The sequence below is a fragment of the Anas platyrhynchos genome, chromosome 2 (assembly GCF_047663525.1).
Source record: "Anas platyrhynchos isolate ZD024472 breed Pekin duck chromosome 2, IASCAAS_PekinDuck_T2T, whole genome shotgun sequence".
Lineage (NCBI taxonomy): Eukaryota > Metazoa > Chordata > Aves > Anseriformes > Anatidae > Anas > Anas platyrhynchos.
The window spans coordinates 113,573,969-113,640,225 of NC_092588.1; the positions used below are offsets into that span (position 1 = coordinate 113,573,969).

Here is a 66,257-nt window from a genome sequence, read left to right on the forward strand (position 1 = left end):
ACAGGAATAAAAGAACGTGAGCGGAAAGCAGCGGGAGGAATATACCGGGGCTGAGAATGGAGAGAAATGTACTACATGCTCTAACAGTGGTATTAGTGATTTCAACACAGCCACATGGGGAAGCTGAGCGCTGGTATTATGATAAATTGGAGTGGAAGAAGGAGCTTTGGAGTGAGTGGAAGCATAACACGTGGCCAAATATGTGATGACATGCAAAACATCCTCACCTGGGAGTATGTTAGGTGCTGAAGAACAATGCCAGCTACTACGTTCAAGTGATGAAATCAAAGTTGCAGCGTGTAAGATTAATGTTAGATGAAACAGTTTCTCGTGCTATTAGAAAGATTGTGGTCTAGTCGTAAAGGCCTTGGTTGTGCAGCCTCCCAAGAATTTAGCTTTTGAACACATCCAGTTTTGTTTCATGCATTCAAATGTTAATAATTAAGCGTGGAGTTATCAACCTTAAGCTTTGAATTTCCCTATATATTGTCAGTTTAAATCTGACTCTTGGCATTGCTGTGGTCTGTTTTTGCTTCTAAAAGGAATGATAAGGTCCTAGGAATATCCTATCAGCCTTCCTAATGAGGGAACCGTAGAAAATAGGGCTGGAAGGGACCTCACGAGGTCATCTAGTCCAGCCCTCTGCCCTAAGGCAGGATCAATTATACCCAAATCATTCCTGACAGATGTTTGTCCAACCTGTTCTTAAAAACGGCTAGCAATGAAGATCCCACAACCTCCCCAGGCAATCTGTTTCAGTACTTCACTACAGTTACCGCTGGAAAGCCTGTCCTAATATCTTCCTTAAATCTCCTTTGCTGCCGTTTAAATCCATTAGCTTTTTTTTTTCTATTCCCAGTGGACATACAGAACAATTTATTACCTTCCTCTTTGCTGCAAATTTTACATATCTCAAGAGTGGTACCACATTCTTACTCCCTCCTCTGCATCTCCTTTCTCTAGGTGTATAAACCCATTTTTTTCATCTATTCCTCCACAAGTCATGTTTTCTCGACTGGTGATCAATGCCATTACTTTCTGCTGGACTTCCCAACTGGCCTGCACCTTTCATTTTTGAAGTACGGCGCACTAAAGCAGACACATTACTCCAGCTAGGGTCTGGAGCAAAGAATAAGCAGGGTAGGATTGCTTCACTTTTCCTCCCCATGACAAGTTATTTATAGAGCCCAAATTGCAGCAGCTTTCCTCACATCATGGCCTGTGTTCAGTTTTTAATTCGCAGTAGCCACAGATCACTCCTGCAGGATGGCCACTGCGTCAGTCACTCCTCATTTATGTATGCTGTTGGCTACAGGAATTCGGTGGCAAGATCCTGGAGTGTTAAAACACTTAACTCCCTTGAATTTAAACCTCTTCATCTCAGATTGCCCTGATCAAGTTAGCTAGTTGTCCAGGAGGAAAGCTGAATCTCTGTTCAAATCTATACTGCATGGGATTAGATTTATCTTACACAATCTGGAAACGTGCTATGAGGAACCAGCTATTTTTTCTCTTCCTGCTCTGAAGGTGGATCCTTCTTCATAGCAGCTGCCTGTGCATGGAGCAATTGGCATGTGCAGCCTCAAGCAGATGGAGAACAAGGTTCCTGGTAGTAATGGGGCCTAAACAGCACAAAAAGGCACTGCAGTAAGAAAAAGGCTAACTCTTCATGTGCCACAGTGGTATTTTACCTGAAATACAACTCCAAGGTAGCAGCCACTGTTGTAAGTTACCACATTAAGCACAATAGCAGTGAACTTTACAATATCCTCTGAATTTCACCTTCCTCTAACTTGGATTTTTAACAAATATGTATAATTTGGCACGATTACAAATGAATAGTGGCATACCAACTGGCTCAAAGGAACAGGTCCTCTAATTCCCACCAACCTTGGATGCGTAATTCCCACAGGTGCCTTTGAAACCCCCTGTTCTGAATGTTGTGTTCGTTGGATAAACACCTCAAACATCACTGGCTTGCTACGCAAACACGGTCTGCCTGGAGTAATTTATGAAAATCGTAAAATTGATTTAAGCTCTGCTCAGTGCTCCATAAATTTTATGCAGTCCTTAAATTATAAAACTGCTGCTGCTGCTGCTGTGGCACCGCTCAGAACAATGCTTAATCTCTTCTCTAGGGATAGTTGGCGTGTCAGAGGAGAAAAGAGGAGACTGAGGCAGCTGAATTGTTTGTTTCAATTTAACAGGGCAGAATAAAACAGCCTGGGTGCCAGGGCTCTAGTCCCACTGCGACTGCGTGCATCAAGTTTTTATTGCCAAAAGAGCTGTGGTAGCCTTCCCTTGCCTTTCCTTTGTATTAAACCAGAAAATACCTTTCCCTGATTTCACAAGGACGCTTTTTGCATACAACACCAGATTTGTGAAGGACAACTACGAGACACTTGAGGTGTTCCCTTCTAATTTCTAATTGGGGTGTTCCTGTCCTCAGGATACACAACAAAATGCTGCAACTGTCCAATTGCACACTGGTGTAAAAAAGCTCTGCAGATCTTATTATGTCCTTACCAAGTAGTCTCTCTCTCAACACAAAATCCTAAAAAAAATAATAAAAAAAAGTACTTTTTGCTTTTGCTAAACTTAGACTTTTTAGAAGTATCTGATTCTTTTTATCTCTACATTCTTTGGCAGAGATTTAAAGGCATCATTTTTGGCACTGAATCTAAGGCAAGGTAAAATAAAAGTCCTACTGTAGAGAAACTATGTTTGGGTGGGCTCCTCACTCTTAAACTTGGCGTGCTCCCATAGTAAAACTGCAGACGGCTTTGCCTTGACCAAACAACTTTGTTTTGTTCTAACTGAGATTAAGAGTACCCTTGTTTTTCTGGCGAAGTCTCGTCTGCAATAGCCCAGTTTTCAAAAGCAAGTGCTTAGTACATTATTAGAATCGCTCTTTTCAGTGTTTCGACCTCAGCATCCACCGTCAGTAGCTGCTAGGTGCTCCTTCGCAGCACTGTCACTTCCCAGCCCTTTCCACCCTCCTGATAATGTTTCCTGGTCTGTCATTCAGTCGAGCTGTCATTTTGAAGGGATGCATTTGCAACCTTTCTATGCTCACACTTCTCTCCCACGTAACCCTGTGAGTTTCATTCTCCTTCGTATGCTGTGTTTTTGCTCAGAGGTATACAAACCATCTGTGCCTCTAATACAATGTTCTTAAATAGCCTCCAGGCAGAGCTCTATGTTTTTTAAGTATTTCTCTTTGCCCTTCAGCCTGCTGTTAACCATTTTCCTCATAGTTTTATAATCTGCCCTTTTAAAGTTCGTTGTTACTACGCTGTCCCTAAGGGAACAACTCTTTCATGATATCAAAACCAAAAGTGTGCCGTGATCACCGTTACCCCGTGGAGGCTTCACAACAATAACTCGAATAACTTCTGCCTGTTTCAAGGTAGCTTCCTCTTGCCCATGGCCCTAACTAAACAGGCATCGCACTGAGGACTGCCACAGGAGTCAAGGGAAAGGAAAGCTTTGCCATATGGATTGGAATGGCACCAAAAGCCGCTTTACATCTCCTGAGAGAGGAAAAACTGCTTTTGCCAGCTGTTGCTTTACCTCCAAGAAAGAAAGAAAGAAAGAAGAGGTGATGATGGGAAAAACACCGTAAAATTCAGTCTCTGTCACCTCCCAGGGGCTGGATCTGAGGGTGTAGAGGTTCTGAAAATGTTTAGGTCTACAGGAGGCTACAGCCACTCCCGTAAAACCCAGTAGGGTTTCTTCCATCTGTGATGGCTGGCCCTGTGACAGCTGCCTCTGGAACGGTCTCGAGGAAGTGGGGCAGAAGGGCAGGCCCACGACACGGAAAGCCTCTTTGCAGGTTAACACCGCATTGCAGGAACGGGATGACACTGAAGAGGCAGCTGATAGACCGGGCTTTCTGTCTGGTAAATAGACAAAGGATTGATTTATGGCATCGTGCCACGGGAAAGGGCTATAGGTTATTAACCAACTTCAATGGACAAACACTTGCTGAGGCTGCACATCATACTTCTTGTGCTGTACCAAAGGTAATGACTCATCTTCAGGCATGCCTGATGTCCTTGAGAGTGCAATTGGCTCTACAGAGCCAAGTGAAGCATTACTTAGTTAATACACTACAGCACAGGGGAAACAATCAGCTGAAACGATGACATTGCTACTTCCTGCTTCATTATAAATCTGCAGCTTCCTAACAGGATTATATACTGGAGCACTGTTAAAAAAAAAAAGACATTAAGTCCTGTGATGAAACTTAAAAAATGTGCAATTAGAACAGCTAAATAGAGCTTTCTTGTGCTCAGTGTCTGCAGAACACAGCCTTTGATCCTCCAAATGATAATTCCTGGACACAAAAGCTATCAGACTACTGGCTCATCCCTTCCTACTTAGGCAAATTAAATGAACTCTTGCAGTCCAACAAATTTGTCCTCACTTGAGAAAAAAATAAATAACTTTACGAGCCAGGCTAGGGATATAACCAAAGGTTTCAGGAACTCCTGGGTTACCTGCCCATACACGCATTTTCTTTCTCACTCTGCCCCGTACCTTTGTTAAGTCCTTCCTCAATAACTCGGCATTCTCAAGGATCCACCTTGATTGCTATCATTTACAGATCCTATTTCTTTTGAATACAGAGTGATTTCCTTCCTTGCGCACACACATCAGCACCACTCTGAAATAAGGTGCTTGGAAAGTTGAGATCTAGCCTCCACTATCAGCATCCATTGCTAGCACATTGCTATTATGCTACCACAGTTCACCAGGTTTGCTCCTGCTTACTGTGTAGCTAATAGTGAGAAATAACACCATCAATAAATGCTTTTGAGTCTTAATGAGCTGGAAAATTTCAAGGATTTTATTAATAAAAACTGTACAAAATTCCCATATTAGTTAACAGGCCACATTGGAACAGGTTTCCTGTACAGGGTAACAAACCTCAGCTACTTTCATTCAGCTCCGTGATAGGGGCATGGAGAAAGGGGGGAAATATATTCCCCACTACAGGAGAGGAAAAGAAAAAAAGCGAGAAAAAGCCAGGAAGTTTGTCCATTCTAGTGGACAGCCCCACATTTCATGTACTTACTCACTTTGGCTTCCCCTTTATTAGAAAGTTCTTGCAATTATTTTTTTCCACGGTCCATTGCTCAAGACAGGTGATTGCTTAAGACAGTTTCACATTTCTTTCCAAAATGAACGAGTAATTGTTCTCTTTAGTCACAGGTTTCATGGGGTGTTGATGGCGTATGTAATTTTCCTGGTGTGTCGCATTAAGAGCGCCGATTTTCACATGACTACTTGACTAAAACACTTTTGTGCATCACTCACACCTCTTAATAAAATATATCCAATTAGTTGTTGTTAGGTGAACTGGGAGTGAAATACAACGAATACAAAGGTCTCCTGGTCAGAGCACTACAAATCACAGCTGGAATAAAGGAAAGAAAGTGGGTTTCCGTATCCACCTTTCTTTCCCCTGCTGCGCTGCCTGAAGAGCAACATACCTTTCATTACGTTATTTCCAAGCAAACCCAATTAATGTATTTGCATTCCAGACATCTGTCATGAAGTTGCAGGGCAGGGGCGTGATTAAGCATAAGCACTGCACCCAGAATTTTGAGGTAACTCTCTTTTTACCAGACTTCAATCTAACAAGTCTTTCAGTAGAAATAGAAAATTTTGTTTAAAATTTTAATTTTAAAATTAAAATTTTGAGGCCTCTCAGCAATTGCTGAGAGGCCTCAAACAAGAACTCACTCTTATTTTGAATGTGTTAAATAGGCTCCCCGTTTGGGACGCCCTCCCCGATTTTAAGGAAAATGTGAATTCTCTCTGATCCATGGCAAGGATTTATCCCTTGACAACCACATCTCCTGAGCTGCCTTGCAGCTAAAGTGACAAACTTTCAGGCTGTGCAAGGAAAACGTAAGCAAATGTGGTTTAGTGCTGATGGACAAAACTGAAAAAGTTTAGGTAAGCATTCACTGGTTAACTCATTCTTGCAGATTGGTCTCAGAAAGTCAAAGCATATACTCAGTCATTTAAATGTGACCAAATATTCCTTCAGAATACTTTAACACTACAGTATTCCTCATGGATATAAATAGTTTTTTAAAATGGAATCAAACAAATGTTAGGCATACAAAGAATACGGAAAGATTAATCCCTGGGAACCTTTGATTGTGTATATCCTACATTTTTCTTTATTATGTATGCTGAATACAGACAAATTATGTACCTACAAATGCAAGATGTCCTCATGGGAATCCTCAGGCTGTCATACTGCATCTCTCTGGCCGTTCTAGTATCAGACCAGTGCCACCTCGGTACTGTAATATGTATTTATAGGCCTGGTTTTAATTTTCTGGAAGGACAATATACCTATTCATCTTCAAAATCAGGGACGCTCCCAATTAGTTAGAAATAGTAGGCAGGCTTGCATCTGATCTTATGCTGTAAGAGGATGTGATATTTGGAGACAAGTAGCAGTCAAAATAGGCTTCATTATCAGGTGACTCCAAAAATCCCATTTTATGCATCGAATTTTTCATTTGAACACCTTTGGACCACTTAGAGAAATCATAATTTATTGTTTAATACCAGATTAACAAACTAAAACCAGCTGATTCACACAGCTACTTCAAATTTGCTCCTCAACGAAGCTTTACAGCCCAAATGATTTCAAATTACCTGTCACACAGCACAGGAACTGGTTTCATTGTCTCATACCCTGTAATTCTGCAGCAGTCTCAGTCGTGCTAGAGTACTGCAAGAACACACAATGCTATCAAGTCATTTCAGACTCACTAGTTCCATTTCTACCTCCTTGCTCTCCCCAGTCCCATCAGTTTTCAGTGTTGTTAGAACTTCTGCACACCCCATTACATAAATAATACAGAAATGGTCAATATCAGTGTACTGTATGTGGTCAATTAAAAAAAAAATTAAAACTTTGTATCACAGCTGTAGTATTTCTTGGCTTAATCTTCTGCTTACAATTTCCTATTGAAATAAAATCGGTTGTTTTCTACAGCTTAAAAATGAAATACATTTTAAAAAATAAACTGAGATCCCAAATAATTACAAAGACATATGTAGCAAACTGGAACAAATGCACTTCCAAAAAAACCCAACCCAACTTTAATACATCAGTGTGATAACCAAAGTGTAGTCTCAAAGGGTTTACACATCGTTCCTTTGCATTAATTGATACAATCAGAATTTTTGTATCTTGCTAGCACAATCAATCCAAATTAATTTGGTCCTTCTTGAACTGTATTCACTGAAGACAGCATTAGGGCTCTGTAATTTTAGCAAATGCACGCTCACTTACTGCAAGAGAGCTTACAAAAAAGAGCTAATCTGCCAAACCATACACGCGAAATTTAGCGCAAGCTTTTGTTAAGATATGAAGCAAAAGAGGTCAATCTCTGCTCCACAGCAATGAAGTCTCTCTTTTGAATGTTAAGCCAATAATAATTAAAAACAAAACAACATACCTCTCCATTATGGCCATTAGATAGAGAGGAAATACAATTTTAGCAATGGAAGACATTTTAAAATTAATTGATTGAAAATGTTTGTAAGCTGGACATGTACACCTGTATTTTGGTACTCATTTGTGATCACAAATAGCTTTGACATACATGTTTAAATGTTCTTTTAAAAATAAAGACATGAGATACTACTCACATAGTTCCATCTGAAGTGGAACATCTGAGCTCAGTTTTGCTCATGCTGGTTTTATACTAAGTTTCTCTAGCTGAACTATAACAAAGCAAGAGAAGATTTGGATACCATGCTCCAATTTCTAAGAAAACCCTCATTCTTACTCAAATACCTGGGAAGCATAACTAAAATATAAATACACACAACTCCTAATCATCATTTTCTTCATCATCAAATGAGAGAAGACTGCTGTTTTTAACTTGCTTAGCTGTACTCTGAGAAGTAGTTGCTTCTCTCTCAGTTTTCTTTCCCTCTTTGATCTTCTTACTTGAACTTACATTGAAGTCCAAAAGCTTCTCTGATGAACGTTTGGCTGGTTTCCTGAACATAATTTTTCCATCAGCAGGTTCTGGTTCACCATCTGTAACAAACAGAATAAAATGAGAACTCATCTTCACACGTTCACACAAACATACAGAACTTCACTGTTGTCTTTTCTTTTTCCCAGAACCAAGACCAGTGAGACCTCTGAAGGAATAAAACAATCATGGACATATATGTAAGTTTTGGCACACAATCCAGCCTCATACACTTACCAAAATGGAGAGAACAACTTTGTATGATTCTCTAAATCCACCTCACTGTCTGTAAAATCTATGTGAACTTATTTCAAAACCGTGGTATCTCTTTAAAGAACAAAATGGCAACATACAAGACAAAGCTTTTCTTTTACTCAAGTATGCTATTCCTTGTCAAGAAATAGCAAATTCTGCTTCTCTGCATGTATTAGAGCAAATAATTTTTTTAGAAAGTCTCTCTTGGGATTATCAGGCAGAGGAGGAAAGCCTCTTCACAAGTAAAAGCATCAAAGCAATATTTCTGGAAAAGAAATGTGTAATTTTAAGTCATGAATCAGATGGAAAGGCCCATGCTACAGTAGTTTCCACTTTTTAACCAAATACATGACAGAATATTAAAGAACCACAGGTTTTGTGCAAGGCATTTCTCCTGAAATACTTGTGTGAAATTCATTTTTCAACAGAAATTACATAACAATATACATGTTTGACAAAATTATGTGTTGTTTAATTAAAAAACAATAAACATCTTTTAGCACAAATTCCTTCCTCAGTGCTTAAGCACTATGGCAGAAGACTCTCATTTCAGTGCTGCCATACACAGTGTTGGTTGAAACACTCCAAACATCACAACTCTTAGATTTGCAGTTTTAAAGAGATGTGCAGTACAAATTAAGAAATCAACTTTATCAGAGAACTTCACTTAGGATTCCTCAGAATAGTTTGGGTTGGAAGAGACCTTAAAAATCACCTCATTCCAACCCCCTGCCATGGGCAGGGACACCTCCCACCAGCCCAGGCTGCCCAAAGCCCCATCCAGCCTGGCCTGGAACACGTCCAGGGATGGGGCATCCACAGCTTCTCTGGGCAGCCTGTGCCAGTGCCTCACTGCCCTAATTGTAAATAATATCCTCTGAATACCTAATCTAAACTTACCCTTTTTTAGTTTAAAACCATTACTCCTTGTCCTATCACTACATTCCCTGACAAAGAGTCCCTCTCCTGCTTTCTTGTAGCCCTCCTCTGGGTACTGGAAGGAAACTGAAGTAAAATTTCATTCCCAATTCTCCCAAAACCCATGCTGTGAACTGCACTGATATTTCATCTTGTCTAACAGATGCAGAAAGTGATAGGTATCTGTGTGCCCTGGCAGCCAGGAGGGCCAACCGTGTCCTGGGGTGCATCAAGCACGGCATCGCTAGTAGGTCAAGGGAGGTGATTGTCCCGCTCTACTCTGCGCTGGTGCGGCCCCACCTCGAGTACTGTGTGCAGTTCTGGGCACCACAGTATAAAAAGGACATGAAACTGTTGGAGAGTGTCCAGAGGAGGGCTACGAAGATGGTGAAAGGCCTGGAGGGAAAGACGTACGAGGAACGGCTGAGGGCACTGGGCCTGTTCAGCCTGGAGAAGAGGAGGCTGAGGGGAGACCTCATCGCAGTCTACAACTTCCTCGTAAGGGGGTGTCGAGAGGCAGGAGACCTTTTCTCCATTAACACCAGCGACAGGACCCACGGGAACGGGGTTAAGCTGAGGCAGGGGAAATTTAGGCTTGACATCAGGAGGGGGTTCTTCACAGAGAGAGTGGTTGCACACTGGAACAGGCTCCCCAGGGAAGTGGTCACTGCACCGAGCCTGACTGAATTTAAGAAGAGATTGGACTGTGCGCTTAGTCACATGGTCTGAACTTTTGGGTAGACCTGTGCGGTGTCAAGAGTTGGACTTGATGATCCTTACGGGTCCCTTCCAACTCAGGATATTCTATGATTCTATGATCTTTGCAATATGAATTCAAACTCTTAATAAACATAATGCAGAATTAGAACAAAGCTCAGAAACTACCAAAACTGCAGCTGCCTTAGCTCTGTCACCTCAGTACTACTTGTGGATCATTTTGCATCAAAGGAAAAGACTTTAGCTCTCAGCCTGGTAAAACACTGCCCAAATTTCATTATATGCTCAAGGACAATCCTTTCAGCAGGAAGCCCAGGACAATTTCAGAGAGCTATGATGCGTCAGCAGTGCTTGACAAAGAATCAATCAGGTGACGAAACACAGCAGGTTCAGCCTTACCTAAGCAAATTGCAGGAAGAGGGAGAACAGGCTATGCTTTTTAAAAGAATTTGAGGTAGCAGCTCAAGAAATCTGTGTTGACTTCTTTTCCATTTGGTAAAAAACTTCACCTTATCCATTCTAATTTTACCAGGCTGTCACACATCAGGTTTCTTTTCTGTTTATATTGATGATCTCCAGAAACAGAAATGTGTTAAGCAATGCAAAGAAGACACTGAAGAAGCAATCTCAGTGTTGGCAGTTTTTTAAAACAGAGCCCTGATAAAAGACTCCATGGAAAAGGAGTATCAGCGTTACAAATTACAGAAAGCGGAATTTCTGATAAACACACTGAAACACCTGAAGTGAAAGACAACCAATGTAAAATCACTAGAGAAGAAATAATAAAATCCATTTATCTTAAGAAAAGGGACAAAAAATCACTAGTAGTTCAGCTTGTGACTGTTTTTAGTCATTGATGTTTTTACACATATCACAAACCTTTATGCTGGCTGCCTACAAAGGGCATATTCAGGCACAGAGCTGAAAACTCACTTCACCAGTGACATCAATTTAAGAAGCCACAAATTCAGAAAACTTTTCCTCTCAGTTACAAGTTATACCTTACAAGGACAGTATCACTGAGTATCTGAAAAAGAAGCTCTACTCCTCTCTTTATTTTTTCTTTGGTAGTCGTTTGCATGGTTAGCAGCACAACTTCCCAGCAGTCAGTTCTGTCTGCAGGAGTTAATTAGGCCGCAAGAGGAAACAAATGGCACTAAATTAGCAGGAAGGACAGGAGGAGCTGCACAAACAGTACTTGAAGATACATGTCTACTCAGTGACAAAGGTTGGAAAAATTTTATGGTAAACTAGTAAATTTCTTAGTGGTTTCTGAGATTAGGAGTTCAGGTCAGCAGTTTCAGATGCTCTAGTGCTTTCTGGCTACCCATCTCTACGCACACCTTTGGAACCATTTACTACAGGAATTCCACACACACTGGTATCACGAGGATAAAAAGACCAATCTTCCTCAGATATGTGGTCTCATACATTTAATGAGGACGTGCTGAAATAAAACCATCTTTGGGAATGTTTTTGTTACTTAAACACTGTAAGATTAACTCTGATTTAGATTCCTGCTGCTCACACAGTGAAGGACAGCACGAACCCTAAATGTGATAGAACAGCTGTGAAAGCTAAGGAAAGAGCTCTGATACCCAAGGCAGCAAGGGCTGTATTCTTGCCTCTCCTCTCCTTTTTCCTCCCCCAGCCCCACCATATAGAATGCAAAATAATAGTACAAGAGTTGGAATGAGTAAGGACACCTCCCACCAAATTTGCTCACCTGCAGGGTGCCCCAGAGGCAAGACGAACTAGAAAAGCTGCAAAAAAATCAATTCTGGAGAATATAATGAATGCTGGGAGAAAGCGTCTTGCAGTAATTACCATCTTTTCTTTTGTGCAAACTTAATTTCTCATAAGACCATTTTTATTTATCTCTGAACTGACAGTACCCATTTATAAAATACTGTATAAAAGTATTAAACAAAATGACTGTTGTTAAACAGATGACTTAGAGGCCAAAAAGCATCTAAGTTAGTCCTCTATGGATAAAAAATTTCAATATGGAATGACTTTATGAGTTTTTTTTTTCTCATATAGGAAAGGTTAGCTAAAAAAGTTCTTTATGACTATACTTGCAAAAGCCAATAAATTCTGTTCTGCCTCAGGAGGCAGCTAAGTGCAGCTAGGACATAAATCAACTTTTTTTTTTTTTCAAATTAATGCAAAAGTGTCACTCATCTGTTAAAGAAAACACAAGTCACAGGAATTGCTGGTGCCTGAGATAAAAAAAAGTGAGCCCATGTCAAACTGGCTATAGAAAAAAATGAAGCAGAAAGGATATAAATGAGAAACAAAAAATCATAGAATAATAATCCAAGCCTGAATCCTAGAATAATATCTCAAAGCCTGAAGACCAGGACCTGCAAATGAAGACAACCCCTACAAAGACGTAAAAGAGGCCAGGGCACAACCTCAAAACAAAGAACTTGCAATTTTCTTGAAAGATTGACAATTTCTATTCACAGCAGATGGTCAGCAAGCAATACATTACTTACTACACACCAAAGTGCTTTGGCATTGATGTCAACATGGTGGAAGGAAAGATTATTAGTTCTGAAATTTGCCTCCCTTCTACCCTTTCGGTCTTCACATAATTTCACTGATAATCTAATTTGGGGCTATATATTATGGTCAAGAACCTGTTTAATAATTGAACTTCAACACTTGAGATAAAATAAATGAGAAATTTAATCAAATCATGCAACAAGTGCTCGCTATACTTCCAATTTTTACAAGTGACAAGTACCCAAAAGAAAAGAAACTAAAACATTCTAAATTCCCTTTGTTAAACTGGAAGCAACCATTTGCCTAAATGCCTGCCTCTGGCTAGAATTCAGAAAGTAAACCTCTAGATTTAAATCTCTAGATTGACAGGGCAAAGACGGACAAAGGCTCAAAGAAGCCTTCAGCAAGCTGCAGCAGTCACCTACAGCTTCAGTGAACATTTCACACCAGTCCTCTATCTAGGAGAGGAGCACACATAATCACATTTACCCTGTGAATTCCCATAAGCCCAAAAAGGGAAAGCAGGCCAAGACTTCACATGAACAGCAAAGGCAGAGGAGCAAACAGCAACACAATAACGTGAAGTAGAGGGCAGCACTACTCAGAGCATGTCAACAGTCCTGCTACACTATTGCAGCTTTTTCCCCCAAATGCATGTTGTTACTCAGCAAGTGAAAGTTTAATAAGAAGAGGTCCTAGCGCCCCACAGGGACTCAATGCTGCTATCCTCCCTGCATGCGTTTTTGTCTTAGGAATGTCTTTTCCACCAGAGAAGAAGTTCAGCCACTCTAATCAAGCACACTTCCATTTTCACACTGTGTATTCAGCTGAGTAGATGGGCTGCTTTAGGACTTTTTTCACATCATGGACTGTACATCAATGGATTCTCATGGACGACTGCTTCTTTTCGCCTGGCCTTACAAAATCATTTTTCCTCCTATACCGTGATCGTTCAAAAATCAAGTTGCTTACGTGAAAAAGAAACCAATGCTCAGAACGAATGCCATTTCTTTCCAGTAGTTGAAATTTCTAGCAACGCTAGCAGGATGATCCCACTTTTGAAAAGAAATCATGCAACAGCTATACAAATTGCAACACCAATTGCACTTCAATAGAAGAATTAGCAGGAGTTTTTCCACTTGATTAAGAATGTAGACCTATAAACAAAAATCTGTTTTCAAAAAAGACTGAACAATACAATGAATCATCCATTTTCCATCAAGAGATGCACCCTTAGTTTTTAGCTGAAATGCTGCACTTCACTCATCTTCTCGCTATTCTTAGGGTATGTTTTCCATGCCCTCTAACTACCAGCCGTGCAAGTCGCAACGCATACTGGGGATGATTTCCAGCAAGTAATAATGTGGATCAGTCAGTTAACCGAACAGGTAATTGAGCTTGCAAACCAGCTATTCTCTCCAGTAAAGCACTACCCCAAGTTTCCTCCTTCTATGCAAACATTATTTCACAAACTCATAAGATTACCCGTAAGACATCCACCCCACTGTCAAACAAGGTTAATCAACTGATTAATGAGTTCAGAAGTTATCACAGGAGATGTCAAAAAGACTGCACAGCAGGCTAACCCCATGCCCCCTTGCCACCCCAAAAAAGTAAGGTGGTATTTAGAGGTAGGATGATGCACCATGAAGAAGAACCTAACTCCAACAGTATACAAAGCAAGACAACTTGGATATTACTTCAGTTACTTCTCTATCACTTCAGGTTAGAAATCAAAGGTAGTATTAAATGTTAGAAAATGGGCAAATATCATCAACCTCCCTTTTATGGTTCCCTTTGGTTATACAAAGCAGGAAACTAACAGCTCGACATTCACCTGGTTCGCCCGACTTTAAGGCCTCTTTGATTTGCTTTTTAATTTTCATTGCTTCCTCCGCAGTCAAGTCCCCCTTTTTCAGCGTTACCACTTGCGGCTGTTCATCCTCCTTGTCGCTGCCGTTCTCCGAATCGCTGTCGGCCAGCGGGAGCTGCTCTCTCTGCAGAGAAAGGAAACAGAAGGGACTCCGATCAGCGGGTGCAGCAGCGGGACAGCACTCTTAGGCCTCAGTTTTGCAGCAATGGTAGTGTAACTCGGCCCAGCTGGCAGCACCAGGCTCTCTGATATGCTTTGAATGACACAAAACCAGTGTTGGTCACATCCTCCAGCAAAAGCCTACGTTACTGCAGCCCACCTTGGGCACTGCCAGCACAGCAAGCAGAGCCAGATTGTTGTTGTTTTTTTTTTTTAAGATTTGCTTGTACTTGGATTCACTGTAGCAGGGTACACTGCTAGCGGTTCAGACAGCGCTCCAATTCATGGAGTCCCCTAAGAAAACAAACAAAAAACCACAAAGTATGTGCTTTTTTAACTACAGACCAACAGTTTGATCTCGGAAGGTAACAAATACATTGTCCTTCATCTTTACTGCACAAGACCTGCCACGCACCATTAAGGTAACATTAAATTAATGGGTCCGACCTGAACCTGCTGTGCTATACTGAAACTCGCATAAAGATAAAAGCTCGGTGTTTTGGAGGCTTTGCTCCCAGCCCGGCTGAGGCGAGCAGCGCTGCCCCGGGGCCGTTACCTTGGTGTCCACCGTGGGCGCGTCCCGATGCCCGACCTGCCGCTTGAAGCGGCTGAGGAAGGCGGGCTCGGCCGGCCGCACGTAGGAGACCTCCGGCCTCCGGCTCATGGCGGCCGCCTCCCCCACCCCTCCTTTTTCTTCTTCTTCTTCCTCTTCTTCCTCCTCCTCCTCCTCTCCCCCCGTCACATGCCGGGGGAGCGGAGGCCCGGCTGCCAGTAGCGGTGAGGCGGGGAGGGGCACAAAATGGCCGCCCCCTGCTCGGCCTCACGGCGGGGGCGGGCTGCCCGCCCTTAGCGCCAAATTCAAACGCGCCGCCATTTTGCGGAGCGGGCGGCGGGGCGGGCGCGGATCATGGCTCCCGGCACCAGAGGTGAGGGCTGAGGCGGGCTGAGAGGGGTTGGGGGCACCACAAAGGGACCGGGGAGGGATCGCGGCTGCTGTAAGCAGCCTGCCCGGGTGCCCGGGGGCAGCGCAACAGCCCCGCGTTTGGCTGATCGTCTTCTGAAATTAAAAGTCGAAAGCAGGCTTTTAATTAGCACGCAGCTATCTATCGGTCTAATTTCAGGTTTAAAACGCACCGTTTTCCTTTGGCTAGCTCGTTTGCATGCTTCATTATTCGTTCTTCGAGTGTGTTAGGATTAAGCACGTCTCTCAAATGTTATTCTGTGAGCTAAAGCTGATCGGTTTGCATAGCGGCAGCAGGATATGTAACTTGTGTGGATCATAACGAGGATGGCGCCTTTGCGTCTCTTCACTAGTCCATTTTAAAGCAACCCTCCTGCAATACAACCTGTGTACTTTTAGGAACCTTACAAGGTCTTTTGTTATTGGAGTATTTTGGTAAATCATCATCGATTGTTATTTTGCTTATTCTTTTACATTTGATCGTGTTACTTACAGATAGTTTGTTCGATTAATCTGTGGGAAGTAATTTCACGTCAGTTTCCCCCTTGGGTAAAAAGAGGAAGTCTTTGTAGCCATAGGGTGCTGTGTGTCATCTTGAAACGCAGAGCTGTCCAATATGGTGTTTATATAAAATCACAGAGTGGCGCAGGTTGGAAGGGATGTCAAAGATCACCCAGTTCCCATCCTCCCGCCATGGGCAGGGATGCCACCCACCAGACCAGGTTGGCCCCATTGAGCCTGGCCTTGAGCACCTCCAAGGATGGGGCATCCACAGCATGGGGCAGCCTGTGCCAGTGACCCAGAGCTGGACGCAGCGCTCCAGGTGGGCCCCACAAGGTCAGAGTAGAGGGGCACAATCACCTCCCTCCCCTGCTGCCCACCCCTCTGTTGATGCAGCCCAGGATGCAGTTGGCCTTCAGGGCTGCAAGCATACTCTGCTGGCTCATGTCAAGCTTTTTGTGTACCAGAGCCTTCAAGTCCTTCTCTGCAGGGCTGCTCTCAGTGAGTTCCTCTCGCAGTCTGTCCTCATGTCAGGGCTTGCCTCGACGCAGGTGCAGCACCTTGCACTTGGACTTGCTGAACCTCATTAGGTTCACATGGGCACACTTCTCCATGCCTTTGGATGGCATCTCTTTCTGTGGCATCAACCACACCACTCAGTTCAGTGTCATCTGCAAACTTGCTGAGGGTGCACTCAATGCCATCGTCTACATCATTGATGAAGATATGGAAAAGCACAGGTCTCAAGACAGACCCCTGAGGGATAGCACTCTTCACCAGTCTCCACCTGGACACAGAGACATTGACCACCACTTTCTGGGTGCAGCCATCAAGCCAATTCTTTATCGACTGGATCGTCCACCCTTCAAATCCAACTCTGTCAAATTTAGATATGAGGATGTCATGTGGGTTATTGTCCAAGGCTTTCCAGAAGTCCAGGAACGTTTCCCTTTTTCCAGTCAGCGGGGACTTCACCTGACTGCCAGGACTTGTCAAATATGATGGAGAGAGGCTTGGCAACTACATCTGCCAGTTCCCTCAGGACCCTGGGATGGAAGCGTGCACATGCTCACGTTGCAGGATGAGCTTTCTCTACCTTTGCAAGAAACAGCAAACTTTCTGACAAAGGAAGACTTACTAAATATTCTCATACAGTTCTGATTCATGCATGAGACAGACATTTCTAAGGCTTTCTTTTTATCTACCTCAGTATTGCTTACAGTATTTCCTATTTAAATGATTTTTAAGCAATAGTTGTATCTTGTTTAATTTTTGTATTTTTTTCACTTTTTTGTTTTATAGATTTACGTGACTCTGCGTTGCCTTTGCTGAACTCACCTAGGTAAAGTATTGGCCGGTTCACATATTTGAATAATGATGTTGTAGAAAAAGTGCAGCCAAACATAGTATAACATTGGAAAGTAATTTTGTTATGTTTTCATGCACCAGATTGTTGCCTATCTCTCTAAACTTCCTTTCAGGTTTTAAAAATGTTCTCAATAACATTGTTGCTCTGAGGCATCGGATTCCTTTTTGGAATGTTGCCATGCGCTGGATTCTCATTTGTCCGCTAACTCTTAAGCTGACTCTAGAATATCTTTGAAGAGATGTTAAACTTCCATGAGGAAATCCTCAGCTAAAAGGAGAAGGAAAAAAGCTCTTCTCCAGATACACACAGTTTTTGTCAAAACTCAAAACATTATATACTGACAAAGTATTTGGCAATTTAGTGGGATGTCTCAAATCCAATGTCAAGTTTTCCCCTTCTCAGTTGCTTCCTGTTTTGTTTGTGTTTTTTTTTTTTTTAGCTTTTCCTCCACTGTTCTCCCACTCCACATTTCTGTCATGAAGTCCACTTTTAAAATTGTTCTGTTCCTTTCTTTTATATTTTCAAAAGTACAAATAAATGCCAGTTATAACACCATACTGCTGTAGCATCCTTTAGTGAAAGAATCAAGTAAAGGATATCCACGTTTGCTGTCAATTTCATGTAAGAATTTAATTATTTATTATAGTTGTATAAATGTTATTATTGGTCATTTATGCCAGAACTCCTTCAAGCTTTAATATAAGTCATGCACAGTTGCTTATTCAAGTTATATCTACTGATGCATCTGCCAACAGATGTGATGAATTAAGGATCAAAAATTGATTGTTCTTTCCCTTCTCATGAGCAGCAAAGAAAATGCTAAAAAGTTTCTTGCTTTGATATAGCATCATGTGTTGCATTCGTAAAGTTTTTTCTAACTTTGAGTAGTAAGGAGGATGCCTGAAACCCATGGTCTTAGAAATTACTGAACCCCCTACTATAACAACAGTGGTTTCTTTATGTGTATGTGTGTGTATTTCACTGGGAAACGTGTTCTCTTAGAGCTGAATTCACAGGCTGAGTTTAGATACAGCAGTAAAAAATTCAACTAACCTCTTGTTCTTTATTTTTTAATCTGCCACGTTGGAAGCTTTAATAAATCTGTGACTTACACTATTTCTACCTGTACACATGAATTCATTATAATTTCAGGAGATACCTTTTTATGACTTCAGTAGCTTAATCTGTTTTCTTGTGATTTAATTTTATAAAGCAGCTGATAGATCAGCCATTCTGAAGTAATCTAATGCATAAATATCCGTTTAGTGTTGAAGGTGATGCTATCAAGGTTTATGTAAGGGTACGTCCTCCTTCAGAGGGAACTGCATTAATGGATGGAGATCAAGGCTTGTGTTTATCAGTTCTTTCATCAAACACCATCCGTCTGCATTCAAAGCCTGAGCCGAAGATCTTCACTTTTGATTATGTTGCAAATATGGACACGACACAGGTAATAACTTACAGAATTTCATAACAGAAGTGCAGTTTTGCCCCAGATTTTGGCAACTGCTACCTTTTTAAAGATGTAATTCTTTAGGTCTTACTTTTTTATGTTCAGACTGATAGATGTAGTTATTGTTCAGAAATGTTGCACTAAATTCTGCTCTAATAGTTTTCATGTATTTTTAACACAAATTAAAGCTTCTATTAGTAAATGTTACAGTAAAGGCACAGACAGAAAATAACCTCGCGTTGAACTACCCACACAAAAATAGCTGGCAATCAGTGGCTGATGTTAAAGATGTGCTTTGTATGTTAGGAATTTATGGCATTATATTCCATTACTTTTATTTCCTTCTTATACATCTGTATTTAAACAGATGCATTGTTCATAGACTTTCACTACTTGGTCCTAATACTCTTAGGATCTTGGAAAAAGTAACACCATCAGGAAAATCTTCCAATTTATACCTTAAGATATTGTGGTTTTGAAACTCTAAACATAATTTTCATTCATCTAGGACTTCACTCCCATTTAATATCCAAAGCACCATGCTTCCATTCGCATGCTCTTTAAGGAAGTCTCCTTCCTACAGTGTAATCTTAATGGGGAAACCTGAAAGTAATCCGTCTCAACAAGCATTTTAAAATCAGTTTGAACGCTGAGTGGTTTCTGTAATATCCTTATAAGCTGTGATGGGTTCCATCATTCCATAAAGCACCGGTCACTTATCAGGAGTAAGAATGAGGTCTTTTTAACAGTACCGATTGAAAATTCATTCTAATAAAAGGACAGCATCATCTTTCAAGTGTCATCTGTCTTTTACATGGAGAAATGAGCTGTGCTCAGGATCACATCCAGTCATCCGTCTTCATGCAGAACTCTGCAAAGAAGTTGTAAAGTTCTTAATACATGCCATAATAAGAACCTGCAATATAGACAGCATATCTAAAAGAAAACAAAATGCTATAGGCTATCGTTTGTAGGTAGGCTTTTCTTACAGGTCTAAGAGAAATGTATGAAAATATACAGAGTTGTGCAGATTTTCTGAATATGCCATCATACAGTAGTAAATGTGGAAAGTTAACTAGTTTTGATGAGTGTCAAAAGTTCAATTTTGACCTATTGATGGTATAAATTGTATAAAATAATTATAAGAAACATTGGGCCAAAATGAATACTTTACAGTTATATATAAATAAATTTGAAATCATATTATGGTGAGTTCTACTATTTTTCTTTCAGTTATCGACAAGGAACAAAATAACTTTCAGAGGGAGTGTTTTTATGTCACAAAGACGTCTGATACGTTCTTTCTCTGTGAGAGAACTCCAAGGTCATGATATTGTCTGCTTTTGAAGAACGCAATTATTATACCTCATAAAGTTATGCCTTAAAAAAAAACACTGATAGAAGAGAAATTTAAACCACTGGTGCCAATTGCCTTTTCTTTCCCTTGTTCCCAGGAGTCTGTGTTCTCAACTGTGGCCAAAAATATTGTTGAATCTTGTATGAATGGTTACAATGGGACCATCTTTGCATAGTAAGTAATTTAATGGTATTTCATACCAGTTACAATATTTGATTTTTTTTTAATTATTCATTAAAAAAAAATGAATAATTGTGGTTTTAAGTTCCCAGGTCTGCTTAATGTTGCAGTAAGCTTTGAAAGTGCTTACTTAAGTGTAGAACAACATAGGGAATATTCTTGCAATATTGAAGAGTACTTTAAGGAATCTATTCGTAGGTGTTATGCTTCTAATACTGAAGACCAATAATGTTGATTGTAAACTCATTTCAACATCATTATTTTTTGTATTAAAACTAGAAGTTTTATTGTGGTGTTAAAGAGAGTGGTGGTTGTTTTTGGTATATCCATAATAAAATGGAAAGAAAATTGATCTGACTTGATATTTGGCCAGCTCATTTCTTTAGTTAGTCTTAGCTGCCTACGGGAGAACTCATAAATGATAGATTTAATTTTCAAAATGTTTTCAAGGTAAAAATATATCAATGACCAGTAGCGCGAATATCACCATATTAACTCCCAAAATTCTCATTTTGAAAACTGAGTAAACACTTTGGTCAAAAATGCAAACTTGATTGACTGATCTAATGAAAACTTCACTGTTCTTTTAGCCTAGAACAGCATTTCCAAAACTGAAGTCTATTTTGTTACGATTTATAAATATAGAAAAATGAAGTGAAATTGCCCTGAAGCTTCTCTAGCGTGATTAATAGCTATGGATAATAAGAGGACATATTCAACTAAAAAGTCTCTTTCTGATTTTTGATTTATGTGTGTTACCAACTGACATAAAAACCCAAAAGATTGAGCCAAAAATTAGTTTAATGTGTATATTAGGAAGCCTTTATTTTAATGCTGATTTCCACTATTTCCCTTTCCAAAAGAAATAGGGAAGAAAATGGGTGGGGGTAACAAAAGGTGATTTATCTAAGAGATTTTCTGAATTTTTCAGCTTAGGCATGTTCAGCTTTCCTTTGTCTTTATTTTATCTTCTGTTTAGAAGAAAACATTTATTTTATTTGAAACTGTCGTTTTCACTTCAAAGCTACAGATCAATGAAAGGTTCCAAGCTGTAATAAAGCTTTGTTACCTGAATTTTTATTTTTTATTTTTAGTGGCCAGACTGGATCAGGAAAAACTTTTACTATGATGGGTAAGTGCATGAGACAGCTTTATCTTTCAGTGGTTTTGTGATATTTTTTTGTCTTGAGTTGAAATGTTTTCTTGCTCAAATGCCAGGAACAGTTTAGATTTTCGTCTTTCTGACAGTATCCTTAAGGCTTAAGAAATGGCGTAGTGCTCAGTGCAGTTACTCTTTCTTTATATCAAAATAGCTCAGTACAGGTACTCTCCTCCATCTTTTTGAGGATGTATATTCTTACTGTTAACAAGAAAAAACACTTTTCAATGAAATCAAACGTTTTTAATAAATTGTCTCAAAAGTAAGTAGTTCTGTTGTTTTCCCTATTTGACTGATGTGTCCTATGTATATAGAAAAATATTTTAGTATGTAACAGGCTTCTACATTAAAATTATAGTGACGTTTTCATAATACTTATTTCCTATCCAACTGGGAATTTAAGGTCCTTCTGTATGTGGAGCCCCTTGTATTTTTTGTTCTTCATACAGTGGTAATACTAAACGCATTAATATTGCACTTGACATCAAAAAGATAATGAAATAACCAAAATGGCTGACATATTTTAGAAGACTGCATAGAAATTAGATGAACATGGGGACAGAACTGCTCCATCTTTGTTTTTTCAAATCAGGCTTAAGGTAGCTGTATTGGCCTATGTGTACACCTATACATGTTTTACATGGATGTTTGTGTTTATACTATTTTAGATTTAGGTAACCGCGTGGACAGATAAAATAACCATTCACAGGCATCATTTAGATTCCATTTAAATTGGTTTACGGGATACAGTTTTAGATCTTGAAAGCTGATTTTGTTGCGTTTCTTCTGTAGTTTTGCCATAAACTGACTAAAGCTTGCTTAAGCCTTTTATAAAGACACCTTGAAAAGACCAACTATTGCTCTTGAGTCATACTAACTATTTTTTTTTTTAATTTAAAAATCTATTTAGGACCATCTGATTCTGATAATTTCACTCACAGTCTGAGAGGTGTAATTCCACGGAGCTTCGAATATTTGTTTTTTCTAATTGAACGTGAAAAGGAAAAGGTACACTTCATTATTTATTTATTTATACTTATTAATGTAATGAAAGTAATGTCTCACATTAAAGGTTAGCTAAGAATGGTTGGTAAGCCTAGTGCGTAGCAGTTAAGTGTCTGGGATTACAGCTGTCTTGCATCAAATTCATTAATCAGAAAATGCATCTACCAAATTCATGTACTCTTTCTTCAGACACAGGCATGCTTATATTTTGAGTCTGAAAGTGCATCTAGACTTCTGAATGCTGGTTGTCATCTGAGTGTCAGGCATCAGAAATACATAGTATGCAGAAAATACATGTGTAAGCTTAAAGCTTTTTATGTATAAAAATGAACTCACAGCCACTTAATAAAGAAGTGTGTTTATAGTGTACATTGTGTTTTTCAGGCTGGCAGTGGAAAGAGTTTTCTCTGCAAATGTTCGTTTATTGAAATCTACAATGAACAGATTTTTGACTTGCTAGATTCTGCTTCAGCTGGGCTCTTTCTTAGAGAACACATCAAGAAGGGGGTCTTTGTTGATGGTGCTGTTGAACAGGTGTTGTCATCTGCTGCTGAAGCATACCAGGTATTTTTGCTATTTTTTAACGTTTGGGCTGTTCGTCGTAATGCCTACTTGGTAAATATTCTTTTTTGATTAAAGCACTTTTTTATGTACAGTGTCTCTGACACCCTCTTCCCCCAACTCCATCCTCCAAAATAGTGAAAAAAAATCTATTTCTAGGTGATGCTTCCTGACTATCCAACACATGTAAAGAAATCATGCAATTCTAGAATTTGGAACATGTGAATTGCAATCACAGTAGTCTTTCCCTAATGCTTGTCATACACATCTCTCAAACAGCAACAGAAAATTACATCTTGTGCTAATTAAGAGGCATGTGTGTTCCAGAAATTGTCAGGTTAATTTCTGCAAGAATGAAACATAGTATTCTTGTGATGATAAATATTTTTTTCCTTGTGTACTGCTAGCATATACCAGTATGGGATATGTTTGGCAACAGTACTCTTGGAGGAAAGAAAATAAAATTTTAACTAGTATTTTTATTAAGCTTGACTATCTATCTATATAATCCACTCCATGCCCCAAATCTATATCTATATATAATATATACCTACATAAATATTACTTCTATCTGATATATTATACAGAGTATTGGAAAAAAGTCCTTGTCCTCAGGATTTTCAAAACAGGTTGCACCAAAATGTTTGCTATTGTTTATCTCGTCTCTAAGTAAAGACTGGGAATACTGAGTGCTGCTGGAAGCACTTGATATTGTTTAATGTCTTTTTCATGCTTAGGTATTAACTATGGGCTGGAGAAACCGTCGTGTAGCATCAACCTCAATGAACAGAGAATCCTCAAGATCACATGCAGTTTTCACTATCACAGTGGAATCCATGGAGAAAAACAATGAGGTTGTTAACATCCGGTCTTCCCTGCTCAACCTGGTGGACTTGGCAGGGTCTGAGAGACAAAAAGACACCCATACAGAAGGACTGAGGCTGAAGGTTAGTTCTGTAATATCTGTGGCATCGTTCTCCTTTAAGATGTATTGTCCTGTCCCATCTACCAGGTCTGCTCATTTCTATTCTCTTCTCTGTTCTAGGAAGCAGGTAACATAAATCGATCACTAAGTTGCCTGGGCCAAGTAATCACAGCGCTTGTTGATGTAGGTAATGGAAAGCAGAGACACATTTGTTACCGGGATTCCAAGCTCACTTTTCTGCTACGGGTAATATATAGTCTGGAATTTATATGCTGATTGGGGTAAAAAACAATATTTGCTTTTAATTAAAAAAAAAAAAGCTGAACTCAGGTACATTTAAAAAAAAAAAGTGTTAATATCAGGGAGTTGGAAGAAAGCTTGAAAAATAGCTTTTTACTTGAACAGTTAGATGCTTTATTGCTGTTCATTGAAGACAATAAATTTATTTATGTTTCTGCTCGCTTTTTATATTTTCAAGTGTTAATGGAGAAGCGTATGTTTCCTTCTTTATAACTTGGGAAAGGCTGTGTATTAGTGTGGTACTTAGATGTTTTCTGGTCTCCCAGAATTAGCTGATGGATGCTAATGGTTAGTCTAATATTAAGAATTAGACAAATCCGCTGTTTCCTAAATGCGAGTTCAGGGGTTCTTTTCAAGATGAAGAGAAAATAAAATAGAAGCATTTAAGTATTCCTCTATTAGATGCCAGCATTCACCAGAATTTTGTGAACAGTCACTATTAACAACTGTAATGACATTTTGTAGTATAAGATTGTACTTGTACATAATACTTATGTAGCTTACAATGTAGTTTTATTGAAATTACAGCAAAAATTTCCAACCATTCCATCTGTTTTATGCACATCTTAAAAGCATGAACCTCTGCAGAACTATATTTTTTCCAATGCAACAACAAAATGCATAGAAATTTGAAGAGAATTGTAACTGCATGAGGTCTTAATTTCTTAAGTGGTTATTTTTTTCTAGGTGATTGTACTACAAAGAAGACCATAAACAGGACCTTCTTTACTAGAGAAAGAATGGTGTTGAGGCTTGTGGCTATTTTGCAGTGCTAGGCTGCCTGCTATAGCCAAAAACCTACAGATAAAGCTATTTTCTTTCTTTTTTTTTTTTTAATAGGATTCTCTTGGTGGTAATGCAAAAACATGTATAATTGCCAACGTCCATCCAGGATCCAGATGTTTTGGTGAAACACTGTCCACCCTTAATTTTGCTCAGCGAGCAAAGTTGATTAAAAACAAGGTATATGAGTTATGAAATGTCTTTATGGTTGAAGCAAATGTGGTTTTTGTCATTTAAGTGACACATCTACAAACAGGGATAATAGCTTCATTCAAAAGCTCTTGTGCTATCACTAAGTGAAAGGAACATAACATTTTAAAATACTCAAGAAAGCAAACAGTCTTTTTGACAAATTATTTTTGAAAAGGACTTGTTTGCTTTTGATTGTGAATATACTGTGACTGTTGGAGACTTGACAATGGCTGATACTGTTTTCTTTGCTTGTTCTCTGAGCACTTTACATTAGAAAATGTAAATTACATTATATGTATGTAATTTACATTAGAAAATATAAAATGGAAGTAAATCTACTAAAAATTAATGTTGACATCACACTTATATTCAATGGTATTTCAGTGCATCTAGTTTCTATATATGCTAATATAAAAAAAAATTCTCATAAGTGAATTTTGAAAGTGAAACAGTGAATTTGAGTGAATTGTTGAAAGTGAAACATCAAGCTAGAAACTACTGCCTTCATTTTGTACAACGAAGCTAAGCATTATATGTTGATCCAAAGCAAACTGTACAGAAAACATTAAATTTCTTAGTCATTATTTTTAGCAAAAGTGTAACTTACTGGCTGCTCAGTGAATTGAACATTTACCCATGAATTCTTTCTTTCTTAAGTCAAAGTCTTGTTGCTTTGCAGTCTTTGAGTTTTCTCTTATCCTATGCATTAGAATACAGTTCTCATTTGTACTTCCTGATTTTTCCCTTAAATATTTACGAAAGGCTGTGGTAAATGAAGACACACAAGGAAATGTGAATCAGCTACAAGCTGAGGTCAAGAAGCTGAAAGAGCAGCTTGCACAACTTACATCAGTACCATCTATGCGTGATATCTCTGTAGCACAAGGTACGAGTTGGGGTGGGGGGAGAACTTCTTGTAGCTAAGTGTGCTGGAACTTTGTGTAATTCATGAAGTTTCTCAACCACTACTGTTACCGTAAGAACTGACCTATAGAGCTGGCGTGTGTCTTATAGATCGTGTTGCCTGTATTTATATCCAGTATTTTGCAGAAGTTGTTCATGTGGTGTTCGAGTACTGGGATGTGTTTCTATTTATATAATACCAAAATTTATTTTTCCATTTTGTAAGAGGTGCCCAGTATTTTCAATAACCAAAAGTTTTCTTGTATATTTTGGGGGGGGACATGGCACTAAGGTGCTGATAATGCCCATCAAATAATAATAAATAACGCCCAGCATTCTTTTTAATCTCAGGACAGGACTTTCTCCTCTTCTTTTGCCCCTTCAAGAAGGTGCAATACAGATCATAGCATAGCTGTGCAATGCGTATATATCTCTTCTCACTGAAATAATCAAACGTTATATGGTAGCATTACAAGGTAGTAAACTTGGTCTTGTAACTCTTACTGTGTTCCAGAGTCACCACCTCTTTTCTGACCCTGTCAAGAAATACACACAGTTTCAAAAGTTACTCTAAAAATTAGAAAGACTTTTCTAACACAAAGCATCTGTGGTTGAGTTTTGCTAAGGAAAGATAACTGCTCTGGGTTTATGCACATTTACACAGTAAAAATAAGTCAGTGATCTTGTGGGACAGTGAATCTTTGTCACTTCCAGAATATGGACAGAGGGCTCAAAACTGTTGCTAGACTTGTTGTAAAGTTCTGAAGGAAAGCAAGGGATAATGCTTCAGTGCTGAAGAGAGGTTGGTCCTCTGTTCGTATGCAGAACCTAATATTATAAAAGATTTGTGTAGTCTATACAATTAAATCGTGATGCTTGTAATATTTGATCATACAAAAATCTGGTTAGTGGGGACATTATAAACATAATGGCATTTTTTAGTCTATTAATAGACTATAGGGTAGTTATTTTATACCTAGATACTATGGTGATTAGTACTTATAAATAATTGGGTTTGCCTGGATGAGGCAAGGAAAGCTATTTTCAATTTCTAAATGGATGAGTTAAACCTGTTTAAATTCGTGTGAATACTTTTCCTTCCAGTTTAAGTCACTAATTATCCACTTAATTCACATCCATTTTTCTGAATTTCCTTCTTATAAAACAGTTATTACAGCTTGCACATATTAAAAGTGGATTAATATTTCCCGTAATGTCTATCAAATTAATTTCAGAGGGGTTTTGAATTTTATTAGATACACCCAGCAGAACAAACTGATTCTTTTATTTTAATAAGTTCATTTTAAAGTTGTTTAATGCTTGAACAATTTTGTTAATTACACAATTATGTACGTTGATTCCATTCTTTACCAGCACTTGCAGGTGGCTAAGAATTATAGTCTAGACTTCTTTACTGTGGGTATGGACATGATTTTTGTAGAGGAATTATGTTGTTCAAAGAATTTAGTGAAATTTTCTTTACACAACTGTCATATGTGTAGGAAAACTTGGCTAACTGGTATTTTAATAAATTTAGCATTTGGTTCTTTGACTTACCCTACAGGTGCTATTGAAAATGGGAAAAATAGCATAAATTATATGAACAACTTTATTGAAGCAATGCTGTTCTGGGAGAAATCAGAAGGTGAGAAGAAGGTAAGAAAGCAATAATTATTCCTATGTTCATTCTGTGTATTCTCTGGGGGACAAGTGAGCATACTGAAATTGACTTCATGTTATTTTCTTAGTTTCTAAATAAAAAACACTGTTCAAAGACAATAAGGTTTGGTAACAAGGAAGCTGGTCAAGTGATATTTAAAATAGTCTTTCACCTCAAATTCATTCCATAGGGTAGTTTTCATAGTATGTTTAGTTTTAAAGGGTGGGTTGGTTGGTTGGATTTTTTAAATGAATTTTGAACAGAAAACAAACATCTATCACTTTAAATTTAGCTAAATCAGAGTTTTGGTCAACAGTGTGCTTTTAGAGGCAAACCTCTGTCATCTGCATTTTTCTGTGCTTTTGTTAATGTCATAGTGCAGTGCTGAATCATTAATATTCATTTTTTGGGGGGAAGAAACTGAACTGAAAGAGACATTCTAGGGGTGCACCTGATGTGCTTCACTGTCTGTGAATGTTTAGTTGATGGGATCATACTGGAGCTTCTTCTAAGTGAATTTTTTTGCAATAAATATAGTGTGAAATTTGTGTTCTTAGTATGAGATGTTCTCTACAGATCTGCTCCAAATAAATGCTAATCTGTGTGTTTACAGAAATTATTGTGAACTGAGTTTTGCATGATTTGTGTCAATATATGTATGTGATATGTACGCTTCAGATTCATTTAGTGTAATTGTCACGTTGCCATTAATCCATATATGTACTTCCTAAGAATTTATTAGAAAAAATTGCTCAACTAGAAGACCTGTGTGCCAAGAAGGAGAAATTTATTCAGTCCAATAAAATGATAGTCAAATTCCGTGAAGACCATATTGTTCGCTTGGAGAGATTGCATAAAGAAGCTGGTGGAAGTTTATTGCCAAAAGAGCAAGAGGATCTCCTCAGTGAATTGAGGGAGGAATTGCAGATGCTCAGAGAACAGGCAAGTCTTCTGTTTATTTTCCTTCCTAGAACAATTTTGTTTTGTTAAACTAGCTCATATGACAGAGTCCTTTGATGGGTGGAATCAAGTTCTCTGGGAAAAAAGGCAGAAGAAAATAGGATGTAAAATTTTGTCCCTTTATGTAAAGAAGCATCTCAAATGCATAGAGCTCCCCTTTGGAAGGGGAAATGGATGGGTTGAGAGCTTACGAGTTCTCATAAGAGAGGCTAGTAAGGATGGTGTTATGGTGAGAGTATGCTACAGGCAGCCTGGTTGGGGTAGGTAGAGGTTCAAGCTTCCTTTAAGTAACTCAGTAAAGTCACAAATATCCTTATGGGACACTTATCTCCATGACATCTGCTGAAAGGGCAAGACAGCAGGATGCAAAGAATACAGGAGGTTTCTGAGGGATAACAAACAGATGTTAGATGGGCCAACAAGAGGTAATACTGTCCTGGAGCTGTTTCAGGAAGGCAAGTAGCGAAGTACATACCTGAGGCTTCAGGTTATTCAGGGACTGGGATAGGATAGGGTAGGTGGGTATCAGTTGTGAGGCAGCTCTGAAGAATAGAGAAGCTCAGGAGAGAAGGTAGTTCTTCAAAAACAATTTCTTCCAAGCACAAAAACTTCTTTATACTTAGAGAAAAGGGTAATAGTTGTATATGAATCAATCTGGATCTCATAACTGGTCTCCAAAGCGAAGGGGAGAAGGGGGAGGTAGTACAGAAGTCAGGTCAGGCATTAAAAGACTACAGAAGCATTAATAGAGCGTGTAGGGATAGTGTTAAGAAAACCAAAGCTCAAAGTTGAAATTGAAAAGGGATGTTGAGGGCAGCCAAGAGAGCTTCTGCTGTTTTATTACCAGTAAAAGAATAAACAAAGAAAATATAAACCCACTGTATTCTTTGAGGGCAGATTCCAAGGGAGTAAGAAAATAAATAGAAAACATTTGGGAAGATAAAACCACTCTAGGGAATACCTTTTTTTCCCTTTTCCATTACAACTCAAGGCTCATTAAAGACAGTAGAGCAGCAGCTAGATGTGCATAATGTTGTCTGTAAAATAAAAACTGTTGAAAAAAATTCTGCTTATCACAGATGGAACAACACCCACGAATTGCAAAGTATGCCATGGAGAATCATAACCTCAGAGAGGAAAATAAAAGACTTCGTTCTTTACAGTCAGTAAAAAAGGCACAGGAAATTGATGCTCAGACCATTGCAGAACTAGAAAAAGCTTTTTTGCAAGCTTCAGCTACAGAGAAAACAACTGGAGGTAAAAATATGCTAATATCTCTGAGCTCAATAGGTTTGCTGTATTTCTGTTTTGTGCAAAGTAGGGTTGAGAATTGTCTTCATGTTTTTTTTCTTTCCTCAACATGATACTTGAAGATTTTGATAAGACAGGTTTAGTTCATTTTATTCATTTTCCATCTCTATTACTATGTTGTTCAAAAGCCTAAAAATGTTTTCATTTTGGTAAAACTTAAGGTATTTGAGCTTTTCTATGATTTCATAGGGTGTATGTTTGTTCTGTAGGTCAGCATTTACATTCTACCACCATATCAGTGGAAGGCAACTCACTGGCATCTGTTGAAAAGCTGAAAGCACGCCTGCTGCAAACTCAAAGCGAACTGGCAAGTTCAAAACAAGAATATGAAGAATTTAAAGAGCTAACCAAGTGAGACAAAACAGCATAGAAATGTGTTCAGTTAAATGTCTAATTACTGGTATTGATTTTTAAAAGTTCAATTCAGATCCTGAATATACAGTCAAAGAATGTTCTTTGTGTATAAGAGGGACAGTTTATGAAAGATAGGGCATGCCTGCAGGACCTGTTCTAGTTCAACTTGTCAACTTGATTACTCCCAAAGTTGTAAACACCTGTGAAGCAACCAGCAACAGTGCAGACATTCCTTCAGAATTCTTTGTCTCTTCAAAAAGTCTTCTTGATCCTAAGATGCAAAATGATGCTTCACAGCATGCAGGAGTTGCACATGCTGCGAAAATCACCTAAGTCATCTGCTTCTTGTATCAGGAAGACTTTGACTTAGCAATGTCTAGCAAGTATTTTCAGTAACTGAATTACTGCAGATGGAAACAATAACAGGAACTAATAGTTGATGTTTTTTCTGGGGCGGGAGAGGGGAGTTTTGTTTTTTAATTAGGGCTACAAGACTTTAATATAACTTCTTTAAGATTACAAGCTGGAGTTGCTATAAATGCAGAATCCAAGCATTCCAGAAAATTGGGCTAACCTGTTAATTTCTGTCTCCACTTCAAAGATTTTTAAGAAGATGATAATATCAGCGTCCTGAGACTTGTTATTGGAACAAAGATTTAATTCAAATGAGGGCAAAGGCATAGTGTCAACAGTTCATTTAATGTCCGTTTGCTTTGACATCTACACATGAGATACAGGTCTACTTAGTCCTTACTAACAGTTAAAAAGTTTACTGTCAGTGCTTGAGGCCTGAATAGTACCTGTAAAAATACTGCATAGTACTTTTATTTATATATTATATACATGTAAAAGGCCTGAATAGTACCTTCAAGGTGTTTATTATTAGTAAAAATACTATTATATTCACATGCCAGTGGATATTGTATGGTTTAACTTGATAAACCCCATTACTAAAAATTTCAGGTCCTGTGACTGAACATACAAGAAAAATAATAGCATTTTCAAAGAAGGCAATATAAATCTGGAAGGGAAAAGGGACCTGATACTCTTTTGTTATCTTTATTTTTTAGCTTGTACCTAACGTTTCTGATTTCAGTGAATCTAGAGTTAAATTTTAGAAGCATCGGGTCCAAAGTAACGTTACGATTTTTGCCTCACCAATTTTTTTTGACAAAGTAACTTTGTAATGTCCTTTTGATGTATTCAGACAATTGTACGAATCTGCTTTTATTCTTAGTTTTGAGTATGGTAACTCTTATATTCATAAGTCATAATGTTATGATCTACTGAGTCTATCAATTCAGCAATGTATCTGTTGTCCTGTATCCTTAGTTAGAAAGGTTTATTCATATCTAAATATATCACTTTCCTGTCCATGCAATGTATTTATGCATGTCTTGCTTTCTTTATAGTACATATGTTTTGTTATCAATTATTGGCATTTGTCTTAGTGGAATGCAATCAAACAGGAAGGTGCTTTTGATCCTTTAGATTCATACAGAGTTCCCCTCTGGATTCCACTAAATATTAAACTTGGTTCCAGTTTCACAGTAACTGGATGCTTAATTTTGCATGCAAGTAATAACTGTGTGCTGTAACTGAATAAGTAGAGCAAAACTGAACCATTTCACAAAATCCCTGCTAATTTTTCTTCCGTCTCTTAGAAGTCACAACTGGAGTTCTACTCTGTTCTGTATGTTTTGTTGCAGGTGCTAAAATCATCAGGCAAAATGATAACATTAAACTGCCAAAAGATGAAATAGTGGATTTCCTTTGTACACTGACCTTACAATTAGGTCAGTAAGGTCCATGGTCACAGTACCAGCATGTAGCTCTGCAAAATGCCTAATGGAAATTATTCCTAAATTTCTACTCAACTGTTGGATTTCAGTTAAAGTACTCCTATAAGGCAAAATAATCTTAAAAGAGCAGCATTTCCAGAGGAGGGGAAAAAAAAATCTTTAAAGGATTTTCTTTAATCCTGGCAATCACCAGTTCAGACTTCTCGTATAACTGGATAACATTTCTAAAGCTTAAAGCCATATTGGTAGGGGTGATATCACTTGCTCATAAAAGGAATTGCAGAGCTCTCAGCTTATTTTCTACCATGTAATGGATTTTCTTCTGACATATTTAGTTATCCATCTGCTTTTTTCATTATGCAAGCACAAATAAGCTGCTTAGCTTATTTTTTGTTTTTTAAACTTTTAATATAGCAGCGGTGGCTTTCTTCTCAAAATAATGCTTTTCAATGTTTGGCCAAGAGTTCAACTTTTCAGTCTGATGCTCGTTGGCAGTGCTACAGCTTGTTCTTACTGATGGAGAGTTTTTCACAGTATTAAAATACTTCCTAAACAGGAAAAAGCATATGGAACTGGAATCAGAACTTCAGTCCCTTCGGAAAGCAAACCAACATCTTGAGAACATTTTGGAGGCAACTAAAGCACACAAGCGCCGAGAAGTCTCTCAGTTGCATAAGCTACATAGAGAAACTCTTAAGGTAAGAAAATAAGTTAGACACGTGTACTTACTCCAGAGTTGTGTGAGAACATAGGCCTTCATTTCTATGATCCCTTAGCCTTGCTACTGTAATGTTTATGTGGTAAACAAGGAATGCTGCTTTTGTGTTTTGACATATTTCTTAAATGACTGCTACTGTAATCAGATGACAAATCTGAAAGTGTAGTGGTTTAGAACTAAAGGCCTTTGAGCATTTTATTTCATTATTCTGCCTACAGAACTGTGAAGTACATTACTAGATAAAGTCTAATTCATTTTTGCAGTTAAAATAAAGACTGTTCTGTAATCTTTGTAACAGAACATAACAACTCCAACAAAAGCGTACCAGCTAAGATCTCGCCTAGTGCCACGAATAAGCCCAGAGATTTCAGATTATCACTCTGAAGATTTCCAGTGTTCTGAAGAGATGGATGACATTTTTAAAGAGCCAGTTCCCCCAGAGATGAATGAACAAGCATACGAGGCCATTGCAGAGGAGCTCAAAGCAGCACAGGTGAATGTTCTGAATAAAAACTGAAGTGTGTGTATAACTTTATTATAAAGCAAGTTGGACATGAAAGTAGCTCTTGCCAAGTATATTGCAACGTGCATGGAAAACTGATGCATATAAAGAACACTTAAGCCATTGCTAAAAAAGTTCTTTAATTATACATTGTATGTCTTAATCATATATGGAGCTGAAACTTGGTATGCATTTTGTCTATATAATAGCTATTTACTTTGTAAATTTTAGTTTGAGATATATAGGACACTTAAACTTCTACTATTCTAGCCTGATACCTTATTTCTAAGGAAACTTCCTGATGAGTCTCTGACAGCAACATTTGGAACAATACCCAAGCATGGTGTAGATAAGTACATTTTTTTAAGAAACCTGCCAAATATTGCCATTGTCTTGTATCTTTCCTAAAGCAAAAGGAGAGTCTTTTGACATAGGGCGCTACAATGTTATCTGAACTACTCTCTAAAATTGGAGCTAAAGGTCAGTGCAGATATTAAAAACCAAAACCAAAAGCCCCACACCTTGGAAAACAGACAATATTATTTTAAGGAATGTATCCAGTGTTGATGTTTAGTAACTTCGTTTTCAAGTCTTATTTCTGTAAGACAGATGCATGTCTGAAAACTAAGCACACATATAAGAGCTTATAGGATTCAGTCCTTGTATTCTCTGAAGGATTTCCCTGCATTCTAGCAGTTTAGTTGGCAATGGGAGAAATCAGCTACTGAGGTTACCAGTCTATTTTTGAATGTTCTGCTTTCTGTTGGTTTAGGTCATTTAAAAAAAAAAAAAGTTGATGCTTATTTTCAATATGCACAGGCTGCCATATGGCATGTGAGAGTAACTGGAAGATGGCTGTTCTAATTTTGGGTATCTGTTGTGTCACAGGAGCAACTGAGCACAATGCAGACAAAGCTGGATGAAGAAGAAAGCAAGAATATGAAACTCCAGCAGCAAATTAATAAACTGGAGCATCATTCTGCACAAATACAGGAGGTGAGAGAACAATATAATGTAGGCTTACATTTGAGTGTCTCTATGTCAAGCTGCTATCTACCGCACTTGAACTACTGTATCACTCAGCGAGGTCAGAAACGTTACATGCATTTTGATTTTTGAAAAATGTACTATCATCATAGCTCAGGACTATGCAGAAAGACAGGGACTAAATTAGAATAACACTGCATTTTAAAAATAATAAATGATTAGGTTGTGATTCTGAGCCTGCTTGATCATAAACTAAAGCATAAGCAAGTGAACATTCAAGATGTCCATGCTTGCTTTTGTCCAACTTCATGATTTCTGGAGAGACAGGAATAGACACAAAAGGAAATTTTAAATTTAAGAATGCGTGAATATATTGCTTTCCTCAGTTAGAACTGATTTGAAAAGTCATTAATACACAAAATATTTACAAGTCTTAAACATTTTTTGATTTAACATAGAAAACAAAGAATAAGGCTTGCTCTCTTCCTCTATCAGTGCCATTTCTGATCTGTTTTAGAGTAGGTTTCAGCTTTCAAGTTATGGTTGCTTTTAAATGATTTTTCCCCTTTACATAAGGTAACTTCTTCAGTTATGTTGAAGTACGTTTTCTTGGCCTTTTGTGGATTTCAGGTTCACTGACGTTAAGTGTTAGCTACTGAGCTATTCTTAACATTATCATTACAGCTCTGTGACATAACCCCTATATTTCCTTCCATTTAAAATGTTTACTTCTCTCCTCTAGCTTCTTTCATCTGAAAGGAATGACTGGAGTAAAGAGCGTCAGGAGCTACTTGAGCAGATAAAATTGCTTGAAAAACAATTCCAAGATGCTCAAAGCAAGGCTGATAGTAAGTCTATGCAACACTGAAATCACATGTGAAGTTTTGAGGTGTCTTAATTTTATGAATCAACAATAGTACATGCTGTGTAACTTCGGGTTTAAGATGTTAGATGTTGCACAGATATGACTTAAAATAAATCTATAATACTTGCAGAATAGCTTTTCCTCTGCCCAGTCTTGCACACTATACAATACTGATAATTGTTCTCTGACTCTGATATGAACAGAATACAGGACACAGTATTTTAGAAAGAAAATGTTAGCTAAAATAAAGGGAAGTTCTTTGTCAGTGTATGTAAATAGAGGCATTTTTGATGATACCATCTAGAATGTTTTTGATTTTGTCCATACACTTCATTTCAAAGACAATGTTTTTACTGACTTTGAGTAGTAAGTCCTTGTCTGTGACCTTCAAAGTTAATTCCACTGAAAATGTGTAAGGTTTTGTTAGACTTTCCTGGGATGTTCCATGCTGTTACATGTCCTGTATCTAGCAGTTTTCCAAATCAGTAACATGAAAAATATTTTGTTTTCCAATAGTATTAAAAAGTGAAGTCCATGACTTACGCATTGTCCTGCAGTCTGCAGACAAGGAGCTGTCTGCTGTAAAACTGGAATATAATGCCTTTAAGGAAAAGCAAGAAAAGGAAATGAGTCAGCTTTCTAGCAGACATATGGATGTACAGTTTCAGCTGGACAGTGTCAGGTATGTTGGCAGTTTGGTAAAATGTCTTAACCTTTCTTCTGAATGCATCCTCTGATTTAGTTCTTCTTTTCTGCCTTCAAACTTGCATTTTGCATCTCTTATTTAAAGTTGTTATTGTGTGCTTATGTTCTTTCCTTATTTATATTTTTTTTGCTCAGTTCTTTTCAGAGGCATGATGAGACATGGCAAAAGATAATGACATTCGGTATTATTGGGAGTTGGAAATCAAGGAGGTTTTTAATCACTAGTGTGACTTAGTTGTGATGTTTCTTTTTTTTCTGTTTCTTTTACTTTGGTGAGGGTTTTTTTTTTTTTTTTCTTGCCTGGAAAGCTTAAATACATTATTGCATTATAATGGGTGATGTCTTAGCGGAAGTCACTTTTTGAGTGATGCGTTGTGAGACTGGGAAGCAGCAATTGAAATTCAGTGTTGTGGTTTCCTTGATGCCTTTTGTTAGCAAAAGTACTGACTTATTTGGAGAATGTACAGTAAATATTCTTACCAGAAGATCTCTGCTAATAACATGATTCCTAACACTTGTTCAGCAGTTCTTTTACCTTTGGTTTTCACTTACGTGAAAGATGAAATAAGGATAGCAATTTGGGAAAGTCTGGGTTATTTCCCTTCAGAATATATAAAGGAATTACATGGAATAAAGAACACATCAGCTAAGCACTTTTTTTTTTTTGTCCAACAACTGGGTAAAAATAAAAAACCTGGCTGAATGCCATTATCAAGTCACAGTGACTGAAATTTCTATAGAATTTGGCAAGAAGTAGATTATTGCTAGGGGTCAGAAGGAGTACTCTGCGTTCTCTGCTAGTGCCTTTTATATTTCCTGTGCCTTTCATAAATTCGGGGTTTGAGTGTTTAAAAAAAAAATCTGTTCTGGTCACTTTTCTTGAAAATAGCTCTGGATTCACTGAAGCTTGTAAAACACCATCAATTGAGATATTTCTGTAAGGAAACAAGCTCTTAATACTGTGGGTTGTTTCTTTGTTTTTAAATAAAGGTTAGAACATGAGAAGATTCTTGAAGAAAAAGCAAGCCTTCAGGATGACTATGACAATGTGCAGGAAGTAGCAAAATTTGAGACAGATCAGCTGAAGCAACAACTTGAGGACAGAAGACAAGAAACTGAAGCTATGAAAACTGAGCTTTGTGTAAGAGAGCTTTTAAAAGACTTTATTACACAGTTACTCCTATAACCAGTTTGTTTAATTCCTGTTATATCAGTGATAACAGGTTTCCTAGTGATCTCATTTGAAGATAAAACCAGATTTCTTTTAAAATTTAGTGCAAGATTTTTTTTAAATACAGGCTAGAAATAATCAGCATGACGTACTAGCAGTTCTTTTGGCTGAAGAAATTGCAGTGGAAATTTTGAGCAAAATGGGTAATTAGCAAAGGAATAAGAAACTGCTGCAGGAAAGAATCCTGACACCTAAATGCTCTTGGTTTCATGTTTTAATGCTAACTAAAACTAGTTTGCTTATTCCATCTTGATTTTTTTTTTTTTTCAAGAAACTGCTTTGTATAGTGGATGTGATCCTGTTAAAATTCTTTATGCCTTTTTGTGGGGGGTCATTGTCCTGCAATTTAGTTGATGCTGTCCTTGAAAGCCTGTCAGACTGCAATGACTGCAAAACAGCAATAAGGTTGCTCAAGGGCTTTTGCAAATGATATTCCCAAGTTTTCTGCAGTGTACACTGTTTGCCTACTCAGCAAGTTTGATTTCCCTTTCAGTGTTTAAAGGAATACTAACAGATTGACAAGTCATGATTTCAAATTCCCGTTAGTCAAAGATCTTGAATTGCTGGTTAGAATTTGAAACAGCTTTTCCACTCCCAATTAATCTACATTGGAAAATCCTGATTTCTCCCTTTGAAGACTTGGATATTGAGGAACATTGCAGCCACTGGGAATTATTATCAATGGCATGTGGAAAGAGCTGATTTCTTAATATAAAACAGTTTAGTTTTAATTTGTCCAGGACAAAACTAAACATCTCTTTCTGTTTGAGGTTTTGTAGGGTTTGGTTTTTTTTTTCTTTTTCAGTTAACTTGTATCTGTTTAGAGTTCTATTTTGGCTTCAATTACTGTAAAGGCCTTATATTGTAGCTTCTTATACCAATGTGTATTTTGATATTCTAGAACCTATTGAAACTCCTGGAAACAGAAAAAGAACATAATCAGAAACTAACATTGCAATTACAAGAAGATAAAGAAAACAATTCAAGGTGAGTTTTATTTAGTTGTGGCATTTGTTTTTATCTGACCTCATTGGTTTTGTCCTGTGCTAGGTTTTGTATTTGGTAGTTGACCCTGTTAGTAGATATGTTTTTCACCAGCTGGATGGAGATATAATGGACTTCTTGTTTTATTCAACCTATATTAAAGTGAGGTGTTGTTCTGTTCAGTTAGACATTTGCACTGCAAGTGTAATTTCATTACAAGTATCGTTCTTCATGTTGAAGATAAAATTCCACGACTGGTAACAGTGTATAGCTGATAACTAAACTGTTATGCTTCTCATTATTATATAAGACTATAGTTAAAGAACTCTACAAAAAACAAGAGCAAACAAGAATGAACTTGCATGACTTGATTCTTGTAAAATCTCTTATGTTCTGATCGTATTTCTCACCAGAAATACTTTTTTTCCCTTCTCCAGGGAGCTCTTGAAAGTACTTGAAAAAGCACAGGTGGAGACACCATCTTCTGACATGGTGACACGGTCTGAGCAGCAGGTACAACAGCAGAACTGAATGGCTAAGTCATGCTCATAGATATCTGTGTACATTTATAGCAATTTTTTGGTGAACTGACTGTTCTGTAGATTACCAGCAAGTCTGACTGTTTTGCTAAGATACTGCTTAATTTTTATGGTAAACAACTTAGTTCATTCCATTTTTTTAAAAAGCTTTGAGCTTATACAAAGCATATTTCAAAAGTAATTAAGTCTCTCATTCGTAATTATTATTTCTTTCAGGAAGAAAAAGTGCAGAAATTGGAACAGGAGCTGGCTGCTGCTGAAGAGATTATTGCTTCTCTGAAGAAGACAAATGATGCAGATAAGGTTTGGGCTTGTTTCTGTTACTGATACCCAGTTCTGCAGGTAACTATGCTCTGTGGTAGAGTTGAAAGCACAGAGACTTTCTATGATACTTAGTAATTCTGTGATTCTAGACCATTCTGGCTGCATGTCTACATGATATAAATACTGCCCTTTACTGGCATGGAGTTTGCAGGATGATAGGAAACTGGTATGCAATATATAACTGAAGGAAAACAGAGCAAATCATAGAATATCCAAGTTGGAAGGGACCCACAGGGATCATAGAGTCCAATTCCTTGGTCCCCTAAGGACAATCCAAAAAATCAGACCATGTGTCTGAGGGTGTTGTCCAAATGATTCTTGAAATCTGGCAGGCTCAGTGCTCTGATCGCTTCCTGGGGAGCCCATTCCAAAGCCTGACCACCCTCTCACTGAAGAACCTTTTCCAGTCGGTTTCAGCTGTCTGCTGAACAAAACATCCCATGCAGAAATGATGTATAATACCCCTGATTAATAATAGGGCTTTCTAGCCTCATTTAGTAATGAGCTAATAGAAAAAGTAAGGAAGGTAATGTAAGAATGTGACTATCTTATTAATAAAATCAAAACACTCCTACATGAAAAGATTGCTCCACTGTTTTGAAAGCTTATATAGGAGAAGTTTCCATAGCACGAGCATTTTTTTATGCTGTATGTAGGATAGGTATAAGAAATCTTATTATAAATTTTATTATCCAGAATGATGCATTGATAAATTATAGATTTCCCATGCTAAAAATAAAAATTCAATATGTAAGGTCAGTAGAATCTGGTATTGTCTCAGTGCTGTGGTGTTTCTTGTGTGCCTTTTTCCTTTACAAACGCATTAACCTTAAACTATAGTACTTCTATTCTGTTAGAAACTCAGGACAGCCTGAGACTAAATCTGAGGGCTAGTCTTCTCCTATAATGAACGCGGCAGATTAAGTCTTTATATAAGTGCTTAGAACAAAAGCTAATAATTTAACAACAAATTTCCTGTTACTCATTTAAATGTGCATATTGGGACCTCATTTTCAAATGTGTTTGAAATTTCAGATTGACAAATAATATACCAAAGAAAGTCTAATAATAAAAAACTGTTTATATCTTATTTTTATACATATATTTTATGTGTTTTATGTTAATTTTTTTTTAAAAAAAGGGATTAACTTTTTTATGTTGCAGGAAGTTGTAACTGACTTAATGAGACAGATCCAGGAGCTGAGGTCTTCAATTAATCATAAAACCGAGTCGATAGATGGCCTAACAAGAGAGCTGGAGGATATAAATGTATGTTCTGTCATTTTGAAGGACATGGTGTCATTTTTCAGAAATGGAAGGCAATGACATGTCTTATCATGGGTCTCAAACAGCATAACTTGCTGTAGTGTTTTAGAAGGAAACTTCTTTGTTTTGACATGTTGAAATCTTCTGAACATTTTATGCCTGAGGCTGTCTTGAAAACTGAACTCTTTCCACGTGGTGGGTAAAGAGCAGTGTCTCTAAAGGGACCTATTCACATCCTGTAAACTGCACTCAGCTGACAGTCACATTTAGATTTTCTCAGAAATTGGTGATTTAAGACATGAACAACTAAGTAGAACCATAAATTCATTTATGAGTGAGGCTTTTTGTAGCTGAGATAACCATGTTCTACATCTGCAAACATATATGAAGAACTAAAGCTGTTTAAATGACTTAATAAATACAATTCATCTTTATTAAAATGTTTGGATTGCAAACTCGGAGAACCCATGGAATGCTTTAGATTCCATCCATACGTGTATGAAGTATACGTCCTACAGAGAAAATGTTCACGAGAACAATTTCTGTGTATTACCTATTTTTATCAATAATGATTTTGATGGTTAATGTGTATGTTCTTTTCTATTGTTCTGACTATTCATTATTAAAAATGTTTTGTACAGTTTAACAAGTATGATATGGCACAAGTCATTGACACAGATGAGATTTTTAAACATTGTTTTGTAGTTGTTAGCGTAAGATGTGTGATAAGCATTTATTTATATTTGCTAAAGTATTTTGATAACATGTTTTCCTAAAATGTTCTGAATTTATTTAATCTTAGTGCAAGTATAATTTAGTTCTGGCTGCAAAAGAAGAAAGCAAAGGAATCATAGAGGATCAGGAGAAGAAGATTGAAGAACTGAGGGAGGCCTTGGAGAGAAAAGAAATAGCAGACAATATTGAGGTAAAAATATTTATGGTGGTGTATTATGATTATTTAACAGATTAATTGGATGTGTTTTTTGCTTAAAATACTTGTGTAAAACTTAACCTCATTTTAATTCAAGCTAAAGCTGGCTAGGCTGCTCTTAAAGGAATTTTTAATGAGATACCTGACAAATTCTGTTAAATTATCACATTACTCAACATAAATATTTTATAAGCTACTTCATTAAAAACCTATGCTAAAAGCCTGGTTTAATTTTTTCAAGGCTGCTGAGGAGTCATCAGCTGAATTTAATGGCAATATTAGATGATGCAGCTGAGAAATTAAAGTAGGTAGAAGAACATACATTTAACACTCGCTTCTACCACTGCTATGATATGCAATAGCTTCTTTTCTTTACTTACAATTTTAACCAAAAGCTCCACCTGCTGGAAACAGATTTAGAAAGCATGCTTGCTTCAAGTACATCTTTGCCTTTTAAAATTGTACTTTTCTTTTTTTAATTTGGTCTTTCCTGTTAACCCCCCTCCCTGTTATTTTTGGTAAATATGTCTGTCAGGCAACACCAACAGCCTGTCCTTAAAAGTAATTTCAGATTCTACAAGATAATCAGTCCCATATGCTATGTCCAATCATAGCACCCATGAAGTCTTCCAACATTTCCTTCCCAAAAGCCGTTCTTAAATACATTTCCACTAAGTTTAATAAACAAATTATCTTCACTAATTCTCATACCTAACTTTGACATTGACATCCAAACCCAAGTTGCTGGCCAAATGAATTGCTTTCTTTTTATTGTTTTTTTTTTTTTTTTTTTAACATGCAGGTAATAATTCCTTACACTCAAGGTTAACGGTGTAGTATCTATCTACTGATAAAAGCAGTTTCCCCTTCTTTGACTTTGTACATAAAATACTCCTTCATGCTTTCTTGGTGGACATCATGATCCTATCAAATCTAGTCCAGGGGAGTATTAAAAATACTAGGTATTGCTTCTCCTTCCAGGTTAGCGCATTTGGTGGAAGTATGATGCCCTACCAGATCAGGGATGGGAGTCTAGATCCCAGAATGAATTGAGAGGTATCTGCACAATAGCAAAACGTCAAAAGGGCTGTAATCATTGATTCAGTATAGGTTAAAATCTATATATTCTTTTCTGGTTCATTATTTACAGAATTGTATCTCATTTTATGTTTATGTTAGACTTAAAAACAGTTGTCAATTCTAAACATCTCCCACAAGTATCTCACTGCAACTATATTGCAAGCAAGTTCTCCTATTTTTTTGTGCAGCCCAAACAATGGGCATAGAAAACTTGCCAAAATAAGAAATTTGTAGATGAATGCTTGCTACAATTCACAAAGAAAAAGTGGAGGGAAAAGAGAGGTGCTTGTAGCTGTTGTCACTGCTGCTAGGGTGGATAAAACATCTGCTTTAGAGTAGTAATTGTATTTTTACTCATCCACTGACTTAAAATAGAGAGACCTTCTGTGTGAAGACTTGCAGCATACCACTGATCAGCTGACAAGACTGACAGAGGCCTCTAAGAAACATGATGCATTGCTTCAGTGTGCACAGCAAGACATAACAAAGAAAGAAGCTTTAATCCAGGAACTCAGGGAACAGGTAAAACAAGGAAATTCTTCTGATAATTAGCTCTGTGGGAGGGAGTTGTGGTTAATAATAGCTTCTGGAAAACGTTTTACTTGTAAAGTTTTAAAGTATCTTGTGCACAGTACTCCTGAAGAGCAATGATTCTTCCTGTAAAATTAAAGTTCACAAGCTTTTGAAAAAAGCCTAGGTAACTTCTAAGTATTTTGGAATATTTTGGTAATGGTATCTTGAGATTGCCTTCACCGTAAAATATTTTTGTAGAGTAAAATTACCAGTGCATATAATGACAAAGTAACCTGAGATTATATAAGCAATATAACCTATGGGGTTACTTTCTTCTCTGCTTAACACTTACCCACAAACATTACCATTATGTAATGGAGATAATTGAGCTCTTTATATGATGCAGACAGTGATTTGGAGCCTTTGCAGACCAAAAAGCTACATTAAGCCTTTACGCAAACTTCAACTCCAATTGCTATAACTGTCATAGTGCTAATTAATATATATTTGTGTTGGCAAACACTCTAGTAGGGATATGTTCTTTTTGAAAAGAATAATCCTTTCGTCATGTTGGCATATCCTTTTTGAGGAAATTGTTTAAATCTATATGCATAAAATCTTTGTAACGAGTCATATTTTGACAAGTAACTTTTACAAAGAAAATTCAGGTTAGCTACATACGATATATAATGTATGTATGCTTTAAAAAAATGCTTATATGCAACTGTTGAATGATTAACATTTATTAGGTAAATATATAAAACTACTGTGAAGGTGAAGTCAAAGGTAATCTAAAGTCACTTGCATACTTGGTTTCCTCAAAATAGAGATGGCTGCTTTATTTTTTGTGAGAGTTAATGAGCTAATTTAATTCTTGGGATTTCTAATAGTTGGACAGAATGACAGAAGAACTGGAGAAGAAGAAGAATGAATATGAATTAAAAATGAAGCAAATAGATTGTTTTTTTGTGGACTCATCTTCAGTAACATTTCCCCAGGTATGATGACATTCTTAAGAGGAAACAATTTCCTGATAATAACCATTAGAGTTCATTGAAAAAGACTAATAAACTTTATGGCATGGCTACAGACTGGAAGCAGAAATGACTGTATGTCTAAGAATAGTCAAATCCTACATACCTTTTTTGTAACTTTAATGTATTATTGATGATTTTTGTTTTAGAAATTTATTAACCTATGTATCCAATTAGTTAGTAAAGCACATAACCAATACATAAGAGAAGCAGTTCTTTACTAATAGTTTTGGACTTTTTTTCTGTTTTGCTTTTTAACTTGCCAGTGTCCAAAAACTCCCCCAAATTTTGATGTGAATTTGGCAAAAATCTTAGAAACTCATGAGCAAGAAATAGCTGATCGGAGGGCTTCTGCAATAACTCTGGAACACCTTGTACGTGAACTGAATGAAGAACGAAGAGCTAAAAATGATGAAATTCTGCGGCTCAAGGTACTAAGAGTTAAGTTCTACAGGCAATTTGTAAGGTTAAAGGAAGACCGAGTACAGAGTTCAGATTTTTAATGAGCTCTGCTTCCTACTATGTCCATTAATGCAGGAAGGCAGTTCTTGGTCTTGTCTTTGCCTAGCCACGTAACAAACAGAGACAACTTGCTTAAGACATTCGTATGTATCATTTTTCCCAAGGACTGAATGGCTTCCTGTTCATGAATGTCAGATGGTAACATCTTTGCTAATGAAACTGTTCTGACTTCTCTGTTCTGACTTCTTCAAAACCAAATCTGTACTGAAGCTGTAAATGGAAGGGTCATGCAGATCTTTGCCAGGTTTTTGTGCTTTTTTTTTTTTTTTTTTTTTTTACAAATAGTTTTATCTTCTGTTTTTACTCAGAAACATATTCACCCAAAAGTGAAAACAGAAATTTCAGTTTGCTATTCAAATAAACTATTTCCAATCTCACTTGCTTAGGAACACTTAAGTGAATTGGAGAACTTGCGTTTGGAAATGCAGATATTAGTGGAAAACAACAGGAATTTGCAGAGCCAGCTTACAGAAGCTCAGAGAGTAAGCAAGAACAGGTAAAATAAAATAAAAAACCTGTCTTAATTTGAAGCAATAAAGTACAATAAACTTAAATGTACAATTTTTATTTGAAATACAATCTTGTGTATTGCTCATGTAATTAGAGATTGATCCAGTCTTTTCTATGAAAATCCGTTACTGACCTGTGAATTGTATTGCCTTTAAATCACATATTATTAAATGCAACAAAGTTTTGTAAAGGAAATATGAAACAGAATCTAAAATAATTAGACAAGTAGACATTGCAGTGTATTTTATATTGCCACATTACTTGTGGAGTTATGAATTTTGAAGATATAAAATGTCCAAATGAAGTCAATGGAACTTTATGAAAAAGTTAAATGGAACCTGTTCTCCATCGATGTTTTTGAGGGTAAGGAATGAACTTTCTCTGAAAAGATGGCATGCTGCTGTTTACCTCAATGGGAGATTTCATAAGCTTCGGTTTGAGCTATAATCTGTACTATTTAATTTTGGACAGAATTATTTTTATTCTGTCTTGTCTTTTTTCTTGGTTTCCTTTCCAATCTTGTAAAGGATTAAATATCCCACTACTTTAAGTCTTGAAAAAAGAAATAACTAGAGTTATTTGCTGTCAATTAATATTTAATGACAAATCATCTTTATGGGGCAACTCAGTAAACAGTAACTTAAAACACCCGTATGCTAAGTTGAATTAGGAGTTGAATTTTCTTTGCCTATGAAGTTTATCAAAAACATCTCTGTGCAAGTGAGCACCATCAGGTAATAAAAAGTATACCTTAATCATGAAATTGGCCAAAATACTCAGTTACACAGTTACTACATTTCTGTTTTCGTTAGAGCACTGGTTTCACTATGTTCTACCCAAGGAAAATGTGATGTTCTTGGAATGTAAAAGTTTTAAACCCTCCTACTATTGTTTTATGATGATCATTATTCTGAGTCTGAACATGTATCAAGACAGCTACATACATAACAGCTTATTGAGATTAAACTGGTAGTTTTTTCCACTGATTTCCTGTGTTTGTGAAAATCTTTTCTCATTCTTGTACTTCCCAGTGATCAGAAACATATTGATGTTCAGCAACTCAGAGAGAAAGAGGAGGAGATTGCTGAAGAACGACGGGCCAAGGTACATTACCCTTTTCATGTAGTAGTTGCTGTTTCCCTGTTGTGAAATATTACTCATCATGTTTTCTTCTATTTCATGCCAGTAAAACAAACATTGTTTTTTAGTGAATTCTAACAGATACAGACCCTGGTACTCGCCTCATAAGTTTTCTGTCTTGGTCTAACTCCAGTAAACTGAGTGTCAGATTGCACAATAAGATAATGCAGATTCAGGTCACTAAATCTGACTCATCTCACTGAAGTTGGAAAGTGAAGATTGTGTCATTTGCTAACAGCAAGGCTCTGCCAAAGGGAAGCTAATGTCACAGTAGAGGTTGACATGGATCTCTCCAGCAGAGGAACCGCCTGTTAGAGCTATGCTGCATATGACTGAGCACAGACATTGCTGTGGGTCATTTGTGCTAGCATCAAATGGAAATGTGTGCATACAGCCAGGAGATGAATTTATAGTGAATGTTAGAGATATGAATTATTTGGTGGTAGGATGATTTTGATAAGTTTTTGGAATTAGATACTTAGCATCAGGTAAATAACAAATCATTTTAAATAGATACACATGCTTTAAGCATTATGAATGTAACTAATATTTTGAACTTTTACAGAATAAAGCAATGGAGGAGATGCTGAAAATGAAAGCAGAGTAAGTTGAATATTACTTACTGAACTGGAGACTTGTATTAAACTCATTAATACCAAATGTTATATTTAAGGAATAGAAGTCCAAGATCCGAAATTATAAAAGATACATTTTAGAAATGTTAACACTTCTACAAAATATGTCAAGTTTTTACTCCTTTTCATCAGTAGGTGGTGGTAGCACCTGTTACTACATTTTCTGAAAGGTTAACAGTTTATCAGGAAATACTCTGAAATAGGTGGAACCACAGGAAAAGCTTTGATTAGAAGGGACTTGATTTTGAATTTTTCAAAATGATCTACACTGTAGGGTTTTGAATACTTCTGTATGTGATGATTTCTAAGGACATTAATTCCTTTTCAGATGAAATTGAAATACTGTTCACTTCTTTACTAGCATTGTAAATACTTTATTATAAACTTCATTTAACTGTTTTTATGCTGTTTGTTAATTTTTTTATTTTTTTTTAATTTCAGCTCAAATAGGGAAAACTACTTATGAAAGTATTTCTAGACTGTATTTGCACTGACATGTAAAGAGTCCTAGAAATTCATGATCCACACCAAGGATGGATAGTAGTCAGGAAATAAAATAAAGAATTAAATTAGCTTGAAGATGCTGTTCCTGTTGTTCTTAGCCTAATCTGTATTGCTTCAGGGACTCATAGTGGCTGAATCTCTTAATTATTTGGGTTATTGCCATTTAACAGTGTGCTTTCTATGTTAATAACTTCTTTTAGGATGAAGATTATTTTTATGAACACAGTCATTTCAAAAGTAATTCATACTAATTTTTACTGAAGCCCTAGTCTTGAGCAGGGGTTATTTTACTATTCAATCCATTGCTTTTTCATACTTGTCTGCTCTTTGAAACGTGCTTTGTGATAGCATTACAGTGTCTTATACAAGCAAATAACGTATAGAGAGGAAAAACAGATTCCTTTTGTCATTGAGGAAATGTTTTGACAAACATAGTAAAGAATACTATTTTCATAGAGTTGGCCTTAAACATCAGGCTTTGGTGAAACAAAACTGATGACACTAAATATTATAATTTATACAATACTTGAATGCAAAACTACAGTTGTTCATATCAGTAGACGTGCTGCTAAGTTTGATAAGGATTGTAATATTCTGTGAGACTGATAGAATTAAAATATTTTCAGCAGACAAGACATCTACTCAAAGGGACAGTCCTTATTCTGTTATTAGGCCAGATGAACTTGGACATCTCTGTGGTGTTCAGAGATGTTTCTGAGCAAAATGGCATTAGGGAGAAGCTACATACAAAAAAGCAGTTTAGGGGAAACTTGAACTACAACAGAGTTCATTGGGCAAATTTAAATGCCTTAAGTGAATACCATAGTCTGATTCTATTTTCTGTTTCGTGAGTGGAGTTGTTCATCCTGGATTAAAAACAGCACGCTTCCCAAAAAGGTCAGCTCCAAAATGGCCTTGTTTAAGAGAGAGTATCAAACACAAGAGTTGTGAAGTAGATGTAATTTTTCCTTCTGCTCGCACTGAGTTCTAGGGAAAATAAATTCTGTCAAAAGAATGTCTTTAAAAGTCTGCTTCTGTGTCTGACACTGACATAGTATTTCTCTTGTATGCCATTTATGTTGGTTTTTCAATATTTTGTGATGCTTTTTTTATTGGCAGATTAGAAGAGACCAAAAATGCTCTCAGAATCAGGGAGAATATTTGTCTTGAAATGACACAGGAGATGGAACGAACTAGAGCTTTGGAGCTGAAAGCATTTAATGAAAAAGAAGAAATTAGATCAAAACTGGAGGAAACGTATGAAGAGAGAGACAGAATTGGAAAGGTGATATGTAATTTTTGTCTTTTATGGTAAAATCTTATTCAGTAGATGTAGAGCTGTTGCTAATTCAATAATATTATGAATTAGAATTGAATTAGCAATCACAGACTGACTCTGAAAATGTTTTGTGTAACAGATTAGTTATATTTGTAATGTTTACTGGTGCACTGGTGAAACACCAGTGGAACTCTGGGTACAGAACTCTGTTAAAGTTTGTAGTACAAATCAAATGATGCATTTGACCTTAAGAGGCATCTAGTGTAGCACCCAAGGAGACATTCAACAAAGATGTGTTGCCTGGACAGCTAACTCTTGCATCATATGTTACAACAAAGTTGAACGTTACTATGTTAAGCAGATCTAAAGGAGATATTTTGTCCGAAAAGGGAAGGAGAGTCTAAAGCAAGATGTACACTATGTATTTACTAATTACAGGAAATGGACTTGCTGAGGAAGCAAGTTAACACTCTTGCTGAGGAAAATGGGAAATTACTCGGTCATCAAAATCTAAACCAGAAGATTCAGTATCTTGTGAAACTGAAGAAAGATTACGCTAAACTTACTGAGGTAAGTTTCAGAGAGTACAGTACAGATGGAGTAATGATGTGATGTAGAGGACAGCAAAGTTCAAAACTTTCCAAAACATTCTTGCTCTTCTGTTTCAGAGTAATAGACACCTCTGAACTTACACAGCTGTGTAGGTCATGGCGGGTCTGCCTCTTCACGGTCCCCCAAACAAGAATTACCTTTTTACTTCCTCAAGTGTTCAAAACACTTGGACAAATAGTTATCATTTACTTACAAATATGAAAAATTCTAAATATCTTTTTTTCTGTTTTACAGGAGACTGAGAAACTACGAGTTGAAAATGCTTTCTTGAAAGAAACTAAAAGATTTCACATGTAGATATCATATAGATCAGCTATAATGACACAAAAACCTGCAAAACTCTGTGTTTCAAGTGTACAGCATAAGCAAAAGCCAGTTGTCAAACTTCACTCTTGCTGTTGAATGTTGTCTGCTGTACTCAGAACAATCAATTTTTTTTATTTTTTTTTTTTTTACTAGTAACAACTTTTAGTGAAGAACTTTACTTAACTAAGTGGGCAGCTTTCATCGACATATTAATACCTCCCTATTGAAGGGGTTCTGTAACTCTTTAAAATGTGATTTTTGTATAGGTGCTGCAAGATATGTCCTGAATTTTTTGTACTTTGTCAGGGAAAAGCTTTCTCTCTGGAAACATACTAGGACTCCTTATTCCTTCCATGCTTTTATTCAGGTCCCTGCTGAAATCTTCTGAAATGCTACTTTTTCTACCTGAGCTGAATTTTTAAAGGCATGATTTGTTTGATTTTTTTATTATCTTAAAGGAGGGATGTTTGTAGTGAGTTAAAATGAACTTGTCAAATTTAATAACTGTTAATACTTACTCATTTTCAAAATGCAAATTATATGCAGTTTGTTCAATAAAGGAGAAATATGACCATACTAGATTTGTAAATAAAACTGTAAATATATTTTGGCTTTTGTATTCTTCTTTCTCTATTTGAAATTAAAATGCTTTCAAAAAACTTTTTCTCCAGTGCATATCCTACAGTGCTTATATAAAAGTGTTTTGCAACACTTTTCTTATCAAACAGAAGATAAAAATGGTAAGAAATAGTCTGAAGCTATGCAAAACATTTTAGGAATACAGTATAAACTGCCTTAATCACAGTCAAGATAGGGAACTGTAGCAAATAACAAACTTATTAGCAGAACACAAATCTCTGATGTATATTGTTATAGTATATAGTAGTAACTATATATTATATAGTTACTGTTCTAGCAGCACGTTAGAATCAAGAGTGCTTGTAATCTGCTGGAGAGCAGAGTGAGGCCCTCAAACCTGTGCCCTGGGGGTGTTTGCTGCAACCCTAGAAGATGGCAATACCCAACCTGCCTAAGCCCAACTGCATGTCCTGGGGCATTGACCTCCGGCTGCTTTAGGGTTAGAAAAGACCTTCAACATCATCTGGTCCAACAATCTCCCTACTATCGTCACCCATGTCCTTAGGCACCATGTCCAACCTTTCCTTGAACACCCCCAGGGACAGTGACTCCACCACCTCCCTAGGCAACCCGTCCCAGTGCCTGACTGCTCTTGCTGAGAAGAAATGTCTCCTAATTACCAACCTAAACCTCCCCTGGCACAACTTGAGGCCATTCCCTCTGGTCCTATCACTAGTTATCTGCCAGAAGATGCCGACCCCAGCTCCCCACACCCTCCTTTCAGGTACCTTCAGAGACCAATAAATCCTCCCCTGAGCCTCTCCCCCAGACCAACCCCCCCCCAGCTCCCCCAGCCGCTCCTCAGGCTGTACCCTCGCAGACACCACCTCCGTGCGCCCCGGAGCAGCGCAGAGCCCAGCCCTTTCCCTTCCCTTCCCCTTCCCCTTCCCCCCTCAGCTCCTCCCGGGGCCGCCATGCGGGCGGCGGTGGCGGCGGCGGCCGCGGGGCTGCTGGGGGCGGCGGCGGCGTCGGCGGCGAAGCTGGCGCTGGGGGCGAGTCCCCTGAGGGGCGCCGGAGGCTGGGTAAGGCAGCAGGAAGGAAGGAAGGAAAAAAGGAAGGAAAAGCAGGGCGAAATGGCCGCCGCTAGGCCCCTCCCTGCCGGCAGGGCTTGCTGGGGCTGCCCTGCCCCATGCCTTGGATGGGAAATGCGGGGCTGGTGCTGGAGAGCTGCGGGAAGGTTGGCTGGAGGAATGAAGAGCAAGGCTGCTAGGGTGGGAATGCACTGGGGAGCCTTCTCTGTGCAGCCTTGTCCGCTCGTGGCAGGAGCTGTGAGGAGGTGGAGCAGTCAGCTTGGCTCATCCGATGTGCTCACTTGGCTGTGCACGGCGATGAGCTGAATCACAGCGGGGTTTCTCAAACCACACTGTGCGAAAGGTCAGGTCGGGCTGCTGGCCTTTCACCTTAAAAAGTGTTCGGTGTCCTCGCCTGCACGAGGTGAGCTCTAGGATAGGCACGGCGAAGGTGGAGATGCACAAAACGTGCTGGGTTTTGAGAGGTGCTGAGGTAGGCAGCAGGAGCGGATCCTGAAAACAAACTGAGAAGACCAGGCAAAGAGCAGGGGTTGGTATTCATGTGGCAAGTGTACATTTGGACTTGAATTTCAAAGGAGAGCCCAGAACACAAAATATATCTGAAAAAAAAATAAATAAATAATCCAGCCCTGTGTCAGGATAAAAGAAAATCAACTTGTGTGTTTATTGGAGATGGTTAAAAATAATAATAATAATAACCCCTCCATACTCACCCATCCTGTAGATCCTTTCTGATATATCAAAATGATATAGGGAAGGGAAATGAAAAATTTTAAATCCTGTTACTCTCTCTGATCTCTCCCCAAAAGATGTTGCTCTGCACTGACAGAAAAGCAGAGCGTGGAATTAAATGTGATCTTTTTAGAAGGTGGCATGAGAAAGTGTGTCCATGAGTGTTGCCAGCAAGTCAAGGGGGGTGATCCTTCCCCTCTGGTGAGTGCTGTGTCAAGTCCAACTCTCCTCAGTACAAGAGAGACCCGGAGCTACTGAAGGAGGTCCAGCCAAGGGCCACAAAGTTGGTGAAGGGTCTGGAGCACCTCTCCTTTGAGGAGAGGCAGAGGGAGCTGGGACTGTTCAGTCTGAAGAAGAGGAGGCTAAGGGGGATCTCATCAATGTCTGTGAATACCTGAAGGGAGGGTACAGAGAAGATGGAGCCAGGCTTTTTCTAGTGGTGCCCGGTGCCCAGAGGCAATGGGCATGAACTGAACACAGGAGGTTCCTTCTGAACACCAGGAAGCACTGCATGGGTGAGGGAGCGCTGGTACGGGTTGCCCAGAGAGGTTGTGGGGTCTCCTCTTGGAGATTCAGAAGCCCTTTGAGCATGGTCCTGGGCATCAGCTCTAGCTGACCCTTCTTGAGCTGGGAGCTTGGACAAGGTGAGCTCCAGAGGTCCCTTCCAACCTCAACCATGCTCCTATTCCATGACTGTTTTGTTTTTCTGAACAAATTGGTGCCTCCAGTTACTTTTCAGGTCCATTCTAGGCAATGATTATGAACTAAATTAATCAGTCCAGATGTAAATCTGACAGTTTCAGGTAAATGGCAGCTTTCCAAGTAGCTTAAATTGTACAGGACCACATGTAAACATTTCAGAGGGCTTGCTGCTTGCTTGACTCCTATCCACTTGCTACGAAGGCATTTCTGCAGAGCAGCCACAGACAAACAAAGGTTCAAGTTCTGTGTTTGAGGAAGAATACAGGAATCTAAAAACAGACCAAGCGAGTAGCCATCACTTGTACAGTACGGAACGTGGCAGCAAATGTTAAAAAATATATTAGTGTTTTGATGTAGAGTATCGGGATACTCGACAGCAGCACAAGGATGGTTTTCCAGGTCAGACGGATGTGTTGTGGCGGACCAGCCTGAGAGCGACCTGACCACAAGGGGTCATTTCACTTGAACAAAACCTTTTCTTTACTTTCCCCTCTGCCCTGCCAAATTCCATCTAAATTTACTTCTGCCATTTCATCAGTGTTTCTGGATTATCTGAAATGTACACTGAAATTAATCTCGTCTTAGAAAAGCAATCAGAACAGTAATCTTTGACTCACTGGGCTGGCTCTGCTGAGCCCTTGGCAGGGGAGGAATTACACCTCCGTCCTTCCTTGTGGGGAGCACCCGGGGATGTTCCCATCTCCCCACCTGTGTGCCACTGCAGTGACCACTCCTCTGCCTGGGATGCGGAGGGACTCGACTCCTCTGGAACACCTTCCTTCTGGGCCTGTGCCACCTTCAGAGCACGCCGCAGCTGATATCTGTGGCTCTGGGACAGAAGTTGGGTTGTGGGACAGAACAATGGGTTGTGGGTTGCTTGTGAAGATAGCATAGCTGCTGTGATGGAGGGAGCCAGCTTTGTGCCACCACTGGTAGACTCACAGAGTAATTCAGGTTAGGCAGGACCTCCAGAGGTCTCTGGTTCAAGCTCAGTAGGGCTAACTGGTTGCTCATGGCCCTCTCCAGTCAAGTTTTGAATGCCTGCAGGGTTAAAGAGCTCATAATCTCTGCTTCAGTGTTTGGTCACCTTTGTTTTTCCCGATATTGTATCAACATTTCACCTTTTCTAACCTTGACTTGCTGCCCCTTGTCAAATCACAACAAACCTCGGAGAAGAGCTTGGCTCTACCTTCTCTACACCCTCTGGTGGGTAGCTGGAGATAGTAACGAGATCTTTATACCCTAAGGCCCTTTTTCCTAACAGTCAACCATGGTAGGCTCTTTCCGATCCAGAGCAGAATATACTGAATTTAGGTAGAACATGGAGAATTTTCTTCCTATCTTCCAAATCTACCAACCCACGTGGACACGCACAGGTGCAAGGTAGCACCGCCCGTCAACCCAGGCAGAGCGTGAGGCCAGGAACAAGGAGCCACCACAGAGGTCATCAGGCAAAGTCCATCCTGTGGCGAACCATAACATGGCAGCTGGCTTCTTCCTCAAAGGACAGGTAGCGTGTGGGCACGGCTGGCCCTGTGATCCTTCTAGGCAGGGTTTGACAGGACGGCGGCGTGTCGGGGCGAAGGGCCTCGTGCCGCAAAGGGCTTTGCAGGTGGGAATTGTTCGGGAGTGTTTGCTGTTGCCCTGATAAAGTTGGAGGCCTTTGCCACCGAGGTGGCCAAACACATGACCTCCGTGGGGTGGGGTTAGCTTTGGAGAGCTTGTGCTAGCGGTCGAGCGGGGTTTTCCTTTATGACCTTTTCCTTTAAGGCTGAACCCGCTTCAGAAAGCCCTGTGACCTGCCCTGGCTCATGGTTAATGATGTCTTCTTCTGGGCAGGAGCACAAGGTGGCTGGTGGCCCCGGTGGCCAGGGTGGCTGGCACAGGGAGGGCACAGTGCAGCCCTTCCTGCGGGGCAGGTGCCACCCAAGCCGTGTTTGCGGGTGGCTTCACACCTCCAGTTCCGTCTGCCTCGAGGCTGATCCCACCGCGGCCTCTTGTTGACCGAGAGAGGCGATGGGCCGTGAAGGCATGATCGCTATGGGCTGAGGCAAAGCCTCGCTGTTCCTCATCGCCGTGTGCTCCCTGCGTGTTGGCAGGAGTTGTTCTGCCTCTGGCTTCCTCCCCTGGTGCCACAACACCCAGGGGCTACGGAGGTGGCCACAGCTGCAGGAACTGCGGATGTGGGGGAGATGGCAGATGGTAAAGGCTATTTAAGCAAAACTGTGTCCTTTTTCCAGACTGAGGCTGTTATATGTCTTGTCAGGTCATCTAAGGACCTTTTTCTCGTGAGAACCTCGTTGGCTTTGAGGGCCCTAGGGTTCAGAGGTGGTTTCATGCCTATTAAATGCTGGCGCTCTCAGTAAACCTGCTCTCTAGAGAGCACGTAAAATAAGGCACAAGGCCCCTTAGCTCTCACTTTCCTCCCAGAGGACCCCGATCTGCCTTTACTGCAGCAGGCAGGCAGGTCAGCAGGAGGCGGTGAGGGCGGGTGGTTTGGGCCTGCACAGGACTCAGCCCAAATACACAGCAGACAGAGCCTGGGCCATACGCAGTGCTGGAACATGCAGCATCTGCGTTCCTCTCTGCAGGGGTGAATTTGACCCTTTCCCATACATCTGGTGATGACTGAAGGGCATTTCACTGGATTGTGTGTGAACCAGCTCACGAGGTCAGGAGCTTTCTGGACTTTGGCTGCTGGTATGACAGCCTCTATGTGCTGTCCCGGCTCTTCTCAGTTTATAGTCTGAGGCTGGATTCACAGCAGGACGCCTCAGACACACTCCATCCAGAGCTGTTTTCCTGCTTCTGTTGTCTTCTGTGGCTTAATGTATTCATCTCTATGTGATACCATCTGTAACTCAGTTTCAAGCCCATGCCGTTTGGTTTTGCTCCAAAGTGCCCATGAGATAGCGAGGCTGAATAAGCACTCAGTAAAAATAAGCGGGTTTTCCCCTTTTGTCCTGCAGCTGCCTGTGCTGCTTCGTGTAGGCTGCATTGGCTTGGTGTGCGCCTGCAATGCAGTCATGTGGACGGTCTTTGCAAAAGCCCTGCGACTCTCCTCCTCCTCGGCTACTGCCTCTGTGACAACAACAGCCTCCAACTTCATCTCTTCGGTAAGTAAATTCATTTCCCGAGGTGCTGGAGCCTAGAGGAGCACAGTGATGTGGGAACGGTGATGCTGGCTGCAAAGGGAGATGTAAGTATCCCTGCAGAGGCAGCTGTGAAATAATTAGATCAGCCCTCAGCTGCCGTACCTGTTCTTCACACAGAGGCTATAATATTTTCAAGGGTGGTGCAGGATGAAGAGCACTGCTGCCAAGAACCATACCTTGCAGCAGCTGTAACATGTAAAGAAATTTTCTAATTGCCAGTGAGACTTTGGGCTGGGAGCACTGTTTTGTTTTGCTTTTGCTTTAGTGAAATCTCACCTGTGACAAGCCAAAGCCACCCTAACTGTGTGTGAGGACGCACTGTCTCGAAGTGACAGCAGGAACATTTTTGACCCACAGGTTTTTTTCTGCTTGCGTTTCTGTCTCACAAGCTGTCAATCTTGTTTCTGTATTCTAACATTTTGCAGCCAGCTCACAACCTTGTCCAAAATACTCTCCAATGAGGGGGGCTGTGTCTTTATGGACTGGAGTGGAGACTTGGTTCCTGAGAGGTGCTGGCAAGGCAACAAAGTATGTGTGCAGCTACCAAAATCCTGGTTGGGGACCACCATCTGGCTGCACTTCCAGGCTGGGTGATGCAGTAGGTTGTCTCCAGCATCATCAGCAGCTATTTTTTAGTGGTGGTGTTTTTCCTAGGCAGGCTCCCCCAGCTGAAGTCCCCACAGCCCTGGGGAGGAGCTGACAGCACAGAGGGCTTTGGGACAGCTCAGCCCAGCAAAGCTTTGTCTTTTTCTTTTCCTTCAGGCCATCCTGGGCAAGCTTCTCTTTGGGGAGACGTGGACACCTGTGTGGTGGGTTGGCCTCGCCATGACACTCTGCGGCCTCTTTCTGCTGCACACCGCTGCGCCCCGACCAGTGCCACTCCCAGCGGAGAAGAAGGAGACGTGAGGGTCTTTCCTCCTTCTCCATTTTCAGCCTGGATAACACCTCAGCTGTTGCCACTGCCAGGTCCTAATCTGATCCTCACCCCATGCACTTTCTCCTAATTCAGCGCTGGAGCCAGCCAGGCACCTACAGACTTGCTAACCCCCTTTGCACGCTTCTCCATCAATTTGCAAAGTCATGCACATTGCATCTGCCGTGTTCAGCCCGTGCAGCCGTTCCCAGGTGCCTGGTGGAGGTGTGGGAACAGCGACTAGCTGGGAGAGAGCTGATCAGTTCTGAGTCAGTCGTCTGGAAACCGGAGCCAGAGGCTTATCAGCCACCCCTCCTCTTCACACCCTGTGGTGATGGAGCCTTCCCCATTCAGGGACGGAAGGCAGAAAGTAAACATGGTGCCTATGGAAGGTGCCTGTGCATTGGTACTTTTCCATAAGATGAACTACCCCAAAATGGAAAAGCAAACAGAATTTTGTGCTGAATGCTGCAGACATTTCTACTCTGCTGGTGCTGATTTTCCTTGCTGCCTCTTGAAGAGGCCCCGTGCTTGCCCCAGGTTCCCATTGCCTGGAAGATGTTGGAGCATTCCATTAATTCCTTCAGGTTCCCCTATCACACACACCTCTTAACTTGCCATTTACATCTGATGTCCGTAATTCCCGCTCTCCCATTCCTGACACGTTACTCATTGTAAGGTTGCTTTTTCCTTTAACTTCTTGACCAGCACTGATACTTTGATTGCCACTCCTGGTTTCTATAGGCCAAACTGTAATTTTGGGAGAGTACATGTGAACAGACAGCTGTTTTCATTAAGAGTGTCCATGTTTGACGCACCTCCCTCCCCATTTAAGCTGACAGTGGAAGTGGAGTTTCTCAGGCAACATTTTTTTACTCCTCTGGATGATACTGTTTTCCATTTGTGTAATGTAATTAAATAGTTCATTGGTACCCCACTCGTGCTAAATTTTGGGTGGATGATTGCTCTTCGTTGTCAGGATGACAACGTATGCCTGTCAATACATTACATGTGTCAAGAATCATCCTTTCTAAGGTGTTGGCTTCTTTCCCTTGCCCGCACATGCTTGTCATCCTTGGTAATTTTTTATTGCAATCCTAATAAAGAATCATAATGATGCCTAAAAATGTATGCATCATGCTGGTGATACCACTTGTTTGCTCTGGGCTTGCCATGCTGTCCACGTCTTCTTGTAACTGCAGAAGGTGAGTCACGGTTGTGGCATGTGCAGAAAACCCAAGGACACGTTTGTGTGAGCCTCATTATTGGAACCTGCGAGGTTTGTCGCAACTGACAGATTGGCTCCGTGCCCAACAGGATTGTAAAAATAGACTTGCCGGTGGAAATGCCACTGGAGATGGGTTTGTGCCTTTTCCTTCGTTGTATCAGAAAGTGAAAAAGTCCCTGTGCCCTTGTGCTATGTCCCCTGCTTCAAGAGAGTGCCCTGACTCCTCATATCTGCCACCCGCGTCCTGAGAGGTGCTTTTCCCCCTGGTGTGCTCAGAAGTCTTTCCCTCCAAAAAAAGGAATGGGCAAGAAAGGGAGCAGGGGGCTCCCAGTGCCTTTTCTCCATAAATGTGGAGAAGGCTTTTGGGATACCAGCAGGGCTAGGATGAGTGGGATACCTCCCTCCGCTTGGGAAGCAGGGCCTTGTCACATCTGGGGACAGACACAGGAGGAAGTGTGTCGTGTTTGATTAGGCTGGCTGATACCTGGCAATGGTTGGGTTTGAACTGGTTTAATTCACATGCGTTGGACAAGCAGAAAGGCAAACATTGGCCAGACTCTGCCTGACATAGGGTCTGGCAGTGACTTAGGGCGGAAGAAGAGGAGTTGCTGCAGCCAACAGCTGAAACAGCAGCGAGCCTGGGGCAACCATGGCTCCTGCATGCCTGAATCCTCCGCTGGAGCAGAAGACAACCGGTAGGAGCACAGGGAAATTAAGGCCCATCATCCTCCCTCATCTGTCTGCAGAGGTGACAACCAATATACTGTATATTTCCAAGCATATGGAGTCCCATGTGATGGAGAAATAACGAAGGCTGCGAGCCGGATTTGTTTGCCCTGGTGTGTTGCTTTGCAAGCTTGACTGACTCCCAGCCAGCTGTAAGCTGTGGCTGCCCTCATGCAAATGGCCAGAGAAGGACCGGACTCCAGTGGTGAGGGAGATTTCTGGCTCACAGATTGCCAAGGGACCCGCTGCGCATTGCAGTGCATCCATTTGTGCCTTGTCCCTCGGCTTTGGCTCAACGCATATTAGTTCAAAACTGCCGTTTCTTTATTACAGAGTCATTGTTGCATGTTGAGGTCCAGGAGATGTTTGTACATCTGCAGAAAGCATGGTCAATGTTTCACTTTTGTGATACTTTTAAGGCAAAAGAAGATAAACTAGACTGTGAATACATTAAGACTTCATAAATACTTCATGCCCAGAATGGAAACCAGGTTTTTAGCTCCAACACCTGTGAGAGGGAAAGATTGCTAAGCAAGGTGCATGTTGGAGGTAGAATTCCCGTCTTCTGTGCACGCAGGGTTTGGCCCATGTCTGCTGGTGTAGCTGTCAGCACAGGGCCGGGGCTGCGATCACTGTATAACCAAATGGTGTCCCATCCCTGGAGGTGTTAAAGGCCAGGCTGAATGAGGCCCTGGGCAACCTGATCTAGTGGGTGGCATCCTTGCCCTTGGCAGGGGGGTGGAAATAGGTGACCTTCCAATCCAAACCATTCTATGATTCTATGATTTTAAGATTTTTCTTGTAAATAGTTCATGCATGGTCATCCAAAATGTGTCTGGAGATGGTCTCAAAAAGCTCAATGACTGAAAGTTTCTATTTACAGGTAATTTAGAGCACACACACAAAATAAAAGTGAAGAGAAACTGATGAGCGAGATGTTTGAAGACTGAGCAGCTCAAACATGGTCGGTAGACCTTGTAAGGTGGCTGCAGGTCATGGCCAACCATAAGACTTTGGCTTACAAGGCCAGAAGGTGGGTTATCCTCATGCTCTCAGGCACTGGCTGTAATGAGCCTTTCCTGCACCTTTCCCTCATTGTCAAACACAAGTCTATTTTTCTAATCATCCTGTTGATCAGATTCTCCTCCAGCTGGGCTATGCCGGGTCATGCTTCAAACAATAGAACAATCAGGTGCATGGTTAACAGCAACTCTCACAGTGTTGCACACAAAGATTGAAGCAAGCGTTCTTGAGCTAATGGTGAGAAGTGTTTGAAAAATCCCCTACATGAGCAAGGTCAACGAGTATTATATTCTAAGATAAATAACACCTTGTATACCTTCACAGGGAACCAAGCCAAATGAAATGATAGTTGCAGCTGAACCTTAAAGCATAGTTTGACTTGATTAGGTAGAGGACTATGCACAAAACCAAAGAAGTGTCCCTGTTGTCATTGCCAGTGAGTCACTGAAACTTGGAAGATTAGTTCAACATTTATCAGTCACAGTGTTTATCAAGATGGCTTACAGGATATTATGTTTACAAGGGTGATATGTAGTAGAAGTGAATACGATGAATAAGCGAGATAGATTATCCTGCAGGGTTTGGTGTGTATGACATTCCAAGGGATGCAAATCAATGCCTGCTGTGACCCTCCGGAGACCTTGAACATTGATGGCATTGCCAGGCTGCCTATGTGCCCCTAATTGCATTAAAACACCGCAAATTGTGGTGCGATTCTTAAGAAGGAAGTCTTGATGACTCAAAAGACAAGAAGAATGGTACAATGGATTTGACCTTGGCCACTGCACACAAACCAGCAAGTTATGAATAAACGAGTAGCAGTGCTGCTATCTTCATGCTGTTGGTCACACAGCTGGTTTCTGCAGAAAAGGAGCAGCAAGCCTTAGATTGTGTGGTTTGTGAGGTGTGGAGGTGAGCTACCTAAGGTAGGAACTTGCCCATAGGACGTCATATCTGCAGCCCCCTTCTTCTCAGCCACAAGACACAGCTACAGAGGGAACTGTGTGATTAGTTTAAACCAGTGATAAAAAGTGAGGAGTTTACCTCTAAAATTCAAGTGTGCAGAGTATTTTTGCTCCATGAAGCAAAACCCAAGAAAGGGTTACAAGAACACAACATTTCTGAAAATGTGGTCCTGAGGAAGAAGCTATATGTTTTAGACTGAAGAGGAATATGTCTAACTTCAAGAAAATAGCTGTCAGTCTAGGTTTTCGAGCTCTGTTTCTAAGGTATTTCTGCTTCTAGATCCTTTGACACAAAAAAGACATCACCAACTTGGCAGTGGGATCCTGGGCTGTGGGCAGGGTGGGCACTGTCTACCACAGGGCGGTGCCCTCAGGGCCCTGATGTGGTCAGTGGCATGGTCTGGGATGTTGTGTCCAGTGCTCGAACCCCCAGTTTGAGAGGGGTGTTGGGAAACTGGTGTGGGAGAGGGATACCAAGATGTCAGGGCCTGCGGAGAGAGGCTGAGGGTGTGGGCTTGTCTGGGTGCAGACAAAGAGGCTCAGGTTGGCATGACAGCAGCCAAGACGTGCTTGAAGGGGACTCACAGAGGCAATGGAGCCTCTGTATGTCCTCTCTAGAGACACAGACACCTCTAGGAGAGGCAGCAGGCACAGTTTGTGTCTTGGGGATTTCAAGAGGGCCATCAGGGGAAACAAAAAAAAAATCACCAGGAGGTCAGTTGCCAAGATGTCTTTCTCCATCCATGGAGGTTTTCAGTGCTCAGTTGGACAAGACCTCAACTGACCCAACCTAGTGTCAGTGTCTTTCGGGTGGGAGCTTTGGCTTTCTGTGAGTTGTGGACAGGTTTCCTGGGGAACACCATCCATAGCTGACACTGTTCGCCTCCACATTTGGAAGTCCCCATTAAGCACTGCTGCGTTGCAGAAAGGAGGTTCCTCCTCGAAATAACGTATGGTCACCAGAGGCTTGATAGCTAACCATAGAAACCACAAGAGACACTTGCACATGCCCTTGTGGCCTGAAAGCAGACACTGTCACCTAAGGATAAGGATCCCGTCACACCGCTGCTGACAGTGAGGTGCATCCGAGGCTCTGCCCCGCTGAACAGACAGACTGCTGCCTGCAAAGCTCACCGTGGCTCCCTGGGCAGGGTAATGCTGACCAGCCGCAGCAACCCAGCCTGATTTTGGTGAAGCACCTGGCAATGTTGCCCTTGCAGCGCTCAGGCCCATAGCTGCGGGCAGCACTGCAATAACGCACGTACAGCAGGAACACTCAGCATATACACGGCACTTACCCTCAGCAGCCAACCAGCCAGCCTGCTAACTCCCCAAGGACACTTCTTGGTCCTAGCTGCTTCATAGCCCTGCTAGTCATCCTGATTTTTTTTCCTCAGAGATTAGGGAAAAATGGTTTCAAATGGCTAGGCTGGGAAAACAAAGAAAACCCTGCACTAACTGCAAAGGCTTCCCAAGCACTTCCCGGGGCTATTTCACGCCCTTGAGGGATTTCTGGTGCTGGGTTAAGTGTCCTGGCACTACTATTGCCCAGCACAGAGGCTGGGCTGCACCCTGCAGGGACAAAGCCACCACAATAAGCGGGAGGGCAGTGGGAAGAACGGGAGCAGGCAGTATGTGGCGGATAGCACCGCCACTTTTTGGGAGAGGCACGCACATTGCAAACCCATCGCTCAGTGTTCCTCGGTTCGCCCTGCGGTTTCGTCCCACTTGTGGTCGTTGGGGCTGGGGCTTGGATGTGCTCACCTCCTCTGGCAGAAGCAGAGCTGGTACTCTCTGTTCTGCAGCGAGAGATAAGCATTGAGCAACTGTGCTTGGCGCCGCGACCTGCTCTCCGTGCGTGTGCATGGTCTGAGCAGCAGCCAGGGCTTCGGCGTAATTACCAGCAGCACGGGGAGCAGCGAGCTGTGCCCCCGGGGAGGATAAGCCATTACAAATTCCACATTTCCTGCTGCCAAGCGAATGTTTCCTCATCCAGCAAGGAGGCATTTCTGAGTGACTCGATCCCTTCAGGACACTCCTAGGTTAGGCAACGGGCAGGCAGGGCTCTGCCAGGAACTGGCGCTGCAGGAAGACACTTCGATGCTGCCTAAGAAAGCCAAGTGGGCTGGGAGCTGCTCCAGCTGCCCATCAAAGCGAGAGCTTTGGAGCTCTCACTCAACAGGGCTCCGAAGGGCTATGACCTTGGATGTGTGCAACCAAACACATATCCTGTGGGCGGGAAGGCATTCAGTCACTATTTTCCTTGTTCTATGAAAATGTTGCTTTAATATATAGATAAACTATTTTATCACTGAGTCAATATTTATGCTATTGATTTCCTTGCCCTCGCCATTTATTTTATTATTTTTTTTAAACCCTCTCTTACTTTATTTTTCCTCGTGCCTTTTCGTCTTGTTTGCTCGAGGTGTAGGCTGTGGATGTGTGTCCACACTGCAATCAGCCAGCGTGGTCATACTTGCACGCCTGAAGCTGGCTCAGGGCTCAGTGGCGCGAGGGTGGAGTAAGGGCCTGAGAGCAGCCGTACCCACCCCGCTGAACCCTTTCCGAGGACATCCTGCAGCAATGTACGGCCCTTCCTTGGGTGGGAGTCCTTCCCCGCATCCCAGGTCTCCCGACGGGGTGGGGTGGAGGTGTGAGGAGCAATTCAGCAGGAATAGCTAGAACTAGAAAGCAGCTGGTGGTGGTTTGCCACAGGGCTTGAGAAGACCGCAGGTTGGACGGGGAAAGTAAGCTGTGCTGGCTGCACGCTGGCTTCTCCACCACAAGCAAAGCAGGCGCAAAGCAGCTCCAAAACTGAAGGAGCTTCCTCCTCACACGGAGCAGAATTCACCCAGGGGATTCCTGCCCCCAAGGACACGGCACAAGCTGGTGGTGTTCTTGGGTTCAAGACGGGGACAATTTCGTGTGAAAGCAAGCTGAAAGAAGAAGTGGCCGAGCGGAGATATTTTCATCAACTCTTGCACAAAATTCTGAAGAAGCATTTTCTGAGAAGTACCTTCTTCTGATTCACTTCAGTCTGCTACGTAATGTAACTATTTCAGCACTGCAACACGATAACTTGGGGGTTTCCAGTGCAATATTTAAGGCTCAAACTGCTGTAATTCCGAAATGCCAAGGCCAACTTCCACATTCAGTTGTTCCATATACCGGGACTGACCTTACCTTGTGCACCTCAGCCAGGGAAGGAGAAAGGGCTCCTCAAAAATACCCAGGAAAGGTATTTTAGCACTGTGGCATTTTGGCTTACTGTTAAGGCTCTTCTGTATTTTTGCAGATGGCCTGGCCTAAAGCTTCACTTTTCCGTGATGACCACAGGTCTTCTCTTTCAGGGCAGGGAAGCTGCTACCCAGGAGGTTTTTGCCTGAGTGAGGATTGCCAGGCCGTAAGCCGACACATGGTGTATGTGTAGTTTTGGTCTCCGTTGTAAAGCAAAAGGCCTTCTTTGTCTTCTCCAGGAGCAGCCTCTCTGGGTGGTGCTGGGTTGGGCACAGGCACAGGTTTTCATTCCTGCTGGAGGTGTACACCCAAAACTCGGCACCTAAACCCACAACATTAGGTACAAAACCCCTCTTCCAAGGTTAAACGAGAAGGTAACAACGGGATTTCCATTACAACCTCATTGGCATCTATTGCATCTCACTTGCCAACGAGAAACTCATTACCAGATGTCTCAGAAACTCATTACCAGTGAGCTGTGGCCAGATGCAATCTGGGCTTGGTCAGCTTACATCAACCCCTGACGTCCGATCTCCTGCCACAAGTCAGCTCATGCAGCATTCGAGGAGAGTTTGCCTGCCGGGAAGACGGGATGCCCGTGGGGCGTAGCCACCAGGCCACTGTCACAGCGTATGTTTAAAGGGCAGGAGCGAGAAGGGATCAGATCCATGCTCCCTCGAGAGTAACAGCATGTCAGGTTCATTACGTGTGAGAGAGGTGTCTCACTCACCATGAGGAAATTCCTAAAGACAGATGCAATGAAGCGGTGAGGGGTGGGCCAAAGCAGCACCAAAAGTAAGACTTTGGGCAAATAAGATAGGCTGGACCTTTAGCCATTCATGGTCTGTGCAATTTTTTTCCTTTTTTTTTTATATATTTTTTATTTTTTATTCCCCTGGGACTTCTCATTGTTTATAAACCATGGTTCAGGAAGGACTGGACATACGTGGAAGCAGTCCTGCTCTGGTCAGTGGAAAGCACCCTCTGATTCAGTACCCAAACGCAGGCTGTGTGTGCATCGCTCACCACCCGAAACACCAAGGCTGCCCTTCCTCACCTCTCCCCACAGCTTCCTGGCAAGGCTGAGAGGGTTCGTCCACCTTCCCAGAGTTCAGAAAGGAAACGTGAGACACTTGTCATTGTTATAGAAAGCAGCTTCCCCATAACCAGACCCGGGGCTGCGAGTGACTAAAGCCATAAAACGAAGGTTTGGGTTGCACTTCATGCTCTTACATGACTTCAATATCCTTGGAAATGCTCTAGAAGTTTGCCTTTCTTTCGTCATTTTTGATACACAAAATAAACAAAACCCGGGAAAAGGAAAAGCTTGCAAATAGGGGAGCAGCCACTGGGGAATTCTAGTTGTGTTTGTTTGCATTGTATTGCCTTCTTATGCCAGCTAATAAGGTGACTTAACCTTTCTGTAGATAAATAAATGCAGATAAGGCTAATAGCTTCTGGTGTCTGATTTTGCAAGCTGGGAAGTGAATTGCAGGAGCCTGATTGGGGTTTCAGCTTTGCTGAAGTGATAAGTAACAGGCTGGGGACTGACGGGGGGGAAAAATAAAAAAAATATATAAAAAAAAAATCTCTTGTTTTTGTTAATTAGAAAAGTTTTTGTTTGTTTGTTTGTTTGTTTGTTTTTTATGAGCCTGATTGAAGTGATTAACTGTTATAACAGTTTTGGGGAAAAAAAACGTCGGAAAGGCTGATATTTTTAACAGCCTGGAGCCAAGGAGGGGAAAAAGCCCCCAGTGCTGAACCACAGCCAGCCCCTCCGTCCACTCCATCCAGCAAAAGCAAAAGGAGATTTACGTGCCGGAAGGATGGAGATCACCTGCTGACAGCACGGAGCAGGCTACAAAAAAAAGGTTATTTGAAAAACATTCCTGCAGTTTAAGTTGAAATCCCTTTGTCCAGACTTTGCCAGCACCTGTCCCCGAGCGTATTGCAGTTAATGGCCTTCTCTGGCAGCGCAAGTCTGTACAGGCCAGGGGAGGATGCTCCCGTGTGGGAGCGCTGTGCCCTGTGCCAAGTTCAGCGCCGCTGAGCTGAGATGTCGCCGAAGCACAGAAGAAGCTAACGGGAGCGGGGAAGACCGGCAGCTGCACAAAGTGAAAGGGGAAGTGAGAGCTGGACCCCGTCTGCCAGCGTAAGCCCCAGATTCCTGCAGACAGTGCCAATGTCAGCTGCCTTTGAAGGCCAAGTGGGTTCATTGCAGGGCAGAACCCACACCCATCTGATTTCGGCAATCTTGCCTTGAACTCTGAGGTTAAAAGTGAGGATCAGAACACGCGTGTTGTCGAAATTAGCCTTTTGCAAAACCCTTCAGGTCTAGAAATATGACTATCCCTGATGAATACACGCCCTGCCTCTACTGACCCTCCAGCACATACCTACATGCATTTTTTTTTATTTTTTTTTCAAGAGCAAAGCATTACTGACATCAGCCCCTTCCTGTTTGCAAAAATCTGTAGTTTTCTCTGTAAGATTACCATGTCACGACAGTTTGAGCTGTCTTCAACCGAG

General features: G+C 40.3%; 3 protein-coding genes across 3 annotated transcripts; 2 read left to right on the forward strand and 1 right to left on the reverse strand.

Moving 5' to 3' along the window:
- Positions 1-4,829: 4,829 nt before the first annotated feature.
- KIAA1143 (KIAA1143 ortholog) lies at positions 4,830-15,222 on the reverse strand. The gene is made up of 3 exons (XM_027451158.3): positions 15,011-15,222; positions 14,260-14,419; positions 4,830-8,083 (listed from the first exon to the last, which is right to left on the reverse strand). The coding sequence occupies exons 1-3, from the start codon at positions 15,116-15,118 to the stop codon at positions 7,872-7,874; spliced, it is 480 nt and encodes a 159-aa protein (XP_027306959.1). The 5' UTR covers positions 15,119-15,222; the 3' UTR covers positions 4,830-7,871.
- Positions 15,223-15,254: 32 nt separating this feature from the next.
- Positions 15,255-49,982, forward strand: KIF15 (kinesin family member 15). Its single transcript, XM_038174076.2, has 35 exons — positions 15,255-15,380; positions 17,219-17,258; positions 18,552-18,735; positions 20,193-20,269; positions 21,370-21,407; positions 22,345-22,442; positions 22,824-23,003; positions 23,738-23,947; positions 24,046-24,171; positions 25,066-25,188; positions 25,963-26,086; positions 27,668-27,759; positions 28,496-28,705; positions 29,803-29,980; positions 30,244-30,385; positions 32,747-32,888; positions 33,207-33,401; positions 34,299-34,406; positions 35,140-35,245; positions 35,779-35,944; positions 36,958-37,108; positions 38,100-38,185; positions 38,620-38,695; positions 38,938-39,024; positions 40,210-40,314; positions 41,114-41,236; positions 42,698-42,844; positions 43,726-43,833; positions 44,136-44,300; positions 44,778-44,887; positions 45,933-46,005; positions 46,607-46,644; positions 48,300-48,465; positions 48,898-49,029; positions 49,306-49,982. The coding sequence occupies exons 1-35, from the start codon at positions 15,362-15,364 to the stop codon at positions 49,366-49,368; spliced, it is 4,188 nt and encodes a 1,395-aa protein (XP_038030004.2). The 5' UTR covers positions 15,255-15,361; the 3' UTR covers positions 49,369-49,982.
- Positions 49,983-50,878: 896 nt separating this feature from the next.
- TMEM42 (transmembrane protein 42) lies at positions 50,879-56,681 on the forward strand. The gene is made up of 3 exons (XM_027451157.3): positions 50,879-51,038; positions 55,451-55,597; positions 56,399-56,681. Exons 1-3 carry the CDS (start codon positions 50,931-50,933, stop codon positions 56,540-56,542), a joined length of 399 nt encoding a protein of 132 aa, XP_027306958.3. The 5' UTR covers positions 50,879-50,930; the 3' UTR covers positions 56,543-56,681.
- The last annotated feature ends 9,576 nt before the right edge of the window (positions 56,682-66,257 follow it).

What these genes read in the sequence shown, in the direction of transcription:
- KIAA1143 (XM_027451158.3), bottom strand. Translation starts at nt 15,118, where the DNA reads ATGAGCCGGAGGCCGGAGGTCTCCTACGTGCGGCCGGCCGAGCCCGCC. An exon ending in CGCCCACGGTGGACACCAAG is followed by an intron (nt 14,420 to 15,010) that starts GTAACGGCCCCG and finishes CTTTCTCTGCAG; the next exon opens with AGAGAGCAGCTCCCGCTGGC. An exon ending in CTTAAAGTCGGGCGAACCAG is followed by an intron (nt 8,084 to 14,259) that starts GTGAATGTCGAG and finishes TGTTTGTTACAG; the next exon opens with ATGGTGAACCAGAACCTGCT.
- KIF15 (XM_038174076.2), top strand. An exon ending in AATGGGACCATCTTTGCATA is followed by an intron (nt 20,270 to 21,369) that starts GTAAGTAATTTA and finishes TTTTATTTTTAG; the next exon opens with TGGCCAGACTGGATCAGGAA. An exon ending in CTTCAGTAACATTTCCCCAG is followed by an intron (nt 43,834 to 44,135) that starts GTATGATGACAT and finishes TTAACTTGCCAG; the next exon opens with TGTCCAAAAACTCCCCCAAA.
- TMEM42 (XM_027451157.3), top strand. Translation starts at nt 50,931, where the DNA reads ATGCGGGCGGCGGTGGCGGCGGCGGCCGCGGGGCTGCTGGGGGCGGCG. An exon ending in TGAGGGGCGCCGGAGGCTGG is followed by an intron (nt 51,039 to 55,450) that starts GTAAGGCAGCAG and finishes TTTGTCCTGCAG; the next exon opens with CTGCCTGTGCTGCTTCGTGT. An exon ending in CCTCCAACTTCATCTCTTCG is followed by an intron (nt 55,598 to 56,398) that starts GTAAGTAAATTC and finishes CTTTTCCTTCAG; the next exon opens with GCCATCCTGGGCAAGCTTCT.